The following is a 72,089-nucleotide window of genomic DNA, read 5'->3' as shown; positions in this document are numbered from 1 at the left end:
ATCAATACTAATTAAATAATACTATTAATATATTAGAACTTATAATATATTAATAAACCACAAGTGTTATTTCTCTCATTTAGTCTATCCAAATGCATGATGCCATGCAACCCAAATGGACCATGCCGGGTCGGGTCAAGTACATACGAGAAATAGTTATGGACTTAGACACCTTATCCAACATTTAGAACCGGTACCCTGATGGGTACCCCAAAGTAGTGCCTCTCAACCCTGTAATTACTAGTTTACGTGTAGTGTAGTGGTGTTCACTTGTACTTGAAATTATATGAATTACTTGTAGTAGTGTACTTTGAAATGTAAAATAATTATACTTAAATAATCATTTAGTAGTGTATCCTTGAATTAGTGAGATAGAGTAGTGTCCCATAAACTATACCTATTATAGTTTCCTGTGTAGTGTTCCTTGAGTTTGTAAAATAGTGTAGTGCTTCCCAAACTATACCTATTATAGTTTGAATGTATGTTTTGAAATGAACTGAAATCCTTTGTAATTTATCTGTGTACATATATCAGAAATAAAAGGTTTGAACAAAGTTCCCTTTTGCTCGACATGTTACAAAAGGGTTAAAATTTATATACAAATATATTTTAATAATTGCAGTGATAAATCGGTTTGAAACAATTGCAAAGGTTTTGAAACGTTTTGGAATCGTTTGAATATTAACACAAAAAGTCCTTGTGTTTTACTTGTATCCCCCCCTAAAAACATGGAAAAATAGTGAAAACGTAGGGGTATGAACTCACCTCGAATGTGCGTTTGTGTTTGAATTAGCGAGCTGTAGAAATGATCCTCGGGTAAGCGTATGTGCGAATAACGTTATCCTAAAAATAATTGTATCCGACGTCGTATTTAAATTAATAAGAAATGATTTAAATAATAATTAAAGTGTTAGACAACACTTTAATTATGTAAGTAATACTTACAAAATTATTTGGAATTATTTGAAGTGTGGAAAGGAGTTTTCGGTGGACAAATCGGGTTTTCGGTGTGTTCTTGGGTGTTTTCGGTTGGGTGCTTGAAGATTTGAAGATATGAATGAATGCTCTTGGTGTTCTTGGTGAAAATAAGAAGATCTGGGCAAGATTCTTAACAATATATTTTGTTTATGGATGATTTTTCAGAGCATAAATGGAAGTGTTTACGGTGTGAAAAGTGGGAAATGAGGAGTGTTTGCTGTTGAATAATTATACATAGGAAAGTGTTTACGATTCATAATGGGCCTTAAGTTCATAATTTCGGTCCATTTCATGAATGTTTTCGGCCCTAATGGGCTTTTCCCTTTTTGATTTCGGTCATGGTGACCGAAAACTCAATGTTTCATGAGATTAGAACCGAAAACCACCTTTGATTTCAAATCCCTTGGCCGAAATCTCCATGTTCTAGATTCTTTGGACCGTAAACTCCTTTTCTTCTTAAATTCTTGGCCGAAAACCTTATTTTGTGTAATTCTGTATAGTTTAAACCTTAATCTTTTATCTTATGTTAATTTATACTAACAATAATCAATCTTAGGTTTCAAACTATAATGTGGTTTAGACTCTTATTGATTTGAAAATGACGGGTTGTTACATTATCCGCCCGTTAGAGGGAATTTTGTCCTGAAATTCTTTCTATAGTGAATACATCATGGACTAGGGAAAAATGCGGGTACTTCTGTTTCATTTGATCCTCCCACTACCAAGTGAATTCAGGTCCCCGCATGGCATTCCACCGAACCTTCACTATTGGTATGTGAATTTGTTTCATTCATTTGACTTCCCTATCCATGATTTCTACTGGTTCTTCCACAAAGTTAAGACTCTCGTTTATCTCAATTTCATCAAGTGGAATCACAAGAGTCTCGTCAGATAGACACTTCTTTAGATTTGACACGTGGAAGACAGGGTGTACGTTGTTAAGTTCTTGTGGTAAACGGAGTTTGTAAGCTACCGGGCCGATTCTAGCGAGAATCTAAAATGGCCAAATGTACGTTGGATTTAGCTTCCCACGCTTTCTGAAGCGTATCATGCCTTTCCAGGGTGAGACCTTCAACAGAACACAGTCACCAACCTAGAATTCCAAAGGTTTTCGTCTCTTGTCTGCGTAGCTCTTTTGTCTATCTCTAGAGGCTTTCAGTCGTTTTCGGATTTGCATGATCTTTTCTGTGGTTTCTTGAATGATCTCTTGACCAGTGAGAGTGCTATCAGGGACATGCCCTTTAGCTAACTGTGTGTCACCTACTTCAGCACAACACAGAGGGGATCTCCACTTACAGCAATAGAGAGCTTCAAATGGGACAGCCTTGATGCTATCGTGGTAGCTATTGTTGTATGAAAACTTGACCAGTGGCAAATGGGTATCCCATTCTTTACAAAAATAGATCACACAGGCTGTGACAACCCGAAATTTCTATTATGTACAACCATTCACTTCAATAGAAGTCAGAACTGTTTCTGCTAACTTTCAAGCTTTCTGGAGTCAGATTGAGTGTTTTAAAGTTAGTACTTTAGGAGATAACATGAGAGAGGATGCCCTAGGGTTTATTGTGCAACAATAATGTCCCAAAACTCCAAGAGTTTGGAGTTTACGGCCTAAATAAGGTGTTTACGGCCGTAAACCCCAAGAGTATAAATATGGCACTTAGCCATTTTTAACACTTTTTCACAATTTCAAAGCTAGAACTCAAATCCTCTCAGGTATCATCCGATTTTTCTTCTTGATCTTCAACTTTGTAAGTGTTTCTTACCCTAATAAGTTGATATCTACCTTAAACTAGTGATCTTACATGATTCCATCCGTGAAATCATTCCAAATATGTAGATCTTCAAGTTTCACCAAGAACACCAAGAACACACACTAGTGTTCTTGGACTTTTAGCACCCTTTCAAGCTGCTACATAGTAAGTACTCTTACCTTGGCTTGTTATAAGGCTTGTTACACTTCATAATCATCTAGAAAACACCATGGAACACAAGATCAAAGGTGTTTACGGTCCAAGAACACCTTGGACCGTAAACCCTAAAAAAGGGGCCAAAGTGACCCTAGTCCCTTACCAAGCCTTGGAAACTAGCCTAGACCCCTTCCTTGATGTGCTTAGTACTTGAAAACATCAAAAGACCATAAACCATTTGGGTTTACGGCCGTAAACCCAAGGAGAAGTGGTCCAAGGACCGTAAACTCCCTAAAGGAGTGAAATGGTGCCCTAATCTCTTCCTAAGGCTTAAACATGAAGTAGGAATGCTTCTTATGATCTTAATGGCTTCAAAACACAAAATGGTCAAGTACCATGAGTTTACGCCCGTAAACTCATGGGTTTACGACCGTAAACTCAATGATTTATGGTCACCAAACCGTAAACTCCAAAGGAGTTTACCCTTGAGCCCTAAACTCAATTTCAAGGTCCTACAACACTTAGATGCAATCCTTAGTACTTGTAACACTTAAATCAAGTGTTTTACATGTCTTAGGATGTCTTAACATGGTTAATTAGTTGTTTAAAAGACTAATTGGATATATATATGTGTGATTATATGTTAACTAGGATCATTGTGTGTGTACAGGTCTTCACTTGACACCTAGCATCCTACATCATCTGTTCATCCAAACCACCCACTACAGGTGAGTTCATACCCCTTAATCAATCCTTTTAAATGATTTTAAATGCTTTCATGGGGGTGAATACAAGTAGAAAACATGAAGTTATAGAATCAATCACATGTGATTTATAACTGTGTTTTCAAACAACTGATTTCACATACTTCAAAATGTGATAAATACAATGTTTTTCAGTTATTTTTACTTTGTTATCAACAAATTACTTTTGAATTATTTTATAAACTGACATCAAGTCATTATTATTTATTGTTCAAAACTCTTAAATGGTTTACAAAACCTCTTTGAATTTACTGTTAAAAACCATATCTATACACTTATGTTTCATGTATATATGTATTGATATGAGGGCTTTCATTCTTTCTTCAGTTCCAACACTCTTGACTAGCAAGGGTGTATAAACCTACTTGGACATTCAATTTACATTCCAGTAAACTATTATAGGTATAGTTTAGGGGATACAAATTACTATTCCTATTACAAGGAATTACACAAGAGTCAGTTCATTCATGAGTCTATACTACTATATGAAGAGATACTATTACATGTTATTCAGAGAGAAATACTATATCTATACAGAGAGAAATACTATATATATACTATACGGGACTGACCATCCTACATGTGGCTGCTAGCTACAGCGGGACCTGTTCATCGACGGATGATCTCGGTTACACTGTTCGGCGAGTTTCCACGCCGTGTTTATCCTAAGGCATAAGGATACGATTTCAATGATTATATAATTTTCCCTATTACTTTTATTTTGTGACACATTCACATAAACGATGAGGTAGACTATATTTTTATAATAATAGTTGTATAGGGAAAAATTCTTCATTGATACAGAAATGCAAACCTTCAAAGAATTCGGGTCTTGGTAGAAGACTACTTTTTATACTAGTAGAAATATGGGATTTTCTAGGGTTTTCACACTTATACTAAATGTTTCATCAAATATTTACAAGTCTTTCATAACAACTTTTCAAATCAATGACACCATAATACTTATGAATTCACCAGCTTTATGCTGATCTACACTTTCAAAATAACTTGTATTCTCAGGTCACCAGTAGACAGGTACGATGACCAGGTTTTGAGAAGACGGAGCACAGACAAGACTCGTCTTTTATTTTGATTACATATTTTGGTGTCTTATTACTATGAAAGAACACTCATGTATTAAAACTTTACTTTTAATGCAATGGATGATGTTGTTGCTTGTTTACTACTTTGCACTGTTATGATACTTTACATGACGTCCTCCACCCCCGAACGTTTCCGCCGTTCCGGTTTTGGGGTGTGACAGATTGGTATCAGAGCTTTGTTTATAGTGAATTGAGTATATCAACCCATAAAAGATATATACTAACTATAACTACAATGGGATTAAAATACTCTGTCCAATAGTTTATACTTTTAAATAATAAAATATTTAACTAAGTATACATGCCTGCATTCATACTAAAATCAGTGTCACAACGACAAAAACAAAACTATTATGATTGTTGGATATCATAGGTAAGCTCAGGGATGTATGGTCAGTCCTGGGAGTGGCATAGCCTGATCAACTATGCTGGTCCGAGGAGTGATTAGCATATGCCCAAGAATGGTTGTGATATGGCAACAAGTCTAAAAACTTACCAACATTACCACAATGAAATACCATAGGGGTATTTGGTGTTACTATAATTACTTATTTGAGAACTAAAAGGTCTTTATCAGTAGGTCAATAGTTGCTGAGTGGATACACTAAGGTTATATGCACCTAGGACGTCATAGACTTAGAATTTGTGAATCTTTGCTTTACTTCTTGTTCCTTGTTTGGTTGTGGGCTTAGAGTTAGGGTCACTTATTCGAAGGTCTATCCTGTCCTGAGTACATATAACTGGTATGCATTAAACAAGTATTGAAGTAACTGATAAAGATCATCTTATAATTATCTTAGTTAGTACGTCTATTAATTTCTTCTTATATCCCTTTTCTCGCATAGATATCATGGCTGGATTCCATCCCCACGGCGACCCGTACTACCCTAACCACGACAATGTTGGATGGCTCGGATAAGAGCCAGAGAATGATCACCCAATTCCTTTGGATGATCACGAAGCTGAAGGCTTTTCTGATAGCTCTTACTCAGAACCAGAAGTCAACAATCTACCCCCAGCTGCTCATGACCCAAACCCTCGTCCAGCATTTCAAGGACCCACACCTGTGTGGGCCACAAACTTGAATAGATGGAGTCAGGAACAGAGTCAACCCATCCCCTACAATGGAGACAGAAGCTTCTACAACCTCACTGAGGGAGGTTCAGCTGACAGGGTCCTACCCATCATGGTTCGTAGGATTTCCCGGAACACCGAACAGGGTCGAGCCGCTATCGACCGAGTCATGGAGATTGACGCCAACTCTGGCCTTAACACAGTCTGCATTCGCCAACTAGATTCTGCTCATGAAAGGACTCTGGTCCACAATGCAGCTCTGCAGAGAGAACCTGCTGGAACCCAAGCTGAAGTCAGGGAACTTCGAGCTCAGCAAGTAAGATCTGACAGGCGTGTGAGGGACATAGAACGCCTTCTGTCGGAATCAAGAACTCACTCTAGTAGTTCTCGTCGCCGATAGAATCTCATCGACTTCTCTTTTGGATATAACCTAGTTATGTAAAACTCTGGTCTAATTTCCTATCTTTGTAAATCTTAGACCTGTTAGGTCTTGATTAGGTCGTAGTCCTGTCAAAATTTTCCCATCATGGTTGATGTAAGGCCTCCTACTAGGCCATTTTTCCCGAACTTGTTACATCTGTAATTCCAGTAATATTGACTGGTACCTGATCTCATGGAAATTATTAACCAAATGCTATCATCTCTTAGTTCTAGATCTACATTCAATCGTGCTATTGGACTATGAAGAGTTAGTCCATGAGTCATTTTCATCAACTTTCCTATTGAATTCTTATCAATATCTGCATCTTTCTAAACTTATAGTTAAAAGATGCCTCCTCGCAGAAATCCGAGGCGTAACAATAATAACGAAACACCGATACCACCACCTCCACCACCTCCTCTGTTCGACGCTGCTATGTTCCAAGCAGCTGTCACGGCGGCCGTAGCGGTTGCCATGTCACACATCAATACTCTTGTCCCTAGTGGATCAGGAACTGGTGCACCTATTTCTAACCATGGCGAGAGCCATGGGCACCCCCGGGAATGCACCTACAAGGATTTTACGAATGCCAGACCCAGAAATTTCAATGGAACTGGAGGGGTTATGATCTTAAGGCAGTGGATCGAAAAGACAGAAGTGGTCTTTGAAATTTGCGCCTGCCCAGAGAACAATAAGGTCAAGTTTGCTACTTGTACCTTTTCTGACATGGCTTTAACTTGGTGGAATGGCCACGTTAAGTCACTGACTCTGATAGTGGCAAATTCGATAAGCTGGGAGAACTTGAAAGCCATGCTGATGAGAGAGTACTACACACGAGGGGAAAATCAAAAACTCGAGCAGGAACTATGGGGTCTTGTAATGGTTGGTTCTGACATATCAAACTATACTAATAGATTCTGTGATCTGGCAATTCTTTGCCCTGATATGGTTGCTCTAGAGAGCAAGAAAATAGAGAGATATATTTGGGGACTGTCGCCCCAGATCCAGTCAAGTGTGTTAGCATCAAGGCATGTTACTTTTGACAGGGCTAAAGAGCTAGCACAATCTCTTATAGATCATGGAAACTACCAAAACCCAATGATTTCTACACCCGAGCAACAAAAGGGAAACAACAACAACAACAAGAAAAAGGGGTGGAACAAGAGGAAAAGCGGGACTTCGCAAGAATCCTCAAAGAGACAACAACTAGTTACAATCAATGCTGCCACGGTAACTCCTGTTGTCCTTGCTAATCCCTTACCAGCTAAGCCTTATGCCGGTAATCTTCCGAAGTGCAACAAATGCACCTTCCATCACAACGGACCTTGCCGGGAAATGTAGTGCACTAACTGCAACAGAAGGGGGCATACTGCCCGTTTCTGCAAGACTCCAGCAAGGCCGACCTCTCAAGTTCCTAACGCCGGTGTGGGCCAAGCTTCCTACGGTTGTGGCGAAGTGGGCCACTACAAGAGGAACTGCCCTAAGGCAGGATAGCTGGCGGAGTAGGAAGAGTTCTGGCCATAGGCCACGAGGAAGCCGTAGCTGATCCTACAATAGTTACTGGTACGTTTCTCCTCGATAACTCATATGCTTGCATACTTTTCGACAGTGGAGCGGCGAAAAGTTTCGTAAACCAGAAATTTGCACACTTGCATAGACAAAAACCACGTGCACTAGATAAATCATTCACTGTAGAAATGGCAAACGGGAAAACGGAAAGTACTAACTGCACATACGTAGGTTGTACTCTAACTTTAGATAGCCATACTTTCAAGATAGACCTCATGCCGGTCCCAATTAAAAGTTTCGACGTCATTATCGGCATGGATTGGTTGAGTCTTCATCACGCCGACATCTTGTGCTTTGAAAAAGCAGTTCGTCTTAACCACCCTAATAGCGAAACTCTAGTTATCTACGGCGACAAACCTAGTACGAACATTCGCATCATTTCGTGCATACAAGCTCAGAAGTGCTTGCAAAAGGAATATCATGCATTCCTCGCACACATCGTCGATACTAGTCAAGAAGTGAAAGATATTCAGAACATCCCAGAAGTACGCAACTTTCTCGACATCTTTCCAGAAGAACTTCCAGGATTACCACCACAACGCCAAGTCGAGTTCAGAATCGACTTAGTGCCAGGGGCTACTCCAGTAGCCAAATCTCCATATCGTCTGGCACCGGTAGAGATGCAGGAACTTTCCAGTCAGCTTAACGAACTTCTCCAGAAGGGATTCATTAGGCCAAGCTTCTCACCATGGGGAGCACCGGTCTTGTTCGTCAAGAGGAAAGACAGATCGTTTCGTATGTGCATCGACTACAGGGAACTCAACAAGCTTACCATTAAAAATCGTTATCCCTTACCCCGCATTGATGATTTATTTGATCAACTTCAAGGATCCAACTACTTCTCGAAGATAGATCTACGATCCGGGTACCACCAACTACGAGTGTTAGAGGAGGATGTTCCCAAGACAGCCTTCCGAACTCGTTATGAGCACTACGAATTCGCACTGATGTCATTCGGATTAACTAACGTGCCCGCAGTATTCATGGATTTAATGAATAGGGTGTGTCGTCCTTACTTGGATCAGTTCGTCATCGTCTTCATCGATGACATACTCATCTACTCTCGTAGTAAGGAGGAACATAGTCAACATCTTCGTCAAGTCTTAGAAACATTACGATCGGAGAAGCTCTATGCAAAGTTCTCCAAGTGCGAATTTTGGATTCGAAGAGTCGAATTGTTGGGCCACGTAGTTAGTGAAGAGGGAATTCACGTGGACCCTTCCAAAATCAAGGCCATTGAGAATTGGTCAGCACCGAAGACACCTACAGAAAATTTTCAATTTCTAGGTCTCGCTGGCTACTATCGCAGGTTCATTCAGAACTTCTCCCGAATTGCGAAACCTCTTACAACACTGACCCAGAAGGGCGTGGCCTTTGACTGGGAAGAGAAGCAAGGGAAAGCGTTCCAAACGCTCAAGCGAGCCTTGTACACCGCACCAATACTATCCCTCCCCGAAGGGATATAAGACTTTGTTTTCTATTGTGATGCTTCAAATCAAGGGCTCGCCTGTGTTCTGATGCAACGAGGTAAGGTCATCGCCTATGCCTCGAGACAGCTGAAGACACACGAGGTCAACTACACCACCCACGATCTTGAACTAGGAGCAGTTGTGTTTGCTCTGAAGATCTGGAGACACTACCTGTATGGTACAAAAAAGTACTATCTTTACAGATCACAAAATCCTACAACATAAATTCGTTGTCTCAACATGAGACAACGACGGTGGGTCGAGCTACTCAGTGATTACAAATGTGAAATTCGTTATCATCCAGGTAAAGCCAACGTAGTAGCCGACGCCCTAAGTTGGAAAGAATACTCTGGTCGTAGAGTCAAATCATTGACTATGACTATCCATTCACACTTTTCCACGCAAATTAAGGAGGCTCAGCTCGACCATTTGAAACCTGAAAATGTGGCGAGTGAAACCCTAAGAGGGATGGATAAGAATTTGGAAGTCAAGGGTGGCGGAGCCTTATACCTCATGGATCGGGTCTGGACACCGAAACACGGTGGCTTCAGAGACTTGATCATGACTGAGGCACACAACACTCGTTATTCCGTCCACCCAGGTTCAGATAAGATGTATCTGGATCTTAAAAAGCTATACTGGTGGCCTAACATGAAAGCAGAGATTGCTACCTTCGTAAGTAAATGCCTTACTTGCGCCAAGGTCAAGGTCGAATACCAGAAACCCTCCGGTCTTCTACAATAGCCGGAGGTACCTGAATGGAAGTGGGAGCGGATCACTATGGACTTCATAACCAAGTTGCCCAAGACAACGGGTGGACTAGATACCATATGGGTCATCGTCGACAGATTGACCAAGTCCGCACACTTCCTGCCTATCAAAGAAACAGACAAGATGGAGAAACGTACAAGAACCTACATTCGGGAGATTGTACGACTGCACGGTGTTCTCATATCCATTATCTCGGACATAGATAGTAGATTCACTTCGAGGTTCTGGCAGTCGCTACAAAGTTCCCTAGGAACTAGGCTAGACATGAGTACAGCCTACCATCCACAGACCGACGGACAAAGTGAGAGAACTATCCAAACCTTGGAAGATATGTTGCGAGCCTGTGTGATCGACTTTGGGAAGGCATGGGATACTCATTTACCCCTTGTCGAATTTTCCTACAACAACAGTTATCACACGAGCATAAAGGCTGCTCCATTCGAAGCCCTCTATGGCCGAAAGTGCAGATCCCCTCTGTGCTGGGCTGAGGTGGTAGATACCCAGTTAGCTAAAGGACGAGTTCCTGAAAGCACTCTCACGGGTCTGGAGATCATTCGGGAAACGACAGAGAAGATCGTTCAGATTCGTGAACGATTGAAAGCCTCTAGAGACCGACAGAAAAGCTATGCTGATAAGCGAAGGAAACCGTTGGAATTCCAGGTGGGTGACCGTGTTCTATTGAATGTCTCACCCTGGAATGGCTTGATACGCTTTGGAAAGCGTGGAAAGCTAAATCCAAGGTAAATAGGGCCTTTCGAGATTCTCGCAAGAATCGGCCCTATAGCTTACAAACTTAACTTACCACGCGAACTCAGTAACGTACATTCTACTTTCCACGTCTCGAACTTGAAAAAGTGTATGTGCGATGAGACTCTTGTAATCCCACTCGACGAGATCGAGATCAACGAGAGCCTCAACTTCGTGGAAGAACCAGTAGAGATCATGGACCGGGAGGTCAAGCAAACGAAACAAAGCCGCATCCCGATAGTGAAGGTTCGCTGGAACGCCAAGCGAGGACCAAAATTCACTTGGGAGCGAGAGGATCAGATGAAACTGAAATATCCTCGTCTTTTTACTTAGTTATTTGTAACTACTTATTTGCTTAAATTCTAATTTCGGGACGAAATTCCTTCTAACGGGGGGATGATGTGACAACTCAAAATTTCTATGATGTACAACCATTCACTTCAATAGAAGTCAGAACTGTTTCTGCTAACTTTCAAGCTTTCTGGAGTCAGATTGAGTGTTTTAAAGTTAGTACTTTAGGAGATAACATGAGAGAGGATGCCCTAGGGTTTATTGTGTAGCAATAATGTCCCAAAACTCCAAGAGTTTGGAGTTTACGGCCTAAACAAGGTGTTTACGGCCGTAAACCCCAAGAGTATAAATATGGCACTTAGCCATTTTAACACTTTTTCACAATTTCAAAGCTAGAACTCAAATCCTCTCAAGTATCATCCGATTTTTCTTCTTGATCTTCACTTTGTAAGTGTTTCTTACCCTAATAAGTTGATATCTACCTTAAACTAGTGATCTTACATGATTACATCCATGAAATCATTCCAAATATGTAGATCTTCAAGTTTCACCAAGAACACACACTAGTGTTCTTGGACGTTTAGCACCCTTTCAAGCTGCTACATAGTAAGTACTCTTACCTTGGCTTGTTATAAGGCTTGTTACACTTCATAATCATCTAGAAAACACCATGGAACACAATATCAAAGGTGTTTACGGTCCAGGAACACCTTGGACCGTAAACCCTAACAAAGGGGCCAAAGTGACCCTAGTCCCTTACCAAGCCTTGGAAACTAGCCTAGACCCCTTCCTTGATGTGCTTAGTACTTGAAAACATCAAAAGACCATAAACCATTTAGGTTTACGGCCGTAAACCCAAGGACGGTAAACTCCCTAAAGGAGTGAAATGGTGCCCTAATCTCTTCCTAAGGCTTAAACATGAAGTAGGAATGCTTCTTATGATCTTAATGGCTTCAAAACACAAAATGGTCAAGTACCATGAGTTTATGGCTGTAAACTCATGGGTTTACGACCGTAAACTCAATGAGTTTTGGTCACCAAACCGTAAACTCCAAAGGTGTTTACCCTTGAGCCCTAAACTCAATTTCAAGGTCCTACAACACTTAGATGCAATCCTTAGTACTTGTAACACTTAAATCAAGTGTTTTACATGTCTTAGGATGTCTTAACATGGTTAATTAGTTGTTTAAAAGACTAATTGGATACATATATGTGTGATTATATGTTAACTAGGATCATTGTGTGTGTACAAGTCTTCACTTGACACCTAGCATCCTACATCATCCGTTCATCCAAACCACCCACTACAGGTGAGTTCATACCCCTTAATCAATCCTTTTAACTGATTTTAAATGCTTTCATGGGGGGGAATACAAGTAGAAAACAGGAAGTTATAGAATCAATCATATGTGATTTATAACTATGTTTTCAAACAACTGATTTCACATACTTCAAAATGTGATAAATACAATGCTTTTCAGTTACTTTTACTTTGTTATCAACAAATTACTTTTGAATTATTTTATAAACTGACATCAAGTCTTTATTATTTATTGTTCAAAACTCTTAAATGTTTTACAAAACCTCTTTCAATTTACTGTTAAAAACGATATATATACACTTATGTTTCATGTATATATGTATTGATATGAGAGCTTTCATTCTTTCTTCAGTTGCAACACTCTTGAGTAGCAAGGGTGTATAAACCTACTTGGACATTCAATTTACATTCCAGTAAACTATTATAGGTATAGTTTAGGGGATACAAATTACTATTCCTATTACAAGGAATTACACAAGAGTCAGTTCATTCATGAGTCTATACTACTATATGAAGAGATACTATTACATGTTATCCAGAGAGAAATACTATATCTATACAGAGATAAATACTATATATATACTATACGGGACTGACCATCCTACACCTGGCTGCTAGCTACAGCGGGACCTGTTCATCGACGGATGATCTCGGTTGTACTGTTCGGCGAGTTTCCACGTCGTGTTTATCCTAAGGCAAAAGGATACGATTTCAATGATTATATAATTTTCCCTATTACTTTTATTTTGTGACACATTCACATAAACGATGAGGTAGACTATATTTTTATAATAATAGTTGTACAGGGAAAAATCTTCATTGATACAGAAATGCAAACCTTCAAAGCATTCGGGTCTTGGTAGAAGACTACTTTTTATACTAGTAGGAAATATGGGATTTTCTAGGGTTTTCACACTTATACTAAATGTTTCATCAAATATTTACAAGTCTTTCATAACAGCTTTTCAAATCAATGACACCATAATACTTATGAATTCACCAGCTTTATGCTGATCTACACTTTCAAAATAACTTGTATTTTCAGGTCACCAGTAGACAGGTACGATGACCAGGTTTTGAGAAGACGGAGCACAGACAAGACTCGTCTTTTATTTTGATTACATATTTTGGTGTCTTATTACTATGAAAGAACACTCATGTATTAAAGCTTTACTTTTAATGCAATGGATGATGTTGTTGCTTGTTACTACTTTGCACTGTTATGATACTTTACATGACGTCCTCCACCCCCGAACGTTTCCGTCGTTCCGGTTTTGGGGTGTGACACAGGCTCTCAGTATGTCTTCTAGAGTTTGGATAGTTCTCTCACTTTTCCCGTCAGTTTGTGGATGGTGGGTCGTACTCATGTCCAGCCTAGTTCCCAGAGATTTCTGTAGTGAGTGCCAGAATCGCGAGGTGAATCTATTGTCTCTATCCGAGATAATAGATATGGGCACACCATGCAGTAGCACTATCTCTCTAATGTAAGTTCGGGTTAATTTCTCCATTTTGTCTGTTTCCTTTATTGGCAGGAAGTGAGCGGATTTGGTTAATCTATCGACGATTACCCAAATGGTGTCATGATCACCCGATGTCTTGGGCAACTTGGTTATGAAATCCATTGTAATCCGCTCCCACTTCCACTTAGGTATCTCCGACTGCTGAAGTAAAGCTGAGGGCTTCTGGTATTCTACCTTGAATTTGGCGCAAGTTAGGCACTTGCCCACATAGGTAGCAATCTCGGCTTTCATGCTCGGCCACCAATAAAGTTTCTTGAGATCCAGATACATCTTATCTGAACTTGGATGAACGGAGTATCGAGTTTTTGGGCTTCGTTCATGACAACATCTATGTAGCCACCAAACTTCGGTGTCCATATCCGATTCATAAAGTAACGAACTCTGTCACCCTTGATTTCTAAGTTCTTCTCCATTTCTCTTAAGGCTTCATCTATTACATTATCCGGCTTCAAGGCTTCTAGTTGAGCCTCTTTGATCATTGTGGATAGATGTGAATGGATTGTCATGGTTAGTGCCTTCACTCTACCGCCTAAGTACTCCTTTCAACTAAGGGCATCTGCTACTACATTGGCTTTGTCGGGATGATAGAAAATTTCGCATTCGTATTAATTGAGTAGCTCTACCCATCGTCGTTGTCTCATGTTAAGTTCTTTCTGATCGAAGATGTGTTGGAGGATTTATGGTCGGTGAAGATAGTGCACTTGGTACCGTAAAGGTAGTGCCTCTAGATTTTTAGTGCGAAGACCACTGCTCCCATCTCAAGATCGTGAGTGGTGTAGTTGACCTCGTGTGCCTTTAGCTGTCTCGAGGCATAGGTTATACCCTTTCCTCGCTGCATAAGCACACAACCTAGCCCCTAATTGGATGCATCGTAGTATACTACGAAGTCTTCTGTTCCTTCAGGAAGGGAAAAGATAGGCACGCTACAGAAGGCTTTCTTCAGCGTTAGAGGTTTAGCGATTCTGGAGAAATTTTGTATGAATCTGCGGTAATAGCCAGCAAGCCCTAAAAATTGGCGGATCTCTGTTGGTGCATAGAAATGCTCCACAAATAATGAGTGTTTATTAGGTTGTATTTTCCCTTTATTGTATTTATGGTGTAAATACTCTCCTTCCTATATAAAGGGAGAGTTGGTCATTTATTCCTTTTTTAGCTAGCTTATCTTTCCCTTAGTAAGAGTTACACTTTTCTCACAATGTAATCTCTAGAGAGAGAAAGTTGGTGGGTTCTCCCACCCACGGAGAGTTTCTCTTCCACCATGATCTTCATGAATATTATTATTATTCTCTCTTGTTCTTGGTCTTTTCTTATGAACTCATAATATGTTCTTGGTGTTCATACTTACAAAAACACGATTAATGTCGAGATATCCTTCTTCCACACTCACCGTTCGTTATAAAAATGGGTCTCTACAATTGGTATCAGAGCCGTACCTTGAAGATCTCACGATTATTTCAAGGGAACGACTCCCGTTCGGTGATTATCTTGTGATTTTTCCGTGTTTCTGCAAGAAAAAAAATTTCGGGTTGCAAACCGGAATTTTTTTTATGATGTTCTTTCTTATTTCTATCTTCTGGGTGATTCTATCTTAGCAAAAATAAAAGTTGCTGCTGCTGATCGTTCTATTATTGCTGGAAAAAGATGTTCTTACAAGTTTATTATTTTGCTGTTGAAGAAATGAAGAAAAATGGGAAGAGAAATTAATTTTGTGGTCTCTTAAAAGTTGAAGATTTGCTCCAGGAGTTTCTTTTTCTTGGATGAGAAGACACAAAAATTATGGGCTTAATTATTGATAAAGTTGAAGCATTCTTTTTTGAAGACATTTCCCAGTAACTTTTGCCATCCAAAAGGTATGAACTTCTCTTGTTCATAAACAAATTGTTGCTGTAGATCTTTATGAAGAATGTATGGACGTAATTCTTTGGTTTGCATAAAGCCACTTGTCATTGTTACTCTTTTTGGTAAAGAGTATTCAACTTTTATTTTCCTTCCCAAGATAAAACCATGTGACTATGACAAATCCCATCACCTTTTGTCCCCTAAAACCCCCTGCACACTCTTCCTTTTTGCCTTCCCAAGACCACATGTTGACTTAAAATGCTTTATAAAAAGATTCCCTCATTAAAATATGAATAAATGACCTTTGCGGTACCATTTTTCATGAAAAAATAGCATTTTTCGTCACCTGTTCAGCCCTTTCCGGACCCCAGAACCACAGTCAAAAACTGCCTACCGGAGTCTCCTTAGAAGCCTACCCGCAGCCACTTCTTAACCATGATCTGCGGTCCTCTCAGGTCTCATCCGCAGCCTCGGTCAGCAGCCCAAGAGACTGCAGCCTTCCCTCTTATACTGAACCGCAACTTCGGATCTCTCATAGCTTGGACCGCAGCCTCGGACCGAGGTTCTTGCACCGCAGTCTTCTATCTTGGTTCGGACCGCAGACGCTCCACTGCAGTCTCGAACCGTGGCTAGCTTACCTCCCTTGCACCGCATCGCCTACTGCAGCCAGCCCCATCCGCACCTAGGTCACCATCCGCGCCCAACCCTTCTTCGACCGCAACCACCTCCCACCCTAGCCACGCTCTTCCATCCGCACCCAAGAACCCCACCTTCCCCTCTGATCCGCATTCACCTACACCCGCAAGCCTCCTCCCTCCAGCGCCCCCCCCCCCTCCTCCATCAGCAGCCTTCGACCTCCCTTCTCCACCCTCCTTCAGCCCCTCCCTTCCTCCTTCCTCCTTTTACTTCTTCCTCCTTATTCCCCCCCCCCCCCCATATTCCTCCCCCTTTCTTTTTAACCCTCTTATTTTTTTAAGCCCTTTTCTTTTTTATTTATTCAGTTTTTTTTTTGTATTATTATTATTTTTTTTTCAGTTTTTTTTTTAACGACAATTATTTTTTTATCACCAATTTTTTTAACGCCAATTATTTTTTTAACACCAATTATTAAATTTAGCCATTTTTTTTAAAAAAAACCAATTTTTTTTATTACGCCAATTATTTTTTAACACCAATTTTTGCCACAGCTGCACCCTTGGATTGTCACATTTGTTCATTTCATGCCGGTTATTATTGGAAGAATACTCCTACCGCAGTCGGACTTCATATTATTTTTGTGATGCTTGCACCGCAACGGCGATTGATCAACAAAGTTGTTTCGCATTCTTCACATTATGGGATTTTATGACTTGTCGCTCTTGATTTTTGGTTGACGAATCATGTATCTTGAGCATGTGGACTTTATTCTCTACTGAAGACCACTTCAAGTGTTCCGACACCGCAGTTTGGATATTTGGATATAGTTTTGGCACAACAGATTATTCTCAGCACAGTTTCAGCAACTATGTCACCCGCCTCCTCATGACCGCAAGAGTATCTCTTTTACTCTGTCTCTTTTCTTATCGAGACCCTTCATACATCTAGGGAGAACTTCTCTATTAGCTCTTGGTATCCGACACTCTCCATCCGATGATTTGTTGATTTTTGATATCCGGTCATTGGTTATCAAAAATAGGGAGAGAATATCATCCGGATTTGGTTATTATGATTGTTTGAGTTTGGATTTTGAAGACTTCTGAAGACGATTATTTATTTAGTGATGCGATGTGACACTTCTTTTTGGTCTTTACGTATCAAATTTTTGGCATTACTCGATGTTTTCCGATTCAGATTATTTATTATTCAGACTCTACCACAGGATGATTTTGTGTTCGCATCCGGTTCAGATCTTATGGTTTCACGAGTTTGGATTTGTGATATGTTGAAGACGAAGATTATTTTGGCAATGTGACGTGGCACTTATTTTTGGTCCTTGGATCAAATTTTCGGCATTGCTAGACCATGTTTTTGGACTCATATTATTTTTATCCGGACTTCATTTTATGGATGCTTCACATTTTTAGCAAGTTATTCTTTGAAGAATTTCAGTGTATTATGATTCGAGAACTTGAGATGTTTTTCAGATTTTTGAAGACGAAGTGTTTATTTTATTGGATCTTCTACTTGCTCATGGTGACCTCCTTCTTTGGGTGATTATGTCTGGTTTGAAGATTTGGATCTTATTTTTTCTGCTTCATTGGTTGTGCTTTGTAGCCGAAGACCTTCATTTCAGAGATTCATGACCAGTTTCAGACTGCATAGACACTTCAGTGTTTCAGAGACAGTTCAGCAGTTGGTTTCATTTTATTACCACACTTGCTAGTCAGATTACTGTATTATAGCCTTGTATCACTTATTGGATCTCTCATCATTTGTAAGCATTTAGGGAGAGAATTTTGGTGCATGGAAATGCTCCACAAATAATGAGCGTTTATTAGGTTGTATTTTCCCATAATTGTATTTATGGTGTAAATACTCTCCCTCCTATATAAAGGGAGAGTTGGTCATTTATTCCTTGTTTAGCTAGCTTATCTTTTCCTTAGTAAGAGTTACACTTTTCTCACAATGTAATCTCTAGAGAGAGAAAGTTGGTGGGTTCTCCCACCCAGGGAGAGTTTCTCTTCCACCATGATCTTCATGAATATTATTATTATTCTCTCTTGTTCTTGGTCTTTTCTTATGAACTCATAATATGTTCTTGGTGTTCATACTTAAAAAAACACGATTAATCTCGAGATACCCTTCTTCCGCACTCACCGTTCGTTATAAAAATGGGTCTCTACAATATCTGTTGGCGTTCTGGGTGCTGACCAGTTCTCGATTGCCTTTATTTTGGAGGGGTCCATGTGTATTCCTTCTTCGCTGACCACCTGACCACGGAAGTTTACCTTCCTAATCCAAAACTCGCACTTTGAGAAATTAGCATAAAGCTTTTCCGCTCTTAAGGTTTCTAAGACTTGTCTCAGGTGCTGGCTATGATCTTCCTACTTCGTGAGTAGATAAGTATATGATCTATGAATACTATCACGAATTTGTGTAGGAAGGGTCGGCACACCCGATTCATTAGATCCATGAATATTGCGGGTGCATTTGTTAGACCAAAGGGCATTACTACAAACTCGTAGTGACCATAACGATTTCGGAATGTTGATTTGGGAACATCATTCTCATGGACTCGTAATTGGTGATACCACGAACTATCACACCCACAAACCAAAATGGCGGAAACGTCCGGGGGTGGGTGACTTCATGTCAAGTATCACAACACATGCATTATAGAAGTCAAAGTACAACAACCATTGCATTAATAATGTATAAGTTTTCACATAAGCGTTCAAACACTAGATGTTCAACATCAAAAGTAGATATAGTAAAAGACAAAAGATGCAACACGGTACTAGGCTGTCTTCTCAAAAGCTCCGGAAGTGTACTTGTCTGCTGGATTCCTAAGAATACAAGTTATTTTGAAAAAGAGGATGAACATTTAAGCTGGTGAGTTCATAAGCATTAGATTCATTTATTGTTGCTTTAGTTTTAAGAAAGTGATTGATTAAGTTCCAGAAAATCCTACATTTTTTGCTTTATAACTGAAAAGTAGTTTTAATCCCATAAAATCGTTCTTGTCTGCTGGATTCTGAGAATACAAGTTATTTTGGGTTGTCACATTATCCCCCCATTAGAGGCAATTTCATCCCGAAATTAAGTCTAAGGTATACACATGGTCTAAAGGAAAAGATGAGGATACTTATGTTTCAGATGATCCTCACGCTCCCAAGTGAATTTAAGTCATTGTTATGTACTTAAGCGGACCCTCACTATCGGGATAGGGATTTGATTAGTCCAATCGACTTCACTGACTAGGATTTCAATGGGTTCTTCCACAAAGTTGAGTTTCTCGTTCACCTCAATCTAATCTAGTGGGATAACAAAAGTCTCGTCGGACAAACACTTTTCAAGTTAAAGACGTGGAAGGTAGGGTGTAAGTTATTGAATTCTCGAGGTAGTCGGGTCTATAAGCTACTGGACCAAATCTAGCAATGATCTCGAAGGGTCCTATGTACCTTGGATTTAATATCCCACGCTTTCTGAAGCGTACAATGCCCTTCCAGGGTGAGACCTTCACATGACGTGGTCACCAACCTGAAATTCCAAGGGTTTTCTCCTATTGAAGTTGTAGCTTTTCTGTCTGACTCTGGAAGCTTTACGTCGCTTCTAGATTCGTACACTCTTCTTGGTAGTTTCTCGGATGATTTTCCGAACCAGCGAAGGTTCTGTCTAGAATTTGACCTCTAGTTAGTCGTGTGTCACCTACTTTAGTCCAGAACAGAGGGGATCTGCACTTATGACCATAGAGGGTTTCAAATGGAGCGACTTTAATGCTAGTATGGTAAAGGACTCGACTAGTTGGTAAATGGGTATCCCATGCTTTACCAAAGTCGATCACATATGCTCTCAGCATGACTTCTAATGCTTGAATCGTTCTCTCATTCTGTCTGTCGGTTTGTGGATGGTAAGCTATACTCATGTCTAGCCTAGTTCCCAGGGATTCTGGTAGTGACTGCCAGAATCATGAGGTGACTCTACTATCTCGAACGGAGATAACAGATATTGGGATACCTTGCGGTCTAACTAACTCTCGGACATACGTTCTAGTTAGCCTCTCTATCTTGTCTGAACTTGGATGAACGGAGTATTGAGTATTGTGTGTTTCGTTCACGACCATCGTCTCCGAAGCCATCGAACTTCGGTGTCCAGATCCGATCCATGAGGTATAAGACTCTGTCACCCTTGACTTCTAAGTTCCTATCCATCCCTCTTAGGATTCACCTGTCACATTTTCAGGTTTCAAGGCTTCCTGTTGAGCCTCCTTAATTTATGTGGACAGATGTGAATGGATTGTCAAAGTCGATGATTTGGTTCTACGACTTGAGTACTCTTTCCGACTAAGGGCGTCAGCTACTACATTGGCTTTACTGGGATGATAATGAATTTCATATTCGTTGTCTATTAGTAGCTCGACCCTCCGTCGTTGTCTCATGTTGGTCCCTTCTGGTCGAATATATGATGAAGGCTTTCGCTTTGAAGTTCATTGTAAGACTCATACTTGGCTCATCCACCATCATCTCGTGTATACAAGTCGTATATAAGTTAGATTGACAAAACGTTCGGATGGGTGGCTCTGCCCTAAGTCCACAACCAAACAAGGAACAGGAGATAAGGCGGAATCACACATCCTAAATCTTGTTTGGTCTAAATTATATACCACTCTCGTGTATACACTTTGTAGTGATAGGTTAACCTAAAGAGTTCTTAAGATCTATTCTCGAACTTGACTTGCGGCACAAGTAATCTCCCTATGAGATGTATTGGGGATACTTCGGGTGGTTACTGACTTTTGAGACTTCTTTGGTGTTTTTCGCTTCAAGTTTCCTATCTACTGAGTAGGCTAGAAGGGCGTGGTACCCCTCGCATGGGCATTTCTGAAGTTTTGAAGCGATAGACAATATAAGGGTTTGCGTTATGGATTGAAAGAATTTCATTTGACGGTTGATTAAGGGAAAAGTTCTTTTACACAACATAAGAAGTTGGTATGGTAAGGACCAAACCAAACCATTTCTAAGAACGACTTATCATAAATAATTGAAAATAATTAACTTTCTTAATATAATCCCTACTAGGTCCCTCTATAATCGCTTGATGTATACAAGTCATGTATAATTAAGATTGGAAAGACAGACGACTGAGTGACCCTGCCCTAAATCCACAACCAAACAAGGAAGAGGCAATGAGGCAAAATCACTCACTCTAAGTTTACAAATCTTAATTATAAATGACCCTAATGTATAAACTAAGCCATCATAGCTTACTTGCTAGGGTTTTTAGTTTTATAAGAGTGCTGTCACACCCCAAAACCGGAACGGCAGAATACGTTCTGGGGTGGAGGACGTCATGTACAGTATCATAAGAATGCATAATAGTAAAGACAAGCAACAACATCCATTGCATTAATATAATAATTGTAATACAAGCGTGTTCTGTATAGTTTGTAAGACACCAAAAATATAATCAAAATAAAAGAGGAGTCTTGTATGTGCTCCATCTTCTCAAAAGTTGCATCTGTACCTATCTACTGATGACCTGAGAATACAAGTTATTTTGAAAGAGTTTATCAGCATAAAGCTGGTGAGTTCATAAGTATTTAGTGTCTTTGCTTGTATAAAAATGTTTACAACAATGTAGTAGAATAGCTGATATCAATGTTTGACAATAGTATACTCCCTAGAAAATCCAATATTTTCAAGTAAAAGTAGTCTTCTACCAAGACCCGTTTGTTTGTATGTTTGATCCTTTGAAAATGTAAATGTTTTCCCCAATGAAACTATCAGTAAGAAAATATAGTTTTAGACTTTATTCATGTAAAGTAATTGGGAAAATAAGGTTTTACCCCAGCAGTGGCACTGTCGGCTAAATGAAATAAAATGCAGACTCCAGGTAGTATTAAATGTACAATACACCTCGGGGAGCCTGTTTGGCCTTTAATTTTTAATGTGTAATTAAAGGTTTGAATGTGAACTCGTATGTAACCATGTTGATTGACGATCGAATAACTGATGACCCTCCGAGTCATATGTAGTGATGTGACATTTTGTCACCCCTTGGCCTTTCGGCTGGGACTATAGCTAGCAGTCGGGATGTGGGAGTGTCTATCCCGTATAGATCTATACACACAATGCCCACTCTCCCGCCAGGAGACTCTGGTTACACGGCAATACCACTGTGAAGTGTCGTATCGAGAAGTAGTATGTCACATTCTAATTATAGTATATTCTCTTGTATATTGTATAATGCATTTTCTGGTATAATGTATAAAGTGTTCTCTTGTATAGTATATAGTATTCTCTTTGTATAGTATTTAGCATGTATTGACCTATAACTGTACTGACTCTGGTAGGTGTCATTGTAATAGTAGTAACGAGTAGTAATCCTTAACTATACCTATTATAGTTAAATAGTAATGTTGGTTGCATGCCTTTGATACACAAAGGTACTGAACTGAAGTGAAGACTTTTATATTCAACACAAATATATATGATATATAACTAAGAATTCAACGACAATCGGACAAATAACAGAATACCCTAAGTCCACAACCAAACAAGGAACAGGAAATAAGGTGAGCTATCAGTCCTAAGTCCTTCAAGTCTTACTTATATAAATATATTAGTATAGATATGGGTTTGAAAATAAAGCAAGTTTAAAGGGGTTTGAAAACAGTTTTGGCATTTAAAGAGTTTGATAAAAGGTTTGAAACACTTGAAAATCTAAATTTTGATGGTAATTTGAAAGCAGTAGCAAATCTTGTAGTCTGTTCTAGTTATTAATCACATATAATTAAAGCAAAAACTAGAAATATTCAACTTGTATTCCCCCCCATAAAAGCATTTAAAATCATTTAAAAGGTTAATTAAGGGGTATGAACTCACCTGCAGTGAGTGGAGTCGATGGAAGTGACAGGTAGGATGCTAGGTGTCAAGTAAGGACTTGAACACACACACTGATCCTATGTAACATGTAGCGATACATAAATGTATCTAATTAGTTATTTAATAACTAAATAATCAAGTAAAGACCTCCTAAGACATAGAAACACTTTGTTTTAAGTGCTAGGAGTGCTAAAGGGTTGTATCTAAGGAGAGTATGGCCTCACATTGGAGTTTACTCCTCAAATTGTAACCCTATATGTGTTTACGGTTTCTGGACCATTTCCCCCATGAGTTTACGGCCGTAAACTCATGGTAATGGTGCATTTTTGTGTTTCAAGGTCTTATACTTCACAAGAAAGTGTTCTAAGTTTGAATCAAAGGCTTAGGAAGTGGTTAGGGCTCGAAATCGACCTTCTTTGGAGTTTACGGTCCTTGGACCACCTTTGAGAGTTTACGGTCGTAAACCCTTGAGTTTACGATCATAAACCCATGAGTTTACGGCTGTAAACTCATGGTTCCTCAACCATTTCATGTTTTGGTGTTTCTAGTTCATGCATGCAAGGTTCTAGTCTTTTATCCAAGCTATAGAAGTTGTTAGGGGCACATAAACACCACTTGGTGGTGTTTACGGTTCAAGGATCTCCCTTGACTGTAAACACATATGTTCTTGAGGATTTTGATGTTCTTCCCGTGGATTAACAAGTATACTAAGCAAATAACTAGCTAGGAGGAGCATACTTACTTATATGAAGCTTGTAAGAGTGTTTAGGACCCAAAAACACTAGTGTGTGTTCTTGGTGTTTTTGAAGAACACTTGAAGATCTAAGTAAAAATCAAGAATCCATGGATGAAATGATATATAAACACTAGATTAAGTGTTGTATGAACAAATCTAGGAAGGAAATACTTACATTTTGGCAGATTTGAAGAAATGAACTTATGATACTTGAGAGAAAAAAGTTGGTGTTCTTGAGGTGGAAAGTGTAAAGTGAGGGAATAGTGGGTAAACTCATGCTATATGCATGAGTTCTTGGTAAAAAGGAGTTTATGGCCCAAACTCCTCTTGTTTGGCCATAAACACCTAGCTAAGGTGTTGTTTGATTTGTTTGTTACACATCACTCATAACGATACTTCCTTTTATTTATTCGTTTGACGAATTTAAAATAAAAACACCCAACGGACTTAAATCCGGCCAAAAATGTACTGAAATGTATTTGACTATTATTTGAAGTGTTTGACTGTAGAGATTATACAAATGAAAATTTCGGGTTGTCACATCATCCCCCCGTTAGAGGGAATTTCGTCCCGAAATTAGAGTTCAAGCAACTAAGTTATTACAAAATAACTAAGTAAAAAGATGAGGATATTTAAGTTTCATTTGATCCTCGTGCTCCCAAGTGAATTCAGGTCCTCGCTTGGCGTTCCAGCCAACCTTCATGATTAGGATGCGGCTTTGTTTCGTTCGCTTGACCTCGCGATCCATGATCTCTACAGGTTCTTCCACGAAGTTGAGGCTCTCGTTGATCTCGATCTCGTCGAGTGGGATTACAAGAGTCTCGTCGGATAAGCACTTTTTCAATTTTGAGACGTGGAAGGTAGGATTTACGCTACTAAGCTCGTGGAGAAGATTGAGTTTGTACGCTACGGGGCCGATTCTAGCGAGGATCTCAAAAGGCCCTATGTATCTTGGATTCAGCTTTCCACGCTTTCCGAAGCGTATCAAGCCTTTCCAGGGTGAGACTTTCAAAAGGACTCGGTCTCCCACCTGGAACTCCAAAGGTTTCCTTCGTTTGTCTGTGTAGATTTTCTGTCAGTCTCAAGAGGCTTTCAATCGTTCACGAATCTGAACGATCTTCTCTGTCGTTTCCCGAATGATCTTCGGACCCGTGAGAGTGCTGTCAGGAACTCGTCCTTTAGATAATTGAGTGTCACCCACCTCAGCCCAGCATATAGGGGATCTGCACTTTCGGCCATAGAAGGCTTCAAATGGAGCAGCCTTGATGCTCGTGTGATAACTGTTGTTGTATGAGAATTCGACAAGGGGTAAGTGGGTATCCCACGCCTTACCAAAGTCGATCACACAGGCTCGCAGCATATCTTCCAAAGTTTGGATAGTCCTCTCACTTTGTCCGTCTGTCTGTGGATGGTAGGCTGTACTGATGTCCAGCCTCGTTCCTAAGGAGTTTTGTAATGACTGCCAGAACCTCGAAGTGAATCTACTATCTCTATCTGAGATAATAGATATAGGAACACCATGCAGCCGTACGATCTCCCTAATGTATGTTCTTGTCAGCTTCTCTATCTTGTCGGTTTGTTTGATCGGTAGGAAGTGTGCAGACTTGGTCAATCTGTCGACGATGACCCATATGGTATCAAGTCCACCCGCTGTCTTGGATAACTTGGTTATGAAGTCCATAGTGATCCGCTCCCACTTCCACTCAGGTATCTCCGGTTGTTTGAGTAGACCTGACGGTTTCTGGTATTCGACCTTGACCTTCGCGCATGTAAGGCATTTACTTACGAAGGTAGCAATCTCTGCCTTCATGTTAGGCCACCAGTATGACTTCTTGAGATCCAGATACATCTTATCTGAACCTGGGTGGACGGAATATCGAGTATTGTGCGCTTCCTTCATGACCAAGTCTCTGAAGCCACCGTGCTTCGGTGTTCAGATCCGGTCCATGAGATATAAGGCTCCGTCACCCTTGGCTTCCAGGTTCTTATCCATTCCTCACAGGGATTCTCCCGCTACATTTTCAGGTTTCAAAGCTTCGAGCTGAGCCTCCTTAATTTGTGCGGATATATGCGAATGGATAGTCATTGTTAGTGACTTGACTCTTCGGCCAGAATATTCTTTCCGACTTAGGGCATCTGCTACTACGTTGGCTTTACCCGGATGATAACGAATTTCGCATTCGTAGTCATTGAGTAGCTCGACCCACCGTCATTGTCTCATGTTGAGCTCTTTCTGGTTGAAGATGTGTTGGAGGCTTTTGTGGTCGGTATAGATGGTGCTCTTCGTACCATACAGATAGTGCCTCCAGATTTTTATGGCGAACACAACCGCTCCTAATTCGAGGTCGTGTGTGGTGTAGTTGACCTCGTGTGTCTTTAGCTGTCTTGAGGCGTAGACGATAACCTTACCTCGTTGCATCAGAACACAGCCGAGCCCTTGATTTGACGCATCGCAATAGACCACAAAGTCTTCTATCCCTTCCGGGAGGGACAGTATCGGTGCGGTGCATAAGGCTCGCTTCAACGTTTGAAACGCTTTCTCCTGCTTCTCTTCCCAGTCAAAGGCCACGCCTTTCTGGGTCAATGTCGTGAGGGGTTTCGCGATTCGAGAGAAGTTTTAAATGCATCTGCGGTAGTAGCCAGCGAGGCCTAGAAATTGACTGATTTCCGTAGGCGTCTTCGGTGCTGACCAGTTCTCAATGGCCTTAATTTTGGATGGGTCCACGTGGATTCCCTCTTCGCTAACCACGTGTCCTAGAGAACTTCGCACTTAGAGAACTTCACAATTCGACTCTTTGGATCCAAAATTCGCACTTAGAGAACTTCGCATAAAGTTTCTCTGATCGTAGGGTTTCCAGGACTTATCGTAGATGATTGTTATGCTCCTCCTTACTTCGAGAGTAGATAAGTATGTCATCAATGAAGACGATGACGAACTGATCCAAGTAAGGACGGCACACCCTATTCATTAAGTCCATGAATACTGCAGGCGCATTGGTCAATCCGAATGGCATCACTAGGAACTCGTAGTGTCCGTAATGAGTTCGGAAGGCTGTCTTCGGAACATCCTCCTCAAGCACTCGTAACTGGTGATACCCGGACCTCAGATCAATCTTGGAAAAGTAGATCGCCCCTTGCAGTTGTTCAAATAAATCGTCTATGCGAGGAGGAAGGTAACGATTCTTGACCGTCAGCTTGTTGAGTTCCCTATAATCGATGCACATACGGAACGATCCGTCTTTCTTCTTTACGAACAAGACCGGTGCTCCCCAGGGTGAGAAGCTTGGTCTTATAAAGCCCTTGCTGAGCAGTTCGTTAAGTTGACCAGACAGTTCTTGCATCTCAGCAGGCGCTAGACGATAGGGCGATTTGGCTACGGGGGTTGCTCCTGGGATTAAGTCGATTCGGAACTCGACTTGTCGTTGCGGAGGTAAACCTGGTAGCTCTTCCGGAAAGATGTCAGGGAAATCGCGTACTACGGGGAAGTCTTTTAGGTCTTTTGGTTTCTGGCTCGTATCGACGACGTGTGCAAGGAATGCATGATATTCCTTACGCAAGTACTTCTGGGCTTGATTACTTGAGATGATACGGAGGCTCGTACTGGGTTTGTCTCCGTAGATCAACAAGGTTTCGTTATTTGGTAAGTTCAGACGGATTGCTTTGTCGAAACACATAATATCGGTACGATGGAGACTCAACCAATCCATGCCCACAATGACATCGAAGCTCTTGATTGCTAATGGTATGAGGTCGATTGGGAACGAATGATTATGTAGCGTGAGGGAACAACCTATATAGATCTCGTTAGAACTCTCTGGCTTTCCGTTAGCCATTTCTACGACGAAGGTTTCTTTTAGTGGTTTCGGTGATTGTTTAAGTAAGTGTTTAAAGTTTTGGTTTACGAAACTCCTCTCTGCCCCACTATCAAATAGGATACAAGCATAAGAGTTATCGAGAAGGAACGTACCCGTGACTACTGTGGGGTCTGCTACTGCTTCATTGTGGCCAATAGCAAGCAGTCTCCCTGTTCCTCCCGCATTCCCAGCCTTCGGACAGTTTCTTTTGAAATGCCCTATCTCGCCACAGCCGTAGCAGGCCTGGCTTACTCCCGCACTGGGGACCTGGGAAATGGGTTTGGGCGGTGTTCGGCAAAACCGGGTTGTATGGCCCTTCCGGTCACAGTTAGTGCAGTGCATTTCCCAGCAGGGCCGTTGTGATGGAAAGAGCACTTGGTGCACTTGGGTAGACTCCCTGCATATGTTTTGGCTGATACAGGGGCAACAGGAGTAGTGGCAGCATGGATAGCCACCGTTTCTTGGTTCTTTGAAGAGGATTGGGCTGATTTACCCTTCTTTCGGTCCCACCGCTTCCTTTTGTTGTCGGATGCCTTGGTCGGTGCAGTGGCAACCGTTGTGGTTGCTGATGGAGTGTAAGGAACTTCATGATCAATCAACCTTTGGGCTAATTCCTTGGCACTGTCAAAGGTCGTAGGGTGTGATGCTAGGACGTTCCCTCGATACGGGGGCACTAAACCCCAGATGTATCTTTCAATCTTCTTGGCTTCTGTGGGGACCATGTTAGGATATAGAGTCACCAAGTTGCAGAACCTGGCTATATAAGCAACTATGTCGGTCCCTTTCATTTTGAGGTTCCAGAGTTCCTCCTCGAGTTTCTGGATTTCGCCCTTAGGGCAGTACTCCCTTGTCAGAAGGTCTTTCAGTGTGTCCCAGCCCATGGTGTTGGCTATTACCAAAGAGAGTGATTTGACATGGCCATTCCACCATGTCAGAGCCCTTTCAGTGAAGGTGCAAGCAGCGAACTTTATCTTGCTTTCTTCGGGGCACGAGCACATCTCAAAGATGGCTTCAGTTCTTTCAATCCATTGGGACAGTTCAATGATCCATCCGGTTCCATTGAAGAATGTTGGTTTGCAGTTCATGAAATCCTTATAGGTACACCCCTGTGTACGTGGGTGGATTTCACCATGTCTAGAGTTGGTGCCCGTTCCAGCTCCCCTTGCGTCACCAGAATTTATTTGGGCCATAGCTCCGGTCACAGCTGCAGTCACAGCTGCTTGAAACATCACCGCATCAAACTGCGGAGGGGGTGGTGGTGGTGGAGTTTGACTTGCAGGCGTGCTTCTGGTCGTACGCTTGCGAGGCAGCATCTTTTACTGAAAGTTTATAGAAACGATGATAACCGTAAGAATCAATTGTAAGTATAATGAGAGTGTTTCATGGACTAAATCGCCATAGTCCAACTGTTAGGTAGTGACATAACAATAGAGTAGGGAAACACAAGAGTAAGAACTTGTTGGATATAGTGTCTAAGTCCATAACTTTATTTGGTATGTACTTGACCCGACCCGGCACGGTCCATTTGGGTTGCATGGCATTGCAATACTTGGATAGACAAAATGAGAGAAAGTACACTTGTGATTATTAATATATTATAAGTTCTAATATATTAATAATAGTATTATTTAATTAGTATTGATCAAGTATTAATCTAGTATTAATTTGGTGATCAAAGTGAGACTAATTAAATATATAGGGTTGATTATGACAATCATCAATTCTTTTATAGTGGATTAATGATCCATGGTTTATGGGTTTGGTTATAACCATATGGAGCTCCATGGATAGTCCATGGGAGTTACAAACCCATGGGTCATGAGGAATGAACAGTCATGACAATTAGGGTTTACATTTGTAACTCCTAATTATGACACACTATAAAAGAAACCCTATAGCATGCAAAATGGGCACTAGAGTGTTTTTAGAGAGGGCATAGCCGATTTTCAAGTGTAAGAATTATTCTCTCAAGTTATTCCAAGTTTTATGGTGTTGTGTGAAGCATTTGAGGCACAACATTTGGGGTGCTAGGCTCACAAAGTCTGGAAGGAATCCAAGCAACAACAAGGTATGTATTTCTACTAGTATTATGTTTTATGTAATCCCCATGCCATGCTAGTTAGGAAATAACCTTGAAAACGAAATTTGCATGTATATAGAGAAAACATAGATTCAAGGTTATTAGGGTTACATGTACACTTAGGAAGTGTTAGAATGCTCAAAACCCATCAGTGGTATCAGAGCCAGGTTTGTTTTCTGTATACTTGATGCAAAACTGCTTAAAAATCGAAAATTTTGCACTCTGACTACTGGACTCGCCGAGTTCATGGGGAGGACTCGCCGAGTCCATGAACAAATTCGTCCTACTCGTCGAGTAGGATCATGCACTCGACGAGTAGGAGCGTGCTGGGCAGTTTTTTTTTCGAGTTTTGTTGCTGGAAATGGATTAAAATCATTATCCCAATCTGTTTTGGACTTGTAAAATCTGTTTTTCAAAAGGATAATGATTATGTTAACCCATTTTACATGACTTTTATCAATTTTCAAGTATTGTATATGTTTATATGATTTCTTGAAATTGCTTGACATGAATTTGTGTTCTTATGAGTTTTAGAAGATCATAGGAATTATGTGTAACCTCCATGTGTGTTTAATTCATGATCTTAATGGCAATGATGGTGTCCATAACTTGTCCTCAAGTTATGGATAACCAAAAGTCACTTCTTTAAATTGTGATTAAAAAACTAAAGAGGTTTCATAAAATGAAGAGTCTTCATTTTATGAACCATTAAAAACTCATAAGTTACAAATTGAAGAGACTTGGAATAGTTTCAAATCTTTCCCTCTTGGAATTTGAAAAGTCTTACACTTTAATACTTTAATTCCAAATTGAACCTTAGATTTTTAAAAAGTTTAAAAATCAACACTTATACTATTATTATAATTTTATTATATAGATATGTATAAGAATATGTCATTCTTACCGTTAGTAGGCCTCATTCATGAAGCCGGTCTATAAGGGGGGTATAAGGTTGTTGCCTATAAAATAGTGACTTAATGGGTGTCCACTCTCACCCACCGCTTCCTTGATCGGTGGAGGATCGTTAGCCGAACGGGTAGGATACGACTTTAAATACTCATTAAAAGTATAATGAATTATAAAGTAACTATACATTATAAATTCCCAATCTTAGTTACTTTAGGAAAATGTGAAATTGGTGCTAGCCCATAAAATTACACTTTGTACCTTACCAAGTCGTTAGTGGAGCGTGTGTGGTTAACCGGCACACTAACATGGACTAGTAAGTGTGGCAAAGGGTAACTTGACTTTATTATAGATCGGTGGAGCGTGTGTGGTTAACCGGCACATCGATTAGGTAATATTGTTGAGGGTACCAAGTCAATTTGTATGGTTATTCACACCTTGTTTGTGATCCTCGGCATCCCAGTCACAAACTTGAGAGGGCACAATCGAGATTCAAACATGCCATTGAAAGTTCAATGTATCTCAAAAGATCTAGGAGTTTCAAATCCAATTAAAAACTTAATTATATTTCGTTTTTATGGTGGAAATTGGTAAATCGTCATTTACCTACCTTCAACTATTTTATAATTTGGATTACGGCATCCCTCTTCCAGTTATAAATAGGTTGTTGGATCCTAGCCTTAATATTTCATATTGGGTGTTATATTCAGGACTTTAAATCAACTAACTTGAATTTCTCCCATTATAGATGTCTAGTTTAGACAGCTATGGTCTTCCCAAATCTTTAGGAACAAGCTTCCTAATGAAGATGATATCCCAAATGGCAACCAAGGTGAAAGATCAATCCCTTTGTTGTGCATTAGTGGGACTGGAAATCATACTTCACTTCCTCCACCTCCTCCAATAAATCTCCTTATCCCACACGTTTCAAGACCTGATAAGTTCTAAGTCACTCAATCCCTATTGGCAAACAAAGTCTATATGTGCTTAGGTCTTGGATATTAAGTCCCATATTGACAAGCCGGGAGAGCCGGGTGTCGAAGTATCGAGGTAGCTGGCTGTTGACTTGGTTCTTCAGTCACTCCCTGATGACAGATCACGACATGACCCTTAATGATCTTACCTATTTGCTTGATGATGCTGAATCAGCAATGATTTGGAGCATTGGTAAAGCAAAATTTAATTGGAAGATCAACTTCCCAAACTTCCATGGACATTGACAATGGTAACATTGGAGGTCCAGAAAAACTTTTTCTTCCCAATTGAAAGGGATTCGCCATAGTCAACTCGGTTGACCAAATGGTAAAGAGAAAGGCTAAGTCTGTGTACCGTTTCCAAAGAGTCCATATGTTTCTGTTGCCAAAGGAAGGGCATTGGTTGCGAAGCTGCCAAATTTACCTAAAAGTCCATAAGGATAGTAAAGTCAAATGTTTGACTCTGCTTTAGGTAAAGTCCATTATCTAACTTTATTAAGTTTCTATTATGAGATTCTTATTGCATGATGTGACTGGGTCACATATTGATGTTTTAAGAATCAAAGAAGAGTGAAGAAACTTAAAGGAAGTATATGCTGATTCTGATCGTGAAGATGGATTTCGATCGCATGGTTCGATGATCAGAATTTTGATTTGTTACTTAAAAGTTATGATATATTTCTTAGGAATAGATAACAATAAGTTTTACATATGGATTGTAAGGATAAGTTTTCCGCAAAGTTTTAAAAATAAAAGAAAATGGTTTTGATTTTATTTTAAGTATCCTTACAATGGCATTTGTGAAAAAGGTTGTTGCTTATATGTTTCCATTGATAAGCAATATGGGTAAATGGATTTGATTCTTTCATTAGTGGTAGTGTCATAATTTACCAAATAAGGAAAGATTCTCATCACCCAAGTTTCAATTGGATAGAAACTTGGAATCATGCAAGTTGTATTGTGTGATGAATGAGAATTTTCATCTTTGGTAAATTAAGACTAATTCCTTGTTCACATTCGCATGTGAGTCAAGCGAAGGACTAAAGGATCGGGTACATTAAGTTGTGCACCAGTCAGGTCCACCACAAAGGTAGATAAGATTATTCGTTATGATTTACTAAAGTTTAGTAAATATGGTTATGCTTACGAGTTTAAGTGTAATTCTGAAACATTGGAAAAGTTTCAATGTATGGCAGAATGAATAAGAAGAATCAAATAAGGCAGAAAGATAAAAGTTTCTCCAATCTGAAAGAGATGGGAGAGTACTTGTGTATTTTGTTTTATGATTATCTTAGTGATTATGGAACCATATCACAATTAATCCTCTAAGGACACCTTAGTGTGTTTATTGCCTGAGGAGAGGAATCGTGAATTGTTGAAATGGTTAAATCAAAAGATAATTCATACTTCGTTCCAAAAACAAAATCCTGGAGTAATACTCCAAGATTGTAACTTGAGTGAAATAGTCTTTAGAAGGTTCATAACACTTGTCAAATGTAGAGTAAGATGGTTCCTATTCTTGTACATTTGAGATTGGTAAGTTGTGATGTTTTGGATAAAACAAAGACCAGCTAAGACCAATAGTGAGAAGTGTTGAACTTGATAAGAATCCGCACTAGCTTTTGAATATTTGTATTGTCAAGAATTGGTTCTTGACAAAGAGAAGTCTTATATGTCAAGAGGACAGTGGGAGTCTAAAAGATTCTGAAATAGTTTCAAAAACTAATCAAGAGTTTTGTTAATCACTATCCCACGACTTGAGGTTTGTAACCTATCGTGTTGACATATTCTTATTTCTGTGTCTATTCCAGTTAAAAGTTGATTATGCTTGTGAGTTCTATGAGTTCTCAATTGTTTGCATAACAACCCGGAAGCAATGGTGGGCATTGTGCTACCAGGTGGCAAGAAATTAAGATTGAACAAGTTCAGTCTATATGAGTTTGGATTTGTCACTAACCTTGTCTTATGATTATGGTTATGACAAATTCACATGGATAGGAACACATACACCATAAAAATCTAAGTGTCATAAGGTTTCTCTTCGATTCATGAAAATGATGGTAAGGAAACTCTTTCACTAAGTAGATTTTGAGTAGATAGCAATTGTGAGAATGACAAAATGTCTAAACATTATGATTACGGCATCCCTCTTCATAATTGTTTAGACACACAAGTGAGCTATCTAAGGAAAGGTGTATGGTTTTGATAAAGTATTATCAAAGAAATTGTGTATCAGAAATCTGAACTTTGGTAGAAAAGTCAATAAAGTGTTGGTTTCTAAAAGTCCAGCTGATCTCTGGATACATGTCAAAGCTAGTGGGAGCATAAGTGTTATGCTAGTAAGATAATAATCATTATGCTAGTGGGAGGATGATGTTAATTATAGAAAACAAAAGTTTCAATTCGCCTTGAACAAGTTGTTTTGCTATAATTAAGGGAGAGGATTTTGTACTTCACTCCAATTCTACAAGCTTAGATTGAGAATTTAATCTACTTTAGTCAAGAATATATATGAATGTTATGTTGGAATGGTTCAACATAAGGAAATTCTATATATGTTGTGTTCTCAAAATTCGATTATGATTACGGCATCCCTCTTCATAGTTCGAATTATGAAAACATGGCAAATAAAAAAATTTATAGCATAAATCATGTCCCATATGCTTTGGGTATAGGTTTGATTACATGTGCTATAATATTCATCCATTCTAAATTTTCCAAATTCCTAGGGCATTAAGATGGAAAAAGGAATAGAACTGGAAATGACTAAAATGATTAAGCAAAGTTGTCGAGGACAATCTGAGGTTTACCAAAGATTGGTTGCTCATGGACAATTAGAAGTATAGAGTAAGGACCATATTGACATATTTTGAAAAGAGGCAACTCTTGTTCATAAGTGATGGTCAAAATGGTACTATGGAATTGTCTCCATAGGTGGAAGTTATTCTTTGAATCTGTGTAAGATTAAAGAACTTAATGCTAAGAAGGATGTTCAAAGGAATGTACTATGAATTTGAGACTTCATTTCCATGGAATTGTTTTCCATTGGAATACTTTGTAATGTCTGTTGCCAAGTCTTTGTGACTTCTGTGTATAGTCATTACAAGGGGATCATTGCATATAAGTTTAGAATCTAACAGATTACAGTAAACGGCAAGAGTTTGGTATTCTTGCATTTACAACGAGGATTGGAATTGTGAAATGAGCATCATTGGAATATTGTCAATTGATCTATATGTAAACATAGTATGCATACTTGGAGTATGGCATAATTGTTGTTTGGAAAAACATAGTGTACATGCTTGGAGCATGGGACAACTAATGTTTTAATTCAAGCATAAAGTTGATTAATCGAAACATAAATAATGAGTAATCAATATGGTGCTTAAATAAAAGGTGTTTTTATTTACACTCAAAGTGTCGGGCCATATAAGATTAGTATTATTCTTGTGTTTCACTTTGTATGTTTTGACTTCCAGAATAATTATGTTATGGTATATATCATATTATTCAAACCATCTACAGTCAGTCATATGTTGGAAGTAGATATGAATCAAGACTGTCATGAATTTGGCTTGTATGATTTGTCTAAAGTGCTTTAGACAATGCAATGGTTGCTACAACATTCATGAGTACTCATAAGGGCTGAGTATTGGATTCAACCCATGCTCACTTGCATCACTTCATGGAATTTATCTCGAGTGATCGTGAGACGGTAATATCATATAAATCTTCAAACCTAGAGATATGAGTTGTTGACTATGAGTTGGTTATTCATTGATTGTACGAAAACGCATTGTTAACTCGATGTTATAAAACGTGCCTTTGTGAATAATTCAACAAGTAGTTAGTACAAGCATATCAGTCGAAGTTTATCTGTTCCTTCTAGAAATAGAAGTGATATCTGGGCCCCTCGATGATTTGGTTTTGACTTATGTACCGGGCCCGGTCAGAACCTAATTGATGTGTTCAATTTAGTTCTATGTCGAAACAAATCAGAGATCGAGAAACAAATGCTGGACAATAAGTAAGACCATGTTTCATGTGTTTGTCCGGCTGATATCATGAGAACAGAGGATTATATGATCACTTATCTTAAATGGCGTATCATCATCATCTCAGTTCCGAGAGACTTTGAAAGAGCTACGATTGCTAGTCGGATTTTCAAGTCATATTTGCAAATATAGTTATTAGACTTATCCAAGTGGGAGACTGTTGGATATAGTGTCTAAGTCCATAACTTTATTTGGTATGTACTTGACCCGACCCGGCATGGTCCATTTGGGTTGCACTTCACCCGAACTATTTATATGGATAACATTATGAGAAGATAATATTTGCGGCTTATTAATATATTATAAGTTATAATATATTAATATGAAATTGTATTATTTAATTAGTATTGGTCTTAAATTAATTATGAATTAATTTAGTGATCAAATGGTGACTAATTAAACATGGGCTATTATATTTATATAGTGTGGGCTAACACTCATTATGGTAATGGGCTAAGCTTATATGGGAGTCCATGGATGATCCATGGAGCTCTTAACCCATGGATCCTTGGAAAGGAAAAGACATGGGTTATTAGGGTTATATGGGAGTCCATGGATGATCCATGTACACTTAGGAAGTGTTAGAATGCTCCAAACCCATCAGAACTTTCCAATAGATTAGATATCTGCCAATATTACTGGTATTACTGATGTAAAATGAGTTCAGGAAAGTTGACCTAACAGTAGGTCTGACATCAACCCATCAGGGGGGTTGGCAGTTTAAAAGTCTAGCTAGAGTACTTTTAAAAGTTAGGAATATTTTACAGACAAGTGCTCTCTAGAGCACAGGAAAGAAAGGTTATTCCTTAATTCAAAAGTAAGGACGAGTTGACATCTTCTACCGGCGACGGGTGTCTCTCGGACGAACCCTTAGGTCTGCCAGTTGACGTACAACTTCCTGAAGATGTCGCTCATGCACTCGCTGACAGACTCGGAGTTTCATGACTTCGGCTCGGGATGCAGCTAATTGCTGCTGCAGAGTCTCATTGGTCCTCTTAGTCCTATCCACTGTCTCTTCGAGTTGACGGATACGGATTGTGTTAAGATTAGAGTTGGCGCCAATTTCCACTACTCGCTCGATGGCTGCATGACCTTGCTCGATGTTCCTAGCAATCCTGCGGACCATGATGGGCAGGAATCGGTCAGCTGATCCTCCTTCGATTATATTGTAAAAGCTTCGGTCTCCATTGAAGGGTAAGGGCTGACCCTGCTCATCACTCCATTGGTTCAAGGTTGTTGCCCACATGGGAGTGGGACCTTGAAATGTCGGACGGGGGTTGGGATTTGGAGCTATTGGGGGTAGGTTGTTGACTTCTGGTTCGGAGTCGGAACCATCCGAAAAGCCTTCTGCGAGGTGATCATCCAAAGGGATTGGGTGATCATCTTCTGGCTCGTCATCAAGCCATCCATCAATGCCTTGGTTTGGATAGTACGGATCGCCAGGGAGATGAAAGCCAGCCATGCTATCTACACGAGAATGGGGAAAGAATAGTTAATAGACGTACTAATCTAAGATACTTATAAGATGATCGTTATTAGTTGATTCAATACTTGCATAGTGCATACCAATTACATGCAACCGAAACAGGATAGACCTTCGAATAAGTGACCCTAACTCTAAATCCACAACCAAACAAGGAACAGGAAGTAAAGCAAAGATCACAGATTATAAGTCTATAGCGCCTTAGTCACATGTAACCTTGGTGTACCCACTTAGCTGTTGGATAAGGTGTCTAAGTCCATAACTTATTTGGTATATACTTGACCCGACCCGGCATGGTCCATTTAGGTTGCACTTCACCCGAACTATTTATATGGATAACATTATGAGAAGAGTATATTTGCAGCTTATTAATATATTATAAGTTATAATATATTAATATGAAATTGTATTATTTAATTAGTATTGGTCTTAAATTAATTATGAATTAATTTAGTGATCAAATGGTGACTAATTAAACATGGGCTATTATATTTATATAGTGTGGGCTAACACTCATTATGGTAATGGGCTAAGCTTATATGGGAGTCCATGGATGATCCATGGAGCTCTTAACCCATGGATCCTTGGAAAGGAAAAGACATGGGTTATTAGGGTTTACCCTAATCATGTGCACTATATAAAGAAGCTTGTGATGCATGAAATGACACCCTAGTGTGTGTGAAGAAAGGTGGCCGATTTCTAGAGCATAGATATACTCTCTCATAAGTTTTCCAAGTTTGTGGTGATTTGTGATTTCCATTTGAGGCATTCACATTATTGGTGCTTGGCTCTCAAACTCCTAAGGAATCAATTCACAAACAAAGGTATGTAATTCATCTAGTTCTTTTATGTTTAAAAGTTCCCAGGCCATGCTAGATAAGTTATAAACCTTGGAAAACAAATTTTGCATGTATTTTAGACAAACATAGATCCAAGGTTTATTAGGGTTGCATGTACACTTAGGAAGTGTTAGAATGCTCAAAACCCAACAGTGGTATCAGAGCCTAGGCTTGTTTGTTGATACTTGATGCAAAATTGTGTTAAAAATCGAAATTGTTTGCTGTCTAAACAGTGGACTCGCCGAGTCCATGGGGGGACTCGACGAGTCCAAGTGAAAATTTATCCTACTCGTCGAGTAGGTTCGTGCACTCGACGAGTAGAATGAACTGACAGCAGATTTTCGACTTTTGTTGCTGGAAATGGACTAGAAACATTACGCTAAACTGTTTTGGTGTTTTAAAACCTGTTTTAGATGGTGTAATGTTTATGCTAATCCATTTACAATGGCTTATATCAAAATTCCATGATTTTATGTGCTCATATAATTCTTGAAATCTTGATGATCATGTTCATGTTCTTATGAGTTTAGAAAGATGATAGGAATTATATGCTGAATTGTTTATCATTAATTCTTGATCATTTATGTGTTTTAATGGAGTCCATAATTTGTCCTCAAGTTATGGATATCCAAAGGTCACTTTCTTTTAAACACACATTTAAACACATAAGTTACATAAAAATGAAGAGTCTTCATTTTTATGAACAATTAACTCATAAGTTATGAAATGAAAAGTTTTGAAAAGTTTCAAAACTTGCCCTCAAGTTTTGGAATTTGTAAAGTTACACACACTTTAATATACTTTAATTCCAACCCTTAGAGTTTTAAAAGTTAAAATTCAACCCTTATACTATTTATAACATTAATGGTTAATTATTATATATATGTATAAGATCAAGTCGTTTTACCGTTAGTAGGCCTCATTCACGAAGTCGGTATATAAGGGGGGTATAAGGTTGTTGCCTATAAAATGGCAACTTAATGGGTGTCCATTCTCACTCACCGCTTCCTTGATCGGTGGAGGGTCGTTAGCCGAACGGGTAGGACAATGACTTTAAATTCTCATTAAAAGTATAATGAATATTATAAAGTAACTAAACCTTTTATAAATTCCCAATCTTAGTTACTTTAGGAAAAATGTGAATATGGTGCTAACCCATGAAATTCACACTTTGTACCTTACCAAGTCGTTGGTGGAGTGTGTGTGGTTAACCGGCACACTAACTTGGACTAGTAAGGATCACGAAGGGTGACTTAATGTTTATCATAGATCGGTGGAGCGTGTGTGGTTAACCGGCACATCGATTAGGTGATAATATTAAGGGTACCAAGTGAGTTTGCATGGTTATTCACACCTTGTTTTGTGATCCTCGGCATCCCAGTCACAAAACCTGGAGGGCACAATCGAGATTGAAACATGCCATTGAAAGTTCAATGAATCTCAAAAGATCTAGGAGTTTCAAATCCAATTAAAACTTAATAATTTATTTCGTTTTTCATGGTGGAAATTGGTGAATCGTCATTCACCTACCTTCAAATATTTTATAGCTTGGATTATGGCATCCCTCTTCTAAGTTATAAAATATTGTGTTGGGTCATAGCCTTAATATTTCATATTGGGTGTTATATTAAGGACTTAAAATCAACTAACTTGAATATCTCCCATTGTAGATGTCTGGTTTAGACAACTGTGATCTTCCCAAATCTCATGGAAATCATACTTCTCTACCTCCACCTCCTCCATTTATTCTCCCTGACCCACAAGCTCGAAGACTTGAAAAATTCAAGGTCACTCAAGCCCTACTAGCAATGAAACGTAAAGATGGAGGACATGTGTGCACTCATGTCTTAGGAATGAAGTCACACTTTGACAAGTTGAGAATGTTGGGTGTCGTTGTCCCAAGGAAGTTGGCTATTGACTGGGTTCTTCAGTCACTTCCAGAGTCATATAGTGAGTTCATTCAGAACTACTATGTGATAAATCACGACATGACCCTAATAGATCTATCTTATTTGCTTGTTGCTGCTGAGTCAGAAATGATGTGGCGCAATGGTCAAGCAAATATGGGTGGAAGGTCTATTTCTCAAACTTCCATGGACATGGACAATGGTAACATTGGAAGTCCAGAAAAGCCTTTTCTTTCCAATGGAAAGGGATCGGCCTTGGTCAACCCGGTTGACCAAAAGGCAAAGGGAAAGGCTAAGTCTGTGATAATCTCATGTACCATCCCCAAAGAGTCTATATGTTTTTATTGTCATGAGAAGGGACATTGGAAACGAAGCTGCCCTGAATACCTAAAAGATCTGAAAGCAAGTAGAAACAAAAGGTTTGACTCTACTTCAGGTAAGTCCACTATCTAACTCTGTTTAGTTCCTTATTGATGATTCTTAATACAAAATGTGACTCGGTTACATTTTGGTGTTTGGCAGGATCAAGCAAAGGGAAGGACACTTAAAGAAAGAGTATGCTGAATCTGATCGCGAAGATGGATTTCAATCGCATGGTTCGAAGATCGGATTCTTGAGCTGCTACATAAGAGTTATGATAGATTGCTAGAAGATATGTAATAGCATAGTTTTCATTTAAAGTTTCATTGTAAGGAAAAAGTTTTTCCGCATTTATAAATAAATAAAATTTTGTTTTATTTTATTATATCTCCTTGCAATGGCATTTTATGAAAAATTGATGTTTGTATGGTTCTAGCAATAATGGAAATGTGCATTTGATTCTTTCATTAGTGGTAGTGTCTAAATTTATCAGATAAGGAAAGATTCTCATCACCCAAGGTTTCAATTGGACTGAAACTTGGAATCATGCAGGTTGTATTGCATGATGAATGAGAATTTTTCATTTTTGGAAAGTTTAGACTAATTCCCTGACCACATGTATATGTGAGACATGTGAAAGACTAAAGGATCGGGTAGACTGGGTGTGTGCAGGTCAAAGTCCACCATAAAGATCGATAAGACTATTCGTCATGATTTACTAAAGTTTAGTGAATATGGTTGTACCTACAAGTTTAAGTACAATTCTGAAACATTGGAAAAGTTTCAATGTATGGCAGGGCGAATGGGAAGAATCAAATTAGGCAGAAAGATGAAAGTTTCTCAAATCTGAAAAGATGGGAGAGTACTTTAGTATCATGTTTTATGATGATCTTAATGATTATGGAACCATATCACAATTTGATTCTCTAAGGACATCTTAGTGCATTTGTATGGCTAAGAAGAGGATTCATGAATTGTTGGAATGGTTAAAATCGAGAAGATGAGTCATACTTCGTTCCAAAAACTAGTCGTAGAGTCATACTCCAAGATTGTAACTTGAGTGACACATCTTAAAGAAGTTTTATAACACTTGTCAAATGTAAGAGTAAAATGTTTTCTACTCTTGCACATTTGAGATTGGTAAGTTGTGATGTCTTGGATAAAGCAAAGACCAACTGACATCAATTGTGTGAAGTGTTTATCTTGATAAGAATTCGCACGGACTCTTTAATGTTTGTTTGGTTGTCAAGGAATGATTCTTGACAAAGAGAAACTTGCATGTCAAGAGGACAGTGGGAGTCTTAAAGGTCTTCAGAGTTTCAAGAGCTAATCAAGGATAAAACCTATAGTTTATCGCTAGCACACGACTTGAGGTTTGTAACATATCGTGTTGACATAATTCTTGTTCTTGTGCCTATTCCGGTAAAGTTGACTATGTATGTGAGTTCTGTGAGTTCTCAATTGTGTGCATAACAACTTGGAAGCAATGGTGGGCCCTTGGGCTACCAAGAGGCAAGAAATCAAGATTGAACAAGTTCAATCCATATGTTTTGAGTTTGTCACTAACCTTGTCTTTTGATTACGGTTTTGACAAATTCTTATGGATAGGAACACATACATCATAAAATCTAAGTGTCATAAGGTTTTTTTCCGATTCATGAAAATGATGGTGAGGAAACGCTTTCACTAAGTAGATTTTAAGTAGATAGCAATTGTGTTGTTTGCATTCTCAAAGTCGTTAGTGGAGCTTGTGTGGTTAACCGGCACACTAACATGGACTTGTGAGAAATGGCAAACAGGTCTAAACATTATGATTACGGCATCCCTCTTCATAATTGTTTAGACACACATGTGAGCTATCTAAGGAAAGATGTATGAGTCTGAGAAGCTTAGATAAAGTTTTTTTGAAGCATCTCGTATCAGAAGTCTGAACTTTGGTGATGAAAGTCAATAAAGTATTGATTTCTAGAAGTCAATTTCTGAGTACATGTCAAAGCTAGTGGGAGCATAATTGTTGTGCTAAATAATTATTATGCTAGTGGGAGCATAATCAATTATGATGAGTATTGTTAATTATAGAAAACAAGAATTTCACTTGGAAAAGGTTCTTTTGCTATAATTAAAGGAGAGGAGATTATACTTCATTTCAATCCTAAAAATTTTAGATTGAGATTTTAATCATCATTAGTCAAGGACATATATATGAGTTTTATGTTGGAATGGTTCAACATAAGGAAATTCTATATATATTGCGTTCTCAAATTCGATTATGATTACGGCATCCCTCTTCATAGTCGATTTTTGAAAACATGGCAAATAAAAATATTGTAGCAAAAGACTGATCTAGTATCAGGTCTTTATGTGAGACATCGTGAATCGTGTCCCATATGCTTCGGGTATAGGATCGGTCACATGTGCTACAATATTCATCCTTTCTAAATTTTCCAAATGCTCAGAGCATTAAGAAGGGAAAAGTCTAGAATTAGATAAGACTAAAATGATTAAGCAATTGTCGAGGACAATCTAAGGTTCACCAAAGATTGGTTGCTCGGGGACAGTTGGAAGTATAGTGTTAAATTTTGGAAGGGCCATATGGATATATTCTGAAAAGAGGTAGCTCTTGTTTAGATATGATAATCAAAATGGGAATATGGAAATTTTCCATATTGGGAGTTGGATATTAAGAATCTATGAGAAAGTTAGAAACTTTTATGCAAGAAGGATGTTCAAAGCAATGTACTTTGAATATGAGACTTCGTTTCCATGGAATTAATCTCCTTTGGAATACTCTGTAATGACTGTTGACAAGTTTTGTGACTTTTGTGCATAGACATTGCAAGAGGATCAATGCATATAAGTTTGGAATCTAACAGATTACAGTAAATGACAAGAATTTGGTATTCTCACATTTACGGTAAGGATTTGGGACAGTGAAATGAGCATCATTGGAATCATGTTCAATTGATCTACTTCACAAAGTAAAAAGATCATAGATAAACATAGTGTGCATACTTGGTGTATGTCATGACTATTGTTTAGAAAACATAGTGTACATGCTTGGAGCATGGGACAACTATTTTTTTAATTCAGGTGTTAAGTTGATAAATCGAAATAGAATAATGTGGAATCAATATGGTGATGAATAAAAGGTGTTTTATTTATATTCATAAGTGCTGAGACCATATTGGATTCAATTATTCTTGTGTTTCACTTTGCATGTTTTGACTTCCATAATAACTACGTTATTCTTTCCGAATGATTAAGTTATTCAAACCATCCACAGTCGGTCATATGTTGGAAGTAGATATGAATCAAGACTGTCATGAGTTGGTTGTAGAGGTCTAAGATGTTGGACATGGCTACAACACTCATGAGTGCTCATAAGTTATGAGTATTGGATTCAACCCACGCTCACTTGCATCACTTCATGGAATTTATCTCGAGTGATCGTGAGACGGTAATATCATATAAGTCTTCAAACCTAGAGATATGAGTTGTTACCTATGAGTTGGGTGTACATTGATTGCACGAAAACGCATCAGTAACTTGATGTTATAAAATGTGCCTTTGTGTATAATTCAACAAGTAGTAGAAACAAGTATATGAGTCGAAGTTTATCTGTTCCTTCTAGTCCTTGGAGGATTAGAAGCGATATCTGGGCCCCTCGATGATTTTGTTTTGACCTATGTATCGGGCCCGGTCAAAACTAAATTGATGTGTTCGATTAAGTTCTTTGTCAAACAAATCGGAAATCGGGAAACAAACTGCTAGACAATAAGTAAGACATTGTTCCATGTATTTATCCGGCTGATATCATGAGAGCATAGGATTATATGATCACTTATCTAAAATGGCGCTTCATAGTTCAACAGAGTTTTCGAGAGCTATGATTGCCGGTTGGTTCCTGAAGTCATATAGGCAAATATAGTTATTAGACTTATCCAAGTGGGAGACTGTTGGATAAGGTGTCTAAGTCCATAACTTATTTGGTATATACTTGACCCGACCCGGCATGGTCCATTTGGGTTGCACTTCACCCGAACTATTTATATGGATAACATTATGAGAAGAGTATATTTGCGGCTTATTAATATATTATAAGTTATAATATATTAATATGAAATTGTATTATTTAATTAGTATTGGTCTTAAATTAATTATGAATTAATTTAGTGATCAAATGGTGACTAATTAAACATGGGCTATTATATTTATATAGTGTGGGCTAACACTCATTATGGTAATGGGCTAAGCTTATATGGGAGTCCATGGATGATCCATGGAGCTCTTAACCCATGGATCCTTGGAAAGGAAAAGACATGGGTTATTAGGGTTTACCTTAATCATGTGCACTATATAAACAAGCTTGTGATGCATGAAATGACACCCTAGTGTGTGTGAAGAAAGGTGGCAGATTTCTAGAGCATAAATATACTCTCTCATAAGTTTTCCAAGTTTGTGGTGATTTGTGATTTCCATTTGAGGCATTCACATTATTGGTGCTTGGCTTTCAAACTCCTAAGGAATCAATTCACAAACAAAGGTATGTAATTCATCTAGTTCTTTTATGTTTAAAAGTTCCCCAGGCCATGCTAGATAAGTTATAAACCTTGGAAAACAAATTTTGCATGTATTTTAGACAAACATAGATCCAAGGTTTATTAGGGTTGCATGTACAGTTAGGAAGTGTTAGAATGCTCAAAACCCAACATTAGCAACTATTGTCTTACTAGTAACCACCTTTTTAGTTCTCACATATGTAATTCATAGTAATGCAGAATACTCCTATAGTATTCTTGTTCTAATGCTCTTGTAGTAGTGTGGGTAAGTTTTTAGACTTGTTGTAACACCACAATCATTCTTAGGCACATGCTAGTCACTCCTCAGAAAATATAGTTGATCAGGCTATATCCCCTTAGGTTTGACCATATGTCTCTAAGCCTAATTGTGCTGTTCAACAATCGTAATACTTTTGTTCTGTTCTAGTATGATACTGACACTGGCATGGGTAAATGTATATATATATACTTAGTTAAATATTTTATTATTTAAAAGTATATTTTCTTAGTCAGAGTGTTTTAATCCCGATGTGTTTATAGTTCGTATATCTTTTATGTGTTGATATACTTGATTCACTATAAACAAAGCTCTGATACCAATCTGTCACACCCCAAAACCGGAACGGCGGAATACGTTATGGGGTGGAGGATGTCATGTACAGTATCATAACAATGCATAATAGTAAAGACAAGCAACAACATCCATTGCATTAATATAATAATTGTAATACAAGCGTGTTATGTATAGTTTGTAACACACCAAAAATATAATCAAAATAAAAGAGGAGTCTTGTATCTGCTCCATCTTCTCAAAAGCTGCATCTGTACCTGTCTATTGATGACCTGAGAATACAAGTTATTTTGAAAGAGTTTATCAGCATAAAGCTGGTGAGTTCATAAGTATTTAGTGTCTTTTCTTGTATAAAAATGTTTACAACAATGTAGTAGAATAGCTGATATCAATGTTTGACAATAGTATACTCCCTAGAAAATCCTATATTTTCCAGTAAAAGTAGTCTTCTACCAAGACCCGTTTGTTTGTATGTTTGATCCTTTGAAAATGTAAATGTTTTCCCCAATGAAACTATCAGTAAGAAAATATAGTTTTAGACTTTATTCATGTAAAGTAATTGGGAAAATAAGGTTTTACCCCAGCAGTGGCACTGCCGGCTAAATGAAATAAAATGCAGACTCCAGGTAGTATTAAATGTACAATACACCTCGGGGAGCCTGTTTGGCCTTTAATTCTTAATGTGTAATTAAAGGTTTGAATGTGAACTCGTAGGTAACCATGCTGATTGACGATCGAATAACTGATAACCCTCCGAGTCATATGTAGTGATGTGACATTTTGTCACCCCTTGGCCTTTCGGCTGGGACTGTAGCTAGCAGTCGGGATGTGGGAGTGTCTGTCCCGTATAGATCTATACACACAATGCCCGCTCTCCCTCAAAGAGACTCTGGTTACACGGCGATACCACTGTGAAGTGTCGTATCGAGAAGTAGTATGTGACATTCTAATTATAGTATATTCTCTTGTATATTATATAATGTACTTTCTGGTATAATGTATAAAGTGTTCTCTTGTATAGTATATAGTATTCTCTTTGTATAGTATTTAGCATGTATTGACCTATAACTGTACTGACTCTGGTAGGTGTCATTGTAATAGTAGTAACGAGTAGTAATCCTTAACTATACATATTATAGTTAAATAGTAATGTTGGTTGCATGCCTTTGATACACAAAGGTACTGAACTGAAGTGAAGACTTTTATATTCAACACAAATATATATGATATATAACTAAGAATTCAACGACAATCGGACAAATAACAGAATACCCTAAGTCCACAACTAAACAAGGAACAGGAAATAAGGTGAGCTATCAGTCCTAAGTCCTTCAAGTCTTACTTATATAAATATATTAGTATAGATATGGGTTTGAAAATAAAGCAAGTTTAAAGGGGTTTGAAAACAGTTTTGGCATTTAAAGAGTTTGATAAAAGGTTTGAAACACTTGAAAATCCAAAGTTTGATGGTAATTTGAAAGCAGTAGCAAATCTTGTAGTCTGTTCTAGTTATTAATCACATATGATTAAAGCAATAACTAGAAATATTCAACTTGTATTCCCGCCCATAAAAGCATTTAAAATCATTTAAAAGGTTAATTAAGGGGTATGAACTCACCTGCAGTGAGTGGAGTGGATGGAAGTGTCGGGTAGGATGCTAGGTGTCAAGTGAGGACTTGAACACACACACTGATCCTATGTAACATGTAGCGATACATAAATGTATCTAATTAGTTATTTAATAACTAAATAATCAAGTAAAGACCTCCTAAGACATAGAAACACTTTGTTTTAAGTGCTAGGAGTGCTAAAGGGTTGTATCTAAGGAGAGTATGGCCTCACATTGGAGTTTACTCCTCAAATGGTAACCCTATATGTGTTTACGGTTTCTGGACCATTTCCCCCCATGAGTTTACGGTCGTAAACTCATGGTAATGGTGCATTTGTGTGTTTTAAGGTCTTATACTTCACAAGAAAGTGTTCTAAGTTTGAATCAAAGGCTTAGGAAGTGGTTAGGGTTCGAAATCGACCTTCTTTGGAGTTTACGGTCCTTGGACCACCTTTGAGAGTTTACGGTCGTAAACCCTTGAGTTTACGGTCGTAAACCCATGAGTTTACGGCCGTAAACTCATGGTTCGTCAACCATTTCGTGTTTTGGTGTTTCTAGTTCATGCATGCAAGGTTCTAGTCTTTTATCCAAGCTATAGAAGGTGTTAGGGGTACATAAACACCACTTGGTGGTGTTTACGGTTCAAGGATCTCCCTTGACCGTAAACACATATGTTCTTGAGGATTTTGATGTTCTTCCCATGGATTAACAAGTATACTAATCAAATAACTAGCTAGGAGGAGTATACTTACTTATATGAAGCTTGTAAGAGTGTTTAGGACCCAAAAACACTAGTGTGTGTTCTTGGTGTTTTTGAAGAACACTTGAAGATCTAAGTAAAAATCAAGAATCCATGGATGAAATGATGTATAAACACTAGATTAAGTGTTGTATGAACGAATCTAGGAAGGAAATACTTACATTTTGGCGGATTTGAAGAAATGAACTTATGATACTTGAGAGAAAAAAGTTGGTGTTCTTGAGGTGGAAAGTGTAAAGTGAGGGAATAGTGGGTAAACTCATGCTATATGCATGAGTTCTTGGTAAAAAGGAGTTTACGGCCCAAATTCCTCTTGTTTGGCCGTAAACACCTAGCTAAGGTGTTGTTTGATTTGTTTGTTACACATCACTCATAACGATACTTCCTTTTATTTATTCATTTGACGAATTTAAAATAAAAACACCCAACGGACTTAAATCCGGCCAAAAATGTACTGAAATGTATTTGACTATTATTTGAAGTGTTTGACTGTAGACATTATACAAATGAAAATTTCGGGTTGTCACAAGTGCTGAGATTTGGTTCGAACGAGAGAGTAAATATAATTATGATTAATTATTAGGGTTTGGAAATGTACCAAAAAAAGAGTCGGGTTCTTTGTTGCCTCCCCATGCTCTGGGGTCAAACTCCTCCTGCTTCCCTGTTATTACTCTCTGTTCGACAGTCCCTCTTGAAATGTCCTATTTCACCACATAGATCGCATATTGGACAGATCCCAACATTGGTGGTTGAAGTGATGAACTAGATCGGAGTCCTACAGATGCGGGCCGTATGCCCCTTCATGTTGCATCTATTGCTATATAGTTCTCAGCAGACTCCATAATGATGGTAGTTGCACTTGCTGCAGTGTGGGAGGTTTCCTAAGTACGGTGTTGTCGGTGTTGGGATAACAGGGCTGATGCGGATATTAACTACCCCAGTTTGTTGCCCTTCGGTAGGTCCTCGAGTTGAACAACTCCCTTTCTCGTTCTCAAATTTTTGTTTCAGGATATTAGGTTTGAGGTCCGGAGTGTCTTTACAAGTAGGCACTCGTTGCTAAATTTGGTTATCACCGCGATCGGGATTTCCGATAACATTTCCACTAACATTTGTGTTGTTAGCATTAAGGTGAGCCATGACAGTTGCTACGGCTGCTGTGACTGCAGCGTGAAATGTAGCCGAATCTATCTGAAGGATTGGTGTTTTGCCGGTGGGTTGGTTACGTTTCTTTGGAGACATGATTCTGCTACACGATGAGAAAACGAGCTCGTGAGCAATGATGGTTGTTTCTAGATTTATTCTAATTATTTATATATACATATAAATTTTTCGTTTTGTTATACGGTTCTTAATGTTTCGAATTACATCCCTATGATGCATTCCTGGTAAAGAGCAGAAGTAAGATTTTAGAATGGTGATAAACTGAGTGTCGTCTGAACTAAGTTATCTTGTACTAATGGATATCATGTTCCAATTTTCTAAAAGATTTGAAAACAATTCATAAGAGAGTCTACATGGAATAGACTTATGAATTTTTAGAAATAATCACTCTCATTGGTGCCCTTAATAGGGTAAAAGAACTTGGTGGTTTCTATAGTTTCTTTACTCCTCAACTGTTTCTTTCTCGGAATCCTCCTAACGAATCTCTTCTGGATCTTCATTGATTCCTCTGTTGGTTGTTGTGGTGGGGTATTTACATCTATCTATGTGGTTTATACAAGAATGGGAATGTCTAAAGAATCTATGAGATTACTAAAACATTTTCGTTACAAATACATTTTTACGAGGATGATCCATTCCGGTCTTTCTATAATCACACAGTGTGTACCGATTATATATAATCCAGATCAAATAGACCTTCGAATAAGTGATCCTACTCTATAACCACATCCAAACAAGGAAAAGGAAGTAGAGTGAAAATCACATATTCTAAGTCTATAGAATCTCAACTAAATATAACTTTAACGTATACACTTAGTAATTATAGACCTATCAGAAAGGGTCTTTTAATTTTCTCAAAAGTTATTTATGGTACCTAAAATACTCCTATAGTATTTTAATTATATTTTTGATTCTAGAACTTCTTGATATAAGAAGTTGATAAGGTTTTCAAGTTTGTTGATATAGCATCATAAAATACTCCTATAGTATTTTAAACTTTATGTTTGATTCTAGAATTCTTCTGGTACCTAGGTAAGTTTTAGACTTGTTGCAACACTACAATCACTCCCAAACACATGTTGGTCATATCTCAAATAAATATAGTTGATTAGGCTATATTGATCCCAGATATGATTACATAACTGTTCATGTTTGACTGAAATGTCCAACCTCCAAATATTTTTGTTTTGTTCTTCTTGTGATACTCGTTCTAGTATATATTTATTCTGCATGTACTTATACTTTTATAAAATAATGTTATATTTTAAAGTATAACTCTTGGTCAGAGTGTATTTATCCCGATGTGTTTATAGTTGTATATCTTTTATGAATTGATATACTGAGTTCACTATTAACAATGCTCTGATACCAATCTGTCACACCCCCAAACCAGAACAGCGGAAACGTCCGGGGGTGGGTGACTTCATGTCAAGTATCACAACACATGCATTATAGTAATAAAAAGTACAACAACCATTGCATTAATAATGTATAAGTTTTTACATAAGCGTTCAAACACTAGATGTTCAACATCAAAAGTAGATATAGTAAAAGACAAAAGACGCAACACGGTACTAGGTTGTCTTCTCAAAAGCCCCAGAAGTCTACCTGTCTACTGGATTCCTGAGAATACAAGTTATTTTGAAAAAGAGGATCAGCATTTAAGCTGGTGAGTTCATAAGCATTAGATTCATTTATGGTTGCTTTAGTCTTAAGAAAATGATTGATTAAGTTCCAGAAAATCTTATATTTTCTGCTTTACAACTGAAAAGTAGTTTTAATCCCATAAAACCGTTATGTTTAAGTATTATTGTACTTATAATATAGTTTAACATAATTTTAACTCACCACAAAATTATAAGAAGAATGTTTTCTGTTTTGATTATGGAAAACGACTGATGCAGTAGTATTTCATAAAAATACACTACTGGTGTAATAAATACCCTATTATTAAACTGGTTAATTAGGGTTAAAATGTGATAAGGTTATAAAAAGACTGTTTTATATATAGTTATGTTTTATTTGTTATAAACCGGTACCTTGTAGATGTACCCTCTTAAATAAAACCCGGTACTTTGCAGATGTACCCCAGTACTTTGTAGAGGTACCCCATATAAACCCGATACTTTGTAGATGTACCCCGTATAAAACCCGGTACTTTGTAGATGTACCCCATATAAACCCAGTACTTTGTACATGTACCCCATATAAACCCGGTACTTTGCAGATGTACCCCATATATAACACGGTACTTTGTAGATGTACCCCATATATATACATATACAACCATATACTAAAAGTATTATTATATTTTGTTGTCAGTCCCGTATAGATCTATTTAAAGTAAGATTTAATTATCTTCTTTTCTTAGCAAAGTAGTTTAAACCCTGAATACTTATCTAGTAAAGTAGATTTCTCGTTGGTTTCATAAATTATACCTATTATAGTTTATATGTTTTATCTGATTAGCATGATCTCTCATGAAAGTACCCCTTTACTCAGCGTGGTACAAAGGTAATGATACCGACTGAAGTAACATTTTATATTCCTATATGTATAATGTATATAATTAAGAAGAAAACGACCTTCGGACAAATAACTCTTGTAACGCCCCGATTCTTAGGTATTGTTTAAATAAGAATTTAATTGATTTCAAGGTCTACTCAACGAGTTGGTTGTCCTACTCGTCGAGTAGCAGCGGGTTAGGACGCGTATTTAATGGCCTACTCGCCGAGTCCGCGAAGGGACTTGACGAGTAGGAGCTGGCAGATGAAACCCTAAATCCCGGGGTTTTGCACCCTATTTAAAGAAGCATAAGCCTCTTTTGGCCTCTTTGCAGTCCTTTGAGAGCTCAGAAAATCCTAATTCGTGTGGTTCTTCATTCTTGTGTGTCTTAAGCTTTAGAAATGAGGTTTTTGTAAAGGAAGAGCTTGGAGGGCAAGAGACTAGGAGCAAGGAAGGCGTGGGAATCAGAAATCTACCTCAGTTAGCATCATTTGGAGGTATCAAGTCGTCACCTTTACTCCGTTTTCCTTCTAGACCTCTTTTGGTTGAGACTTAGGGTTTTTACGGTTTGGTTGAGATGATAATGTGGGATATGAGCTAGATCTGAAGTTGTAACTTCAGATCTGGACACTTCTTGGGTTCTAGAGTCATAAAGCTCCGCGTTTGGTCATGTATGAAGCCTCTTTGAGTATGAAACCCCATTGTGGGCTTGGATTTGACATTAAGAGCCTTTTTAGCTATGCATGCATGTAAAGTTTGCAACTTTACGTGAAAAGCATGCGTTAGAAGCTTGGATCCGTAATTTGGAGCCACTGTATGACTTAAAAGAGTCTGTATGGCTTAAGGACTGAAGGAACTCGGCGAGTCACAAGGTTGACTCAGCGAGTCACATGAAGATGAGCCTGGACCCGACGATTTGGATGAACAACTCGGCGAGTCCGATGAAAATTGTCGTAGACTCGACCAGTTGTATGAACAACTCGGCGAGTCGGTTGAGGTTTCCCCAATTTATGTATGCGTGTGTAACCGTCGAATCGCAAGAAGGAAAACTCGACGAGTGGCCTTAGGGTTCCAATCGCGAGCCTTAGAACTCGACGAGTCACTCCGGTGACTCGGCGAGTGGTCAGGTATTTCATGGAACTCAGCGAGTAGCTAAGGGTACTCAGCGAGTTAGGGTCAACATGGACTGTTGACCTTGACTGATGACTTTGACTTTGACCAAAGGTTGACTAGTTGACTGATGGGGTACCTTGAGAGGTTGAGAACTTACAGTATGGTTATACTATGGTAATAGGTGGTGGAGTTTGTGGCAGTGATCCGAGGGTTGAAGTTTATCTACCGAGTCGACATCTGCAAGGTGAGTTGTCCTCACTATATTAATAGGTTCTAAGGCACCAAGGTCGGCCCTTTAGTTGTTATTGTTATGGTATGCTACATGTGGTTATGACCTGTTAGATCGGAATCAGGATAGATAGTATGTTATGCTCTTATGATCCGTAGGGATTGATATGTTAGTGACCTGCTAGGTCGGTGCTCTAGTTATGAGAGATTGCTATGATTGGTGATCAGGGAGATAGATATGTCTGATGTTTGTATATGCCAGTATATGTTAGTTATGCGCACATGGTCATTTGCTTGTTGCTTGGGTTGAGGCGGTCCTGCTTTGTGCTGAAGGCCAACATACCCTATGAGCGGTCCGGGGAGACTATAGGCCCACGTGGCGGTCCAGTTATGCCGAAGGCTCGGGACAAATTCAGATAGACTGTAGGCCCTGCATGGCGGTCAAGTCAGGCCGATGGCCCAGTATGCATGTTGTTGATTGTCTGTTACTGATAAGGTATTATCGGTGTGGTATTGGTATTTTGGGGGTAGCTCACTAAGCCCTCGGGCTTACAGTTTTCAGTTTATTGTTTCAGGTACTTCAGGAGATCATGGCAAGGCGAAGGCGTGACCGTACCGCAACTCATCCTTATGATCTGGTTATTGGGACACTCTGATGAATAATGATTGAAAACATTTTGTAAACAAATACTATCTGTTTTTATGATTGAAAAAGTTTAAATTTGGCGTAAAATTGTTGGATGTTACAACTCCACCTTAAGCCCACATCCAAACAAGGAAAAAGGAAATAAGGCAATTCATTAGTCATAAGCCCTTTATGTCTTATTTATATACCTATACATATATAAACATGATTTTGGCAAATATAAGTTTAAAGATTTTATAAGATATTTAAATGAGTTTAACAGTATTTAAAACTGAGTTAAGCATGTACTTTAAAAATGGTGTTTAATATTCATGTATATATTTAGCAAGTATAATTATGATTTAGCCGACTGTCAGACTAGTGATCCTACCCTAAGCCCACAACCAAACAAGGAACAGGAGTCAAGGTATCTAGCATTAGTCCTAAGTCCGTTAAAGCATAATTATACATAAATATATAAATGAATATGATTTTTATAATAAACAACAACCTAAAATCTTTTAAAAGAGTTTTTTAATTGATTTTTAATACTTATAAAAGCATTAGAATCTCTTCTGTGTGATTGTTATCATAGGTAATTATTAAAACAATATAATTGTGTTCAACTTGTATTTCCCCCCCTCCCCCCTTAAAAAGCATTTAAAACCATTAAAAAGGTAGATTATAGGGGTATGAACTGACCTTATGTTGGGGTTTCAATTGAAAATTCGATATAGGATGATAAGTTTCATGAACGAACTACCGTAGCACAAATGAGTCCAAAGGAGTGTTAGAAGAAAGTAGGAGGCTAAAAGGGAGTTCACGGCCAAGCTAGAAGGGTTCACGGCCTCATAAAGGGTTCACGACCCTATGATTGTTCAAGGCCCTTATGAGTGGTTCATGGCCCAAATTCAGGGAAGAACACTTGAAGATCTTGTTGTTTGGCAAGTGTTTGAAGATCCTAAGTCGTATTCTAAAGAGATACAAAGAAAAGGGAAGTTTAAGAGTGAAAGATGGTGTTCTTGATATATGATACTTGAGAGAGAATACTTGAGAGAGAATGGGATGTTTGCGGCCATGAGAAGAAGAAGTGAAGAATTAATGAACCAAACTCATATATATACATAGAGTTCACGGCCTAAGGAGGGTTCACGGCCGTGAACATGGTTTGCAGCCGTGAACCTCACTTGTTGTGGTTTATGGTCCGAATGTAGTACTCCGATCTCGTTTCCTTAGTGGTTCATTTCCTAGCACACAACCCTAAACTTATAAGTTTGACCTTCGGTTGATGAGTTTGACTTTACAAGGTAGAAATTTTCGGGTTGTCGTATCATCCCCCCGTTAGAGGGAATTTCGTCCCGAAATTAAGTCTAAGGTATACACATGGGCTAAAGGAAAAGATGAGGATACTTATGTTTCAGATGATCCTCACGCTCCTAAGTGAATTTGAGTCCTCGTTATGCACTTAAGCGGACCCTCACTATCGGGATAGGGATTTGATTAGTCCTATCGACTTCACTGACTAGGGTTTCTACGGGTTCTTCCACAAAGTTGAGGTTCTCGTTCACCTCAATCTAATCAAGTGGGATAACAAAAGTCTCATCGGACAAACACTTTTCAAGTTAAAGACGTGGAAGGTAGGGTGTAATTTATTGAATTCTCGAGGTAGTCGGGTTTATAAGCTACTGGACCACAACTAGCAAGGATCTCAAATGGTCCTATGTACCTTGGATTTAGTATCCCACGCTTTCTGAAGCGTACAATGCCCTTCCAGGGTGAGACCTTCACATGACGTGGTCACCAACCTGGAATTCCAAGGGTTTTCTCCTATTGAAGTCGTAGCTTTTCTGTCTGACTCTGGAAGCTTTACGTCGCTCCTGGATTTGTACTCTCTTCTTGGTAGTTTCTCGGATGATTTTCTGGACCAGTGAAGGTGTTGTTTGGAATTTGACCTCTAGTTAGTCGCGTGTCACCTACTTTAGTCCAGCACAGAGGGGATCTGCACTTATGACCATAGAGGGTTTCAACTGGAGCGACTTTAATGCTAGTATGGTAAAGGACTCGACTAGTTGGTAAATTGGTATCCCATGCTTTACCAAAGTCGATCACATATGCTCTCAGCATGACTTCTAATGCTTAAATCATTCTCTCATTTTGTCTGTCGGTTTGTGGATGGTAGGCTATACTCATGTCTAGCCTAGTTCCTAAGGATTCCTGTAGTGACTGCCAGAATCATGAGGTGATTCTACTATCTCGAACAGAGATAACAGACATTAGGACACCTTGCAGTCTAAGTAACTCTCGGACATACGTTTTAGTTAGCCTCTCTATCTTGTCTGAACTTGTATGAACGTTGTATTGAGTATTGTGTGTTTCGTTCACGACCATCGTCTCTGAAGCCACCGAACTTCGGTGTCCAGATCCGATCCATGAGGTATAAGACTCCGTCACCCTTGACTTCTAACTTCCTATCCATCCCTCTTAGGATTCACCTGTCACATTTTCAGGTTTCAAGCCTTCCTGTTGAGCCTCCTTAATTTGTGTGGACAAATGGGAATGGATTGTCATAGTCGATGGTTTGGCCCTACGACTTGAGTACTCTTTCCGCCTAAGGGCGTCAGCTACTACATTGGCTTTACTGGGATGATAACGAATTTCACATTCGTTGTAATTTTGTAGCTCGACCCTCCGTTGTTGTCTCATGTTGAGCTCCTTCTGGTCGAATATATGATGAAGGATTTCGCTTTGAAGTTCATGGTAAGACTCATACTTGGTTCATCCACCATCATCTCGCGTATACAAGTCGTATATAATTTAGACTGACAAAACGTTCGGATGGGTGGCTCTGCCCCAAGTCCACAACCAAACAAGGAACAAGAGATAAGGCGGAATCACACATCCTAAATCTTGTTGAGTCTAAATTATATACCCCTCTCGCGTATACAATTAGTAGTGATTGGTTAACCTAATGAGTTCTTAATCTCTATTCTTGAACTTGACTTGCGGCACAAGTGATCTCCCTATGAGATCTATTGGGGATACTTCGGGTGGTTACTGACTTCTGAGACTTCTTTGGTGTTTTTCGCTTCAAGTTTCCTATCTACCGAGTAGGCTAGAAGGGCGTTGTACCCCTAGCATGGGTACTTCTGAAGTTTTTAAGCGAGAGACGATATAAGGGTTTGCGTTATGGATTGAAAGAATTTCATTTGATGGTTGATTAAGGGAAAAGTTATTTTACACAGCATAAGAAGTTTGGTATGGTAAGGACCAAACCAAACCATTTCTAAGAACGACTTATCGTAAATAATTGAAAATAATTAACTTTCTTAATATAATCCCTACTTAGTCCCTCTATAATCGCTTGATGTATACAAGTCATGTATAATTTAGATTGGAAAGACAGTCGACTGAGTGGCCCTGCCCTAAATCCACAACCAAACAAGGAACAGGAAATGAGGCGAAATCACGCACTCTAAGTTTACAAATCTTAATTATAAATGACCCTAATGTATACACTAAGCCATCATAGCTTACTTGCTAGGGTTTTTAGTTTTATAAGAGTGCTTTGATTTGGTTCGAACGAGAGAGTAAATATAATTATGATTAATTATTGGGGTTTGGAAACGTACCAAAAATATATCAGGGTTCTTTGATGCCTCCCCATGCTATGGGGTCAAACTCCTCCTACTCCCCCATTATTCTTCTTTGTTGGACAGTCCCTCTTGAAATATCCTATTTCACCACATAGATGACATATTGGACTGATCCCAACATTGGTGGTTGAAGTGATGAACTCGACTGGAGTCCTATGGATGCGGGTGGTATGCCCCTTCATGTTGCATCTATTGCAATACAATTCCTGGCAGACTCGATAATGATGGTAGTTGCACTTGGTGCAGTGTGGGAGGTTTCCTAAGTACGGTGTTGTCGGTGTTGGGAATGCTCTTGAGGTCTTTCACTTCATGTTTTTCGTTGACTACATGAGCTAAGAATGAGTGACACTCTTTACGCAGGTATTTTTGGGCTTTGATGCAAGAAATGATGCGAAGGTTCGAACTGAGTTTGTCGCCGTAGATAATGAGGGTTTCGCCACTTGGTAGATTGAGACGAATGGCTTTTTCGTAGCAAAGAATATCAGCATGATGTGGACTTAACCAGTCCATGCCGATGATGACGTCGAAGCTTGTTATAGAGACCGGCATAAGGTCAATTGGAAAAGAATAGTCGTTTAGAGTGAGGGTACAGCCGATGAATATGTCGCTAGTGCTCTCTGTTTTCCCGTTTGCCATCTCGACAGTAAAAGATTCGTTTAGTGATTGTGGTTTGTGTTTCAGCAAGTGTTTGAATTTATGGATAACGAAACTCCTCTCTGCACCACTATCAAAGAAAATGCATGCATAAGAGTTATCGAGGAGGAACGTACCCGTGACTATGGTGGGATCGGTTATTGCCTCCTCCTGGCCCATTGCAAGTACCCTTCCTGTGTTACCAGCATTTCTTTCCTTCGGACAATACCTCTTGTAGTGACCGGTTTCACCACACCTATAGCAGGTCTCGCCTACTCCAGTTCCGGGGGTCTGGGTATTAGGCTGTGCCGGTGACTTGCAAAAACGGGCAGTATGCCCCTTCTTGTTGCAGTTGGTGCATTGCATCTCGCGACAAGGCCCGTGGTGGTGGAAGTTACATTTGTTTCACCTCGGTAAATTACCGGCTGGGAGGTGCCGGAGCAGTAGGAACAACAGCAGGAATGGTAGCAGCGTGGACCGCCACTGTCTGTTTTTTCTTTGAGGGCTCCTGCGAATATTGGCCCTTTCGTTTGTTCCAGAATTTCTTCTTCCCGCCACCCTCTTTGGGTTGTTCGGGAATAATTGTTACGGAGTTTTGGCTGTCTCCGTGATCTATTAGTGTTTGTGCCAGACACTTGGCACTGTCAAAATTAAGTGGATTGGAAGCTAAAACATTTCCTTGAGTCGGGGGAGTTAAGGCCCAGATATACCTCTCCACCTTCTTACTCTCCGGGGTGACCATCCCGGGACACAGAAGAGTCAAGTCACTGAACCTAGCAGTATAAGCAGCGATATCGGAGTCCTTCATCTTCAGGCTCCAGAGCTCCTGCTCTAGCTTTTGCATCTCGCCTATTGGGCAATATTCTGCTAGCATTAGTTCCTTTAGATCATCCCAATTCATAGCGTTGGCTATTGGGAGAGTTAATGACTTCACTTGGTTATTCCACCAAGTAATGGCTCTGTCTGTGAAAGTACATGTTGCAAACTTCACTTTGCTAGATTCGGGGCACGCGCAGATTTCGAATATTGATTTGGTCTTCTCGAACTAACATGTTAAGGCAACGACACCTCCGGTGCCATCGAATGATTTGGGTTTAGCGTTCGTGAAGTCTTTGTATGAACACTCCCTTAGGTGTCCATGGCTATCTCCGTAGTTAAAAGGGTTGGCACCACTACCCAACCCGCTATTGCCGCTTGCATTGATCTGCGACATGGCGGCTACCATAGCGGCGGTTACTGCTACTTGGAAGACAATAGGGTCATATCGGGGAGGTGGTGGCGGTGGTGGATTCGTTGACTGGTTCTTTTTGTTCTGGTTGGACTTCTTTGGAGGCATCTTTCTCTATAATGATTTAAGAGAAAATGATGATAAGTCCTCCATAGTGGTCATAAGTCAGGTGATAATGAACAAGATATATCTTATCCTGACTGTTATAGTGTTCTATTAAGCGATTTACAATGGAAGTCTACTAATATAAGTAAACAATTGCCAACTTGGTTCTAGATTTTTCTCTTGTATGTATTGTTGGTAAGATTTATACTTGTTGCAACACCACTATCACTCCCAAACACATGTTGGTCGTATCTCAAATAAATATAGTTGATCATGCTATATTTATCCCATATACGATTACATAACTTTCCAGGTTTAACTGTAGTGTCTAAACTCTAAATACTTTTCTATAGTTCCTAATGTGATACTATTTCTGGTATTTATGTATGTTTGTATAGTTCTTATAAAGTACTTATATTTTAAAAGTATAATTTTAATCAGAGTACTTTGGCCCCATTGTGTTTATAGTTGTATATCTTGTAAGGTTTGATATACTTAGTTCACTATAAACAATGCTCTGATACCAATCTGTGACACCCCCAAACCGGAACGGCGGAAACGTTTGGGAGCGAAGGACGTCATGTACAGTGTCACAACCATTGTATAATAGTAATCAAATCAAACACAACCATTACATTGATAGAATATTGTATTTACATCTGTTCAATACATAATTTGTATGACATCAAAAGTGTATAGCAAAAGTATAAAAGACGCGACTCTATGTTCTCCTTATTCTCAAAACCTGTGGGTGTACCTGTCTACCGGTTCCCTGAGAATACAAGTGGTTTTGAAAGTGTATCAACATTTAAGTTGGTGAGTTCATAAGTATGTTTTTGCGGTGGAAAAGCTTGTTAATGTTCCTGGAAATATGTTAACATGTTCCTCCAGAAAATCCAATATTTTCTTTAGTAATGAAAAGTAGTCTTATTAATGAATAAAACAATATCATGTATGTTTTTCTTAAACTGTATGTAGTACTAGTGTATTCGATACTAGGAAAGTAGTGTATTATTGTAATGTTTGTTATGAAACCTTTGTATGAAAACCTGGATAATACCAGCAGTAATGTATAGTATTGTATTGTATGAAAACCTTTGTATGAATGCCTGGATACCGCCAGCTGTAATGTATAGTAGTTTACTGTAGTCTCATTAGTTAAAATAAAACCATTGAAGTAGTGTTAATCTCGTAAACAAATGTTTTAGTTAATACTATTTTGAGTTTCATATAACCATGCTTGATATGACCTAGTGACCTCTACAACGTTCTTCAGGTGTCGAAATGTTGTGACGTTTGTCACCCCAGGCCTGTTGGCCTAACTGTAGCTAACAGTTTAGGTGCGTGGTTGTCAATCCCGTATAGATCTATACAGAAACTCATGCTCTCCCTCCAGGAGGCTCTGGTTATACTGTAAAGGATTTAGAACTGGTACCCTGATGGGTACCCCGAAGTAGTGTCTCACAACCCTGTGTTTACTAGTTTATGTGTAGTGTGGTGATGTTCACTTGTACTTGAAATTGTATGAATTACTTGTAGTAGTGTACTTTGAAATGTAAAATAATTATACTTAAATAATCATTTAGTAATGTATCCTTGAATTAGTGAGATATAGTAGTGTCCCATAAACTATACCTATTATAATTTAAATGCATGTTCTTGTTGCTGTGTAGTGTTCCTTGAGTTTGTAAAATAGTGTAGTGCTTCCCAAACTATACCTATCATAGTTTGAATGTATGTTCTGAAATGAACTGAAAACCTTTGTAATTTATCTGTGTACATATAGCATAAATAAAAGGTTTGAACAAATTTCCCTTTTGCTCGACATGTTACAAAAGGGTTAAAATATATATACAAATATATTTTAATAATTGCAGTGATAAATCGGTTTGAAACAATTGCAAAGGTTTTGAAACGTTTTGAAATCGTTTGAATATTAACACAAAAAGTCCTTGTGTTTTACTTGTATTCCCCCCCCCCCCCCTAAAAACATGGAAAATTAGTGAAAACGTAGGGGTATGTGTGCGTTTGTGTTTGAATTAGCGAGCTGTAGAAACGATCATCGGGTAAGCGTACGTGCGAATAACGTTATACTAAAACTAATTGTATCCGACGTCGTATTTAAATTAATAAGATATTAATTTAAATAATAGGTTAAACAATGATTTAAATAATAATTAAAGTGTTAGACAACACTTTAATTATGTAAGGAATACTTACAAAATTATTTGGAATTATTTGAAGTGTTGAAAGGAGTTTTCGGTGGACAAATGGGGTTTTCGGTGTGTTCTTGGGTGTTCTCGGTTGGATGTTTCAAGATTTGAAGAGATGAAAGAATGTTCTTGGTGTTCTTGGTGAAATTAAGATCTGGGCAAGAATCTTATGAATATATCCTGTTGACGGATGAGTTTTGAGAGCATAAATCGAAGTGTTTATAGTGTGAAAATGGGCAATGAGGAGTGTTTGTTGTTGAATAATGTCACACCCCGACCGTCGGCGGAAACACCGGGCAGTGTAACGTCATTTCTTGTATCATAGTTATCAACTTCCTAAAAACACATGCATTTAAAATAAGTCAACATAAAGTTGGTGAGTCCACAGGTTTTGACTCCATATAAAAATAATACATTTTCCAAGTTCAAAAGTATAGTTTTGAAAGTATCATTTTGACTCTCAAACGTTTAGTATATATATCCTAGGTATAAAATTTTACTTACCAAATAAGTAGTTTACCTATAAGTCTCATATACTATGAATATAAGTGCTTGTAATTCCATACAAACGAAAGTTGCTACGTATAAATCTTATTTCAATTCTATACGAGTATGTGTGTTAGGTATAATTATCTACTTAATATACAAGTAGTATACCTACAAGTTTCTTGTACCTAGATTATAAGTGTTTGGGAAACTTATACTTAACATTCATACTTGTATATCGACAAAGTATAATGCTTCTAAAGTTGTGCTACCATGAGTCTGTAGCTGCGACTGTATGACTTAGTTTTATACCTCTTATTATTATTACAAGGATCACACCTTGCGGTAGTACAAGGATCACATCTTGCGGTAGTACAAGGATCACATCTTGCGGTAGTTTCCGCACGCTTCATCGACGTCGGAAAGTAGTAAATTAGGCAAGTCTGTCACCCGAATACCATTCGGTTGGAGCTAACAAACACGGGTGGGGTTGTCACGCTCACACAGGATTAACGGTTACGGTTCAGAGGATTTCCGCTAAGATCCCGAATCTTAGTTGATGAATACAATTACTCATGTAGACTTCGACGGCTTCCTATAACTCTAACAACAAAAGCATTTTCATGTCTAAAACCCTAAGTTACTAAACTATGCTTTTTAAACAGTACTCCTAACTTCATAACATTTAGGCAATATAACAGCTATAACTTGAAGTAAAACCAGGTTTTATCTTGACATAAAATCAATAACAACAACAACATATAACCTACCAAGTTTTATCTTGTCATAAAACTAATAATAACAACATACTTTATAAATTAACATATAGAACTTCCGAATATAACTTCGGAACTATATCGCACACAACATATATATAGCATCCTAAATGTAACTCAAGATCTACATTAGTATAATAACATATTGATAAGTTGATAATAGTTGTATATATTCAAAGATATTATAACTATATACTATCATATAGACATAATAGTAATATGTATACAACATTTAGCATGTGTTTTCCACCAAAATATTAGAAAGTGGGGCCGTGAAACTCACCTTAATAGCGTGATTTTATGTAATCTAAGTAAAAACGGTCAGCGTACTAGGGCGTCGCGGCTCGGGATGCAAGAGGGCTTCAGCAAAGGAGAAAGGAGAAAGGGTAATGGTGTAAGGAATAGCTGAAGTAGGACCTACTATTTATAGTAAGGATTTTAGACCCTCACGGCATGAGTTTTATAAGGCTCACGTTTTGAGTTTCGAGCTTATCTCTTCGTAGACTTGCCATCCGTCTTCTAGCTTCCGAAGGTGGCCATATGACTCCTCACGTTGTGAAATATCAATGTTCACGTCGTGAGTTTGGATCTTATCACTTCGTAGCCTCGTCACGCACCTTCTAGATCCGAAATGTGGCAAAATGACTCCTCACGTCGTGAGTTTCTATGCTCACATCGTGAGTTCAGTCAAATTAGGGTTTCTGACAGCTGAATCTTCGGAAGGTCGTAACTTTCACATACGAACTCCGTTTTTGACGTTCTTTATATGTACGCGTTGGTATTTACGAGTACTACAACTCTCTTTTAGACTTCAATAGCTAATTCTAAGTCTATTTTAAATTCCTCTTATTATAGAGATTTATAGTGTTCGGTTTATCATAACTTCTTCACGCGAAGTCAGATTCAGGCGTTCTCTATATCTTTGAAATCGTATGGACATATTCTTTGATTTATACTATAAAGCATGTATGAAAGTTCATATTTATATTAGAATTATCATGAAATACATATTAAGTTTATCACATTACTAGTTTAACAAAATCACATTACATGATTGGTATAATCACATGTGATTGTTATTGACCTATTTTGACTATTGTTACATTCTCCCCCCATTGATAAAATTTCGTCCCGAAATTTATCTTGTACCATATTCCACTACAGGGTCCTAGATAGCTTCCCTGCCTCCTCTTACGAATGCCCTGCCATGGCCTAACTTCCTTGACTCCTTAACTTTGGACATTCTTTCTTGATATGTCCAATTTCACCACACTCAAAACATGCTCTTCCATCATAGCCTGTTCCAGTGTTTGTTCCTTGATTTTCTGTTGTAGGTGTTGTGCTCTTGCAGTAATTCGCAGTGTGTCCCCTCTTTTTGCACTCCATGCACATATAACAGTCACCTGCGTGCTGACGGTTACATTGACTGCACCATGAACAGTTACCTAGGTGATGACAGTTGCACTGAGTGCACCTTGGGAGTTTTCCAGCATACTTCCTTGGTTGTATGGGTATTGTTGTTGTGGCTGCATAATTAGTTGCCACATCTTGTCGCTCCTCAGATGATTGTATGGGATTCTTCCCATTAAATTTGCGCTTGTTCGTTCCAGATTCGGGAGACTCAGCTATAAATCACACTTGGATTTCTGTGCTGGTTAGCTGATGAGCTATACGCTTTGCACTGTCGTATGTTGTAGGCTTTGATGTGACCACCATTCCTTTGATTTGTGATGCTAGACCCCAAATATATCACTCGATCTTCTTGTACTCTGGGGTTACAAGTGCCGGAGACATCACCGCAAGATCATTAAATTTAGCGGTATAAGCATTTATCTCTGAACCCTTCATGGTCAGGGTCCACAATTCTTGTTCCAGCTTATGTATTTCCTCCCTAGGACAATACTCCTCTACTAGCATCCTCTTCAGCTCTTCCCATTGCATGGAGTTTGCAGCATCAATTCCCATTGTATTAACATGATTGTTTCACCATGTTAACGCTGCATCAGCGAAAGTACATGCAGCAAATCGTACTTTATAGTCGTCCGGACAGAAGCTTATTTGAAGTACTGATTCTGCCTTTTCAATCCACCGGGTCAAGTTAACAACCCCTTCCATTCCATGGAAGCTCTTAGGTTTGCAATTTATAAAATCCTTGTAGGTACACATTCTGGCGGTCCCTACATTGCCTTGATTTCTAACTCCTCCTCTTGTGACATTATCAAGTGCTGCAGCGATTCTCTGAGCTATGATTTCTTCAAGTTCTGCTGAACTCATTGGTGGGTTTGTTTCTGGTGGTGGTGGTTGCGGTTGTTGTTGTTGTGGTTTTGGTCGTTGGTTAAGGTTTAGCCGAGCGCTACTTCTTCTAGGCATTTTGTTTAGTTCCTATACATTTTAGATCACCGAGTGTTTAGTCTATCAAATATTACTCCCAATTTAAATAGTTCATATAATCTGATCATAATAAAATATAGTTGTACACCTACACCTAGTTGTGATAAGATCTATGCACATATGAACTTTAGTTGGAATATCTGATCTAAATCCTTGAGATCAAAAACATTCCGGGTATTTAGGTGTATTATCATCGCGGTTGAGTCTTCATATATGACTCTATATTCTTATTTATTGTATTCACGCTTTAACTATTGTTTGTTACTTCAGGTCTATCTGATAAGGCTCCGGCCAGTCAGGACAGTTGAAAGGGCAGGATCATTTTAGCATATAGCCGTTCTGGAATCCAGCAACCCAAATCGACATGTCTATCCTGTCACCGCTCCCGTAAGTAGTCCTTCAGTAGAATATTTAATAATACTTTATATTGTAGGCTAAGGGATATGCCTAAACCTAACAGAGTAAGCCCTAAACTATAGTCGTGCTTTCCTAAGAAAGTACTAATTCACTATAGTTAATAGCTCTGATACCAATCTGTCACACCCCAGCCGTCGGCGGAAACACCGGGCGGTGTAACATCATTTCTCGTATCATAGTTATCAACTTCCTGAAAACACATGCATTTAAAATACGTCAACATAAAGTTGGTGAGTCCACAGGTTTTGACTCTATATAAAAATAATACATTTTCCAAGTTCAAAAGTATAGTTTTGAAAGTATCATTTTGACTCTCCAACGTTTAGTATATATATCCTAGGTACAAAAGTTTACTTACCAAATAAGTAGTTTACCTATAAGTCTCATATACTATGAATATAAGTGTTCGTAATTCCATACAAACGCAAGTTTCTACGTATAAATCTTATTTCAATTCTATACGAGTATGTGTGTTAGGTAGAATTATCTACTTAATATACAAGTAGTATACCTACAAGTTTCTTGTACCTAGAGTATAAGTGTTTGGGAAACTTATACTTAACATTCATACTTGTATATCGACAAAGTATAATGCTTCTAAAGTTGTGCTACCATGAGTCTGTAGTTGCGACTGTATGACTTAGATTTATACCTCTTATTATTATTACAAGGATCACACCTTGGGGTAGTACAAGGATCACACCTTGCAGTAGTACAAGGATCACATCTTGCGGTAGTACAAGGATCACATCTTGCGGTAGTACAAGGATCACATCTTGCGGTAGTTTCCGCACGCTTCATCGACGTCGGAAAGTAGTAAATTAGGCAAGTTGGTCACCCGAATACCGTTGGGTTGGAGCTAATAACCATGGGTGGGGTTGTCACGCTCACACAAGATTAACGGTTACGGTTCAGAGGATTTCCGCTAAGAACCCCAATCTTAGTTGATGAATACAATTACTCATGTAGACTTCGACGGCTTCCTATAACTCTAACAACAAAAGCATTTTCATGTCTAAAACCCTAAGTTACTAAACTATGCTTTTTAAACAGTACTCCTAACTTCATAACATTTAGGCAGTATAACAGCTATGACTTGAAGTAAAACCAGGTTTTATCTTGACATAAAATCAATAACAACAACAAGGTATAACCTACCAAGTTTTATCTTGTCATAAATCTAATAATAACAACATACTTTATAAATTAACATATAGAACTTCCGAATATAACTTCGGAACTATATCGCACACAACATATATATAGCATCCTAAGTGTCACTCAAGATCTACACTAGTATAATAACATACTGATAAGTTGATAATAGTTGTATATATTCAAAGATATTATATTTAGAATAACTATACCCCGGCTATTATAACTATATACTATCATATAGACATAATAGTAATATGTATACAACATTTAGCATGTGTTTTCTCCCAAAATATTAGAAAGTGGGGCCGTGAAACTCACCTTAATAGCGTGATTTTATGTAATCTAAGCAGAAACGGTCAGCGGACTAGGTCGTCGGGGCTCAGGATGCAAGAGGGCTTCAGCAAATGAGAGAGGAGAAAGGGAAATGGTGTAAGGAATAGCTGAAGTCGGACCTGCTATTTATAGTAAGGATTTTGGACCCTCACGACGTGAGTTTTATAAGGCTCACGTCGTGAGTTTCGAGCCTATCTCTTCGTAGACTTGCCATCCGTCTTCTAGCTTCCAAAGGTGGCCATATGACTCCTCACGTTGTGAAATATCAATGTTCACGTCGTGAGTTTGGATCTTATCACTTCATAGCCTCGTCACGCACCTTCTAGATCTGAAATGTGGCAAAATGACTCCTCACGTCGTGAGTTTCTGTGCTCACGTCGTGAGTTCAGTCAAATAAGGGTTTCGGACAGCTGAATCTTCGGAAGGCCGTAACTTTCACATACGAACTTCGTTTTTGACGTTCTTTATATGCACGTGTAGGTATTTACGAGTACTGCGACTCCCTTTTAGACTTCAATAGCTAATTCTAAGTCTATTTTAAATTCCTCTTATTATATAGATTTTTAGTGTTCGGTTTATCATAACTTCTTCACGCGAAGTCAGATTCAGACGTTCTCTATATCTTTGGAATCGTATGGACATATTATTTGATTTATACTATAAAGTATGTATGAAAGTTTATATTTATATTAGAATTATCATGAAATACATATTAAGTTTATCACATTACTAGTTTAACAAAATCACATTACATGATTGGTATAATCACATGTGATTGTTATTGACCTATTTTGACTATTGTTACAAATAACTAAATATAGGAAAGTGTTTCTGGTTCATAATGGGCCTTAAGTTCATGATTTCGGTCCATTTCATGAATGTTTTCGGCCCTAATGGGCTTTTCCCTTTTTGATTTCCGTCATGGTGACCTAAAACTCAATGTTTCATGAGATTAGAACTGAAAACTACCTTTGATTTCAAATCCCTTGGCCGAAATCTCCATGTTCTAGATTCTTTTGACCGTGAACTCCTTTTCTTCTTGAATTCTTCGCCAAAAACCTTATTTTGTGTAATTCTTTATAGTTTAAGCCTTATCTTTTATCTTATGTTAATTTATACTAACAATAATCAATCTTAGGTTTCAAAGTATAATTAGTTATTAGCTTATAAGCATGCTCTTAAAGCAACAGAGAATAAAATACAACAAGGATTGAAATGTGGTTTAGACTCTTATTGATTTGAAAATGACGGATTGTTACACTGCTGCTGATCGAATATGCGTTGGAGGCTTTAGTGGTTGGTGAACCCAACATACTTCGTTTCGTAAAGGTAGTGCCTCTAAATTCTTAAGGCAAACACGACAACTCCCAACTCTAAGATGTGGGTAGTGTAGTTGGTCTTGTTTGGCTTAAGTTGTCTGTATGCATATGCAATGAATTTATTCCTTTGCATCATCACACATCCTAACTCTTGGTGTGAGGCATCGTAGAATACTACAAAGTCTTATGTTCCTTCTCGGAGAGACAAACTTGGTGCACTGCACAACAATTGTTTCAATTTCTGGAAGGCAGACTCTTGTCTGTCTCCTAAATCGAACTTCTTTTTCTTCTGGGTTAGAGTGGTGGGAGGCTTGGCTATTTTGGAGAAGTTCTCGATGAATCTCCGATAATATCCTGCAAGCCCTAGGAATTGGCGTACTTGGTTTGGTGTCGTTGGTATGTCTGAATGGCATGACCAGAAATTAGTAGTGAATGTACCGAGTCCTGATTGTTGTCTTTAGAATTTCTTCTTCTTGGACTCTAAGTTGATAATAGCCGAGTCTTAGATCGATCTCTGAGTAGTAAAGAGATCCTTGTAGTTGGTCTGATCCTCAGGAGTGGATATCGGTTCTTGATGGTGAGTTTGTTCAACTCTCGATAGTTGATGCATATCCTGAACGATCTATCCTTCTTTGTGACAACAATATCGGAGCTCCCCATGGAGAGAAGCTTGGCCGGATAAAATCTTTGTCAAGAATTTCTTGAAGTTGGCTGGATAGTTCTTGCATTTCCGATGGAGCCAGACGATTAGGAGATCTTGCCACTGGTGTTGTACCCGGGATAAGGTCAATTCGAAATTTGACCTGCCTGACTGGAGGTACTCCAGGAAAATACGTCCGGCTAATCGCACACTTGCAGTATGTCTTTGATTTCCTTACCCTTGTCTTGCATATACACCACGTGGGCCAAGAAAGCGAAGCATCTCTACCGCAAATGCCTTCTTGCCTTCATGCAAGAGATGATTCTTAGATTCTTCCTAAACTTATGTCTATAAATCACATGAGTTTTGTTGTTGGGTAAAGGTAGTTAGATGGCTTTTTCGTAACATGAGATCTCTGCTCGATGAAGTGATAACCAATTCATTCTGATGATCACATCGAAACTTTCAAATCGTTATAGGTATAAGGTTGACGTGAAGGACTTAGTTATTCAGAGTGAGAAGGCATTTAGTGAATATTTCTAAGGTGCTTTCTAATTGGTTGTTTGCTACTTTCACCGTGTAAGCTTCAGTAAGTTTGCATGATTTTTGGTTGATCATGCTTCTATCGGCACTTGGAATCAAATGGTACCGATGCATAAGTGTTGTTGATAGAAAATGTACCAGTAACCACAGTAGGTTCCTGGAGAGCATCTCCAACACCTATGTAACACCTGGTTCGGGTATTGGAGGGAAGTTGCCAATTTGGGGAGGATTTATGCATGGACTCGGCGAGTTGGGAGATCAACTCGTCGAGTAGGGTCGTGATATCTTGGACGCGGGTCGGAATTGACTCGGCGAGTTGGAAGGCCCGACTCGGCGAGTCAGAGCTGTTTAGAGGAAACCCTAGTTTCGGGGTTTGCCCCCTATATAACCATCATTATAAACCCTAGTAGCCTCCCTTAACACCATATAAGAACGTTCACGGCCGCAAACCCTCTTGTGTGTGAAGTAAGAACAATTGGGAGCTTATCTTGGAGATTTTGGGGAGGATTTCAAGCTTGAAGAGGAAGTATCAAGGGAGGAGCACTAGATCGAGTATCTATTTCGTGTTGGGCACCTTATTGAGGTATTAATTTGTTACCTTAAAGCTTAAAGCTCTTAGCTTTCTTTTGGAAGATTATGGCCATCCTTGAGGAATGGAACCAAGTTTGGATCTGGACCTATCACAAGGATATGGTTTCAGATCTGGAACTTCTTAGGTCCCAAATGTCATAAAGTTGTCTCCTTGGTGCACCCTAATTCTTATTCATGCATTGGGACTTGTAAGAAGCTTGTTGAGGTGGTTTTGGCATTATGAGACTTAATATGAACGTAAAGTTGGCAACTTTACGTGGTATTATCACTAGGAGAATATGGATCTGAAGTTTGGGACCTTAAATCCCACTGGAAAGGACCGAATACGTGGGAACTCGTCGAGTCGCTCTTGTGACTCGGCGAGTCGGGAGGGTTTTCTCATTCACGGCCAAGGGTTAACGGCCAAGGGTTTACAGCCAAGGGTTCACGGTCAATGGTGTTCGGTTGGGAGTTTACGTCCGTCAATATCAAGGAACTCAACGAGTCTCTCGGGTGACTCGGCGAGTTGACGAGTTAAGAAAGGAACCCGACGAGTGGCTAATTGTACTCGACGAGTCAATGTCAATATGGACTGTTGACCTTGACTACAGACATGGACTTTGACCAGGGTTGACGTAAGGGTATTTATGGGATTGTGTTAGCTAATCACCTGATAATTATGGGCAGTTGAGAAGGAGTAGCGTGTGGCATATGTCTGATTTCAGCTTATCACTTCAGCAGTCAAGAGGTAAGTCTTCTCACAATACCAATGGGTCTAAGGCACCAAGGCCGACCCATTTTGTAGAGATGTGTGGTATACTTATTGTGTAGAGTTATGTGATACACTCGTTGATGTAGTGATATGTGGTATGCCAGTCGATTATATGCTTTATGCTATGCTATGATATTGTTATGTGATATTTTCATGAACGACCATGGGGGAGCCCATGGCACTTGGATGTAAGACCATGTGGGGGATCCCATGTCTGTCCGGCAGGGAAAGACCATGGGGAACCCATGGCACTAGGGTGTAAGACCATGTGGGGGAGCCCATGGCATCCTTATGCAGGGATACGTGGTAGAGATAGATTTTGTAGCTAATATGTTATGTGGTAGAGATAGCTTTTGTGGATAACATGATATATGGTAGAGATAGCTTTTATAGCTAATGTTTTATGTGGTAGAGATAGCTTTTATAGCTAATATGATATGTGGTATGAGGTAGAGATAGCTTTTAGAGCTAATATGTTATGTGTTATGTGGGTTGTGCGTCGGGTGTGCTCTGCGGGACTCACTAAGCTTTGTGCTTACGGTTTATAGTTTTGGTTTTACGTTTCATAAATTTGGAAATGAAGGGCTCGGATTGATCGCAGTGCACACACCTGTGATTCCGCAATGAATGATTTTGGGACGAACTCTGATAAATGTTTTACTTAATGAGGATTTGACATGTTTGAAATAAATGGTATCAATGCTTTAGCTATAATAAAAATGAAATTTTTACCTTTGCTTTTTGGGTCGTTACAAGTTGGTATCAGAGCCTTGGTTTGAGGGATTCGGACATACTTTCGGGTGTGCCTGAACTCAAACTGAGGATCTGTTAAGTTTTCAAAAGGAGAAATGTTTTAAGTAAAGAATTTTTAAGACAAGAAAGGGTGTGGTGCATGCAATCAGCCGAGCTCGAGTAAGTTTCCCCAGAATACCCACATTGTTATATGCTATGATTTGATTATGAATCTGTGAATCGCATGGTAGTTAGGGCTAGGGGAGATGTATGTATTCGTTGTATGAGCTGGTAGACTTGCATGCTAGTGCTGAGTAGTCAGCAATAGGTTGACCTGATATGTGGTGCTTGTAGCCATGAGGATATTGGATGTCATGCTATAATGAGAATGATAATTGGTATTTGTAACTGCAACGTGTATGCTTTTAAAATTGTATACGGTTAGGATCTTATAGCCTTATAATAATTGATTTGGCCTTATTTCCTGTTTCT

The sequence above is a fragment of the Lactuca virosa genome, chromosome 7, assembly GCF_052849685.1.
Source record: "Lactuca virosa cultivar CGN04683 chromosome 7, Lactuca_virosa_CGN04683_v6, whole genome shotgun sequence".
Taxonomy (NCBI): Eukaryota; Viridiplantae; Streptophyta; class Magnoliopsida; order Asterales; family Asteraceae; genus Lactuca; species Lactuca virosa.
The sequence above is the reverse complement of the archived record's forward strand: the minus strand, read 5'-3'. Positions refer to the sequence as shown.